The following is a 72,089-nucleotide window of genomic DNA, read 5'->3' as shown; positions in this document are numbered from 1 at the left end:
ATTTCAGTATCAGCGTAAAAAACTTGGCCTTGACCTTTCATTGTAACTACTTATGTTTAATAATTAAAGTTATATCTAATATTACATAACATAACATAGTGATGTCGGCGCTGAAGTGTAGGCCTGATGTGGCCTGTCGCCGATTCTTTTCCTTTTCGTGCCTTGATTCATAGATCTAAACTCGTGTCATTTGACCGGATCTTTTCATGACTGGCGATAGTTTGAAGTAGCTACTAGACTTCCACCGGGTTCGATAAGGAGCTAGGCATTTCAAATCTGAACATATATTTTTCCATAGCTTTATCTAGTCTGTTCTTGAACGCGTTCATACTTGGAGCGCCAACGATGTCATCGAGGAGGCTATTCCACATGTCGGTGATTCGAAGCGAGAAAAAATTTTGTCGCGTGGAGACATAATCTGACATAATCTGACTGACTTGTAATCCGCTGATTACAAGTCAGTTTTTGTAAAGAAAGATTCCACCCCCCTAGAGAGGGCGGTTTTTCGCAAGAAGTGGCAGGAGAGAATCAGGCGGAAAGGCAAGGAAAATCAGGTCAATCACTTCCAAGCTGCCAAGACAACACCGGCTGCTCAAGGACAGTCAGAGGAGATGTTGGAAGTCTAGTAGCTACTTCAAACTATCGCCAGTCATGAAAAGATCCGGTCAAATGACACGAGTTTAGATCTATGAACAAGGCACGAAAAGGAAAAGAATCGGCGACAGGCCACATCAGGCCTACACTTCAGCGCCGACATCACTATGTTATGTTATGTTAGGTTTGGTTAGAAACTGAAAGGCTGGAGAGGTAGCAGTGTACTGATAGCACTGTGGCGCAGGGCGTTCTTTATCGAAAGTGGTGAAGGGGTTAGGCTGCATGGAATAGAAATATTTTGGGGTTTACCGTGAGGGTTACGACCATTGTTTTGGCGGCCTGCAGCTCATTGGCTCGCTGGTTTACATCCATGAAAGGATTTAGTCCCTGTGGCTTTCAGCAAGTAATCATGTAATTTCATGTTGGCTAATTTGCTCTGCAGCATGCTTGCGCACGGGGAGAAGTATGAAAATTATGCTGGTATTGGGCAATGCTGGGCTATTTCAGTCGTCCCAATTGTTCTTGACTCCTGTAAGCTATACCCATCCGCAATCCGCCTCCGGCAGACATGTAAACCTGTCGTTGTGCACGGGAGTGCCGCGGGGGAGGAAGTTAACCCGAAGTTGTGCCTGGAAGTTGGGCCTGGCGGGGGAGGAAGTTAACCCGCTAGTTTTGCTACGTTTCCATATCGTTTATATTTCTTGTCTTTCTGTGTATAGACATAAAAAATTTATGTGCATTGATATCGTGACATTCGCATTTTTTCTTTCGATTTATGTAGGATATAGTACATTGATTAGGATATAGTATTGATGGATTGATTAGCTTATGGCAACTTGTGAACCACCAGGTTACTTGACCAATTTCAACTATCTAAACTTTTTTAAATCAATCAACGTAGAATTAACGTAAAAATAAACAATATGTGCCGCGCTAACGTAACGTAATTCATATTCTCTGATCCACCCACATATGGGGTTTATATCCTTAAATATTAGTTTGTCATATATCTACTACTAGTATATCTTTCATATATTATCTTAGATAGTATCCTGATGCATTTCCTTTCTGATGCGAGAACACTGTTCTCAATCGGATGACGTCGGAGCACACATCAGACGTCGAAGCAATCAGACGTCGGAGCCAGCAGAGCGCTATACGCACCGTGACGCCAGACAGTCTGTCAGGCTGCTATAATAATCCTGCATATATTCTTCATATATCACATAGATTACAATCTGTCATTCAGACTGCAACGTTTCTATTTCTATAGCTTTCGGGAGAATTCCTTCACCAGAAATTCCATGTAGTTCATTTGCTCCATGTGTCCTTACTAAAATTATCCAATATCTTGTAATTCAAATTTATCAGTCATTTTGGGTTAAACTATAAAGAGGACTCTTCTTATTGTAGGATTTTTTTAGGATCGAGGACGATCACCAATTCTTTCGCAGGGGAGGGACGTGTAAGCTGCCCCGTTGATAGCTGCCATACGAAATTAGAAAGGTTCATTCTTTTGTCTATTCTCATTTACGACGTCACTCACTGAACGGGATATAGCTCTCTGACCAAACGAGAAGCGTCAGTCAAGACCGAGAACTGCCGAGTATAGGTTCTTCGACTTATTCCCCTTCGAGTCGTGAGCGTAGACAAATGTGTTAAACTCACACTTTTATCTGTAATCCCATAAACTGTAAGCTGTGTTACTCTATAAATAAGTACTCTGTTGTTCTTTACTCTGTGCCTCATTTATCCTCTGATCACATAATAAACCCGAACTAACCTCAGGCCTTTCATATAATTATTATACGTATAAAAGGTGCACCAGAAAAGCAACCTCTTACACTCCAGTATCTGCAGAGTTGGTATTATATTGCTTATGGATTGTTCCAGTTTACTTGCCGGCAATTTGCTTTTAGTCGTCGGCGAGTTCCGCTGGAGTGCAGGATGCTAGTCATAGGGTTGCTGTAGCTGATGGACTCACCAATGCTTCAGCAACAGTTATATGAAATATTCTTAGACCTTATTGAGGTGATCTTAGGTTTATTGACGCACTTAGCACCGCATCTAAGATGGCGACTCATGGCGTCATCATATAAATGGATGTTGCTGCCAGCTGCCACTGTTTTGAAGTGCGCCAGTTTTAAAGGTCTTTAAATTAGGAACTTTTAGGCAAATTTTTATCTTTTATTGTGTATGGTGAATGCATTTTTAAGAGAAAATTTTTCCCAAATTGCTGTCAGACTTATTATTAGGTTACTCATGGAGTTCGATGCTTTGCTTAGAATTAGATAACACTTTTAGTTCAAGTATATACGGCACAGGTGTGGGGGGGCAACTAATTTACGAGCTGTTCAATAATGGCGAGCTCTGCTTCGAATAAGGAAAATACATTAATTTTGACTCGGTCTTAGTTCACGTTGTTATTTGTCCACTAAACTATCCTATTTTGCATACACATCCAAATCCATAGGCTAAGTCGAATAAATTGTAACATTGGTTTAGAAACGAAATTATTTTTAAATATCCTATGGTAATCTTGAGGAGTGTGCTTGGATGTTCACACAACACCTCGCGACACCTGTAAGCGCCCGCACAGTTGTCGTGTCGCGAAGGCCTGAGTTTGAGTCCAAGGGCTGCGGTCGCAAACTTTATTTTCCGTCCCATATATAGTAATGGAAACAGGAAGCCTATAAGCGTCGTACTAGCGAATTCAAGTCAGAAACAATCGCCAGGTTAGGTAAAACGTTCGTGTTTTGTATATCACCAAGCAACACGGCAAATCAGTTTTCTGTACGATCTTGACGAAAAAAAGGCAGTGAAGGTCATGGACATTGATGCAGTGCTCACAAGTGTTAAGTGTATCGAAAATGCGTGGTAACATTTTCAGCTAAAATAGGTAGTAGATGTGACTTGGAAGGTTAAGATATTAATTGCTAAATAATAACTGCGAATTGAGTTGTCATTTTAAACCGTTGAAAAATGTCTCGTAACTGTTATCAGTTGCATCTTATAGGACAAGGAATAACTTATTTGATTTAATTGCTAAGCACAACGCTATTTCTTTTTTTTTCATCCTCTAATAATTAGTGTTTGCCTCAACTTCGTCTGGCTTACTGATGAAGCACTGATAAAAGTTGATGCAACTGATAGGTATGAGAGATGAGCAAATTTCAACCATCTTAACGCTGCTTGCCTGCCGTTGTCCCAACACTCGCAGCTTCTTCACACATAAGACACAAGTCCAGTGGCTCAACTGATGGTGCACTGATGACAATTGATGCAATTGAAAGGTATGAGAGTTGAGAGATGAACAAATATCAACCATCTTAACGCTGCTTGCCTGCCGTTACCCCGACACTCGCGGCTTCTCCACACAATAAGACACAAGTCCAGTGGCTCGTCAAGAGGCCGAGGTTGTTCGGTCCGAGTGGCGTTTTAAGGCTTGTAGTCAAAATGCAGCGAAGTCTGAGAGGGAGGTTTTCGCGACCATCGTGTAAAATCCTTGATCTGCCCAAAGCTCGGCCAGTCGCTACCCTCGAGCTTGTACTCTTTGTAATATGATATCCTAGCCAGACCCTTCTTCGCGGCAACTGGTCGCTTTCAGGTGGCCAAGGAATGGCCAACGGTCGGCTATAACTAATTGGATAGGCCGACCACTGGCCACGTATTATTCTTCGCCCCTCATTGACTTCGCCTTTACCATGCCAACCGTTGTGAACTGACAGTTAAGTAATTTACGACGTCTCTTTCCCCTCAAACATTGCACAACGTCTCCATTTGAGCAGCTAGTATGCGGGATTTTCCCTCCGCGTATCAGCAGACTCGATCATAAATATTTTTTTTGTAGAAAATATCTATAACAAGGAAGCTGATCAAGGAATGCCGAATATACCATTCAATTGACAATAAAAATTAAAACCCGTTTATATCTCGAAAAAAGTGTAAAAGTTGCAGACATGATGAACAATAATATTCAAAGTTTCTTGCAAGTATCAAAGATAAGTAAAACGCATCACTTGCGAGGTTGTTGTTGTTATTGACCTTCCCCGCCTCGCTTCACAGCGCGAGGCGGGGCCTAGATCGCCCAGTTAAAAAAATATGGGCTTCGGGTCCCCCTTTCGGAGGACGGGGATAAGTTGGCTGACGATTTAGACCCATGTCCGGGTCGCGCTCCAACCTCAGGCAAGCCAACAGCATTTGAAGACTGAGAGACAAGAAGGGAAATGTAAGGAATCCTGCCTACATAATAACTTGATGTAAGGAATCCTACCTACATAATAACATAACCCCACAACTGAGACCTGCAGTCAGACACCGCGAGCTAAGCGGTGGGGCGCTCAGGAACAATCCCACTGGGAACGTGAAATCCCATAGGACTTCTGACGAGCACAGACACCCGTCAGAAGTCCCCCCTGAGGGGATCACTTGCGAAGTCATTCATGGGATACAGCAGGAGCTGCGCAATGCTCTTGCTAAGCTGTGCTTAGATATTAAACATGCACAGCTTCAGCCTTCAATGAGACTCTCGGACCTGTGTAGGTTATGAACCTCTTGCATCATTTCGCATGTATGAAGACTTGTCTCTATACTTCTATCGTGGCTGCTTCCAAATTCACATGGCGTATGGCTAAGATTTTAGTTCTAGTTGCAGACTGCGATGCTAGTAACGAGTTATGAATATGTACGTATTCCGATTCGTATTACTTGAGAATTCTCTTGTGTGTTGTGTGAAAATGCCAGTTAGTATTCCATTGTTTCTTTGCTTCACAGAGCCGACAATCCCATATGCATTTTGGTGTCACTTGGCTTCAGCTTAGAGGATCGCCTCGGCTTATGGCGCACTGCTCAAGTGCCTCACTGACTGATTAAAAAGATTTCAGTCTCTATATTTAAAAATATTCAATTACTCGCAACTACTCATGAAATGTGGCGTATTACGAATGAACCACTGAAAAGGGACCTGACTAATGGTTATTTTTTCGCATTCGTGCATTGTGATGCAAATATTATTCCTTGTAATAGATGGTAGGAATTTACTACTATTGTTTGCATTATTATTAGCTTACTCTTGGAGTTAACTAGTTAGCTTGGACAAAAAACTCTTCGATGTCACAGTCATAGGTTAAGTAGGCATGAATTTATAAACGCCAGCTTATTAGGCCCCTTTCACACAGGGCAGTAAATACTGCCAGCGTCCGACAGTATTTACTGCCGAACCTTAGCGGACATACGAAATGTGCATTGCTGTTCACACACGACTGCTTTTACCGCGGCGTAGAATTTGACGCCTGACGCCCGCGTGTGTCGCGCTGAAGCTGCGGCGGTAGATTTGCCGCGACAGTTTAGCTTGCAATGGTATTCAATGTAATCTTTCACAATGGGTGGTTTTTGACGCCACATCCTAGCAGACAGTGGTGCCGTATTTTAGGTTCATAATAAACAGCACTGCTTGACATAGATTATAGCATAATATTATTACATAAATATCGGTACATAAATAATGTTACATAAACATAAAGATATACATTGATAAATATATATATATACCCTTGAAGTGATAGAGATATATTTCATATAAGATATATTTTCCATAAAATATATAGGTATTTCCATAGAGATGTATTTACATTATTCTCACGTAGAGATATATTTTCATAAAGAAATAGTGTTACATAAACATAGAGATGACTGATGGTGCATAAAGCACTGCAAGACTGATAGATCCCAGCAGTAAAAAGCGCCTCGTGTGAAAGATTGCGATGTAAATACTGCCGCGGCATTTTTGACGCGCGCAGTATCTACTGCCCTGTGTGAAAGGGGCTTAATGCGTTCGATTGCGCTCGCCACTGTTGAAAATAACAGTCTGATGGCAGTTTTACTTGCCGGAGATGAGGGACATTTTAGTTACATATCATTGCTGGATGGTTGGGGTAGCGCTACCATTGCTCGGATGAAGTTTTCATGCGTCACCAAATGTCAATGAAATAATAATGGACTGTGTGTCTGGCTCACTATTTATTCAAGACAATTCACTCTGATGGCTATGCTCTACATTTTAGTTCGTCCTAGACACTCCTAGCTCCCAAATGCTTAGTTCATCCTGGCTCCCAAATGCTCGCTCACCAATAACCCCCCTCCCCACAGAAAGTCCACTAATAACCCCCCTCCTCCACAGAAAGTCCCCCAATAACCCCCTCCCCCACAGAAAGTCCCCCAATAATAACCCCCCTTCCCCACAGAAAGTCCATCAATAACCCCCCTTCCCCACGGAAAGTCCGCCAATAACCCCCTCCTCCGTTTTGATGATTTTGCTGTTTGTTCCTTTTCTTCGTTTTGATGATGTTGTAACAAACGGTATGAGAATATTCAGGGCTTTCTTAGCAAAAAGGGGGTACGCTGCGATTTGGAGACACCAAAACGTTGAGAGCGTTGTTGTTCTGAAGAGTTGCTGTTGAACCTGGCTCTCCTGTAGTCCAATGATTTCGTCCAGATATTCATCATTCACCTGCTGTCGCAACGCTAAACGTGAACGGCTGTCTAAGCCATGCTGGTTATGAGATTGTGGTGAGCAAGGATTCGTCGAGATGCTTTGCGAGCTCATCTAAGTGCATTGAAATTGCTTGCTGCAATCAATAATGGCCAAGCAGTGCGTGACGTCCCGTGAAACAAACCGTCGAACCCCAGCAAACGACTCACGAACCCATGCACTAAATAATGGGGAAAATGGACCAGAGTCAGGTAACGATACAAGTTTATTGAACGAAACTCAGAAGCTAGTAAGGCTTCTGACCCAGACTCCTTCCAGGCATCTTCCACCTTTAGCGCCACTTCACACGCCTGCAAATAGTTTACAAATGTTTCAATTACAGAATTTCAAAGTTATTTTAAATTAGATTGTAAATTAGAATTCCAATTCAAACTGACTGATTAAATGGTTTATGACGTAGAAGCTTTTTATATTAAAGGAACTTGCTCAGCGATCGGAAAAAGTTCCATACTGAATGAGAACACGAAAACTCCTGGAATCGTACCGTGATCTCGCCGTGAGGCCATCAGCGCTAAGATCGTGGGCCTCCCTGCAGATCCCAGCACCTCCCGAAGCCAACCGCCAAGAAAAGGTTGATAATCCACGTCACCACCGGCACGTGCTGCTCGTCGTGGTAGTAGCGAGCGTCTCCGTGAGAGTAGGGACAACTCAGGAGATACGGCGAAGGTGTACGCATCAGGTGAAAAGCGCCCAGAGAACAAGGTGGTCGAATTACGGTGAAGACTAACTGAAGATACAAAGATGATGAGACCAAAGTGGACAAGTCTGCACCGGATGGGATCTGAAGTTCTACTCACTGTTGATTCATTGCCGCTTGCTAGCCGTGCGGTTGGGCTGACTATAGTTCGTGACTATAAGCAAATATTGGAGTCACGGTACAGTAACAGTAATGATTTGGAATTCCAATTTTTAACATAAGGTGCAACTACAATTTTGTACAACCCAGGTTAAGAACCAATGCTATATAGGCGGACGCGCGTTCATAGAACCTAACTCTCCTCCGTCACTTGACGCTATTGGTGAACACAAGCAAGCCTAACTTGCTTGTGTTCACCACCTAAGGCTGCAGCCAGACTAGAGAAAGCTGAAGCGTGCGGAAGCTTGAAGCGCGCTGGCGCGTGTTGGTGGCCAGACACAACGCGAGGTGGCGCGATCAGTCAAAGAAAATTTTCAACTATCGCCTATCTAGAGCCCGGCGATGCGCTGAGTTAGCGTTTGGCATTATGACCGCAAAGTTTAGATTACTAACGAAGTCTATCGAAATAAGTGTTGAACATGCAACAGTAATTGTAAAAGCCATTTATGTTTTACACAATATGATCCTAGCTCGAGAAGGCATCGACACTGAAGCAGCAACAGGTGTCTAGGATCACTGTGAAGTAGTAAATACCATAACACCAACTGCTGAAAGAAATAGCCCGAGATATGCTATCAATGTTCGTAACACTCTGACTTCTTACTTTACTTCTTCCGTTGAGAGTGATCCATGGCAGGCATACATCTAGATTATAAATATAAGGTTACTAATAGTACATATATAAATGAAACTAAATGATATTTTATTGATCTTGCTCGGAATACTCAATGCATCACATATCTGCGACAAGCTGTCATTGATGTACTGACGATCACTGTGCCTGGGGTGCGAGGCGTCCCAGTCTCCCTGATTGCCGGCACGGCTTGGATGGAGCAGATCAAAGCTTCAACATCCATACTCGACGACGTCTCAAGGGCAACTACACGCGCGTGCTCGCGCTCGTATATTTAACTCAACAAATCTACAAGCTTCGCGCCCCAGCAAGCGCCGCTGGTGCTAGCGTGAGCACGCGTCCTATCTGGCCACCCTTATGGGATTGCTTGAATATATGGTCGCTGCAGCGCGCTTACGCTCGCGTGCGCTTTCTCGCTTTCTGTCTGGCCGCACCCTAATAACTCTTGCTGCGCGTCGCGCGAGCGAACCTCGAGCCTCGCACTGAACAAAGAGTACGAGTCTTTTAGCTGCATTGTCCCTGCCTGCCACTATTTATTGGTATAATCTCGTGTGCACTTTGAGACGTCTTCAGGAGTCCCAATTAAAGATCTTCTTCTGTTGCTTCCGTGAGCTTCAGTTATAGTAAGATAAATAGTTTTTTTTTAGAATGAAATCCCAACCGGAGATTGGGTTGATATCCTGACTATTCGCCTGGGTGATTGCTTTCATTGGTACGCAGATACCCAGCACTGCGTTATCAGTTGCGGAAGCTTCGTTTTTAACCAGTGTATTACTGTATACGTGCAGGACGTTATTCCAAGTGTCAGAGATACGGTATTTCAAGGTATATGCTTATACTAGCTAAGGCATCACATTCCCGGGAAATGAACATATCACAGTAATTTTTTTTCCGAAGGCAAAGCGTAAAAATCGATGCGTATTGGGAATTGCAAGTGTAATCATTTAATTTAGTTTGCGGGCTGACATTAAAATTCTGTTGCGAGAAAAAATTATGAATGAGGTTGTGTGTTTGGCGCTGATTTTAAATACAAATGTAACGGACGAAAATCATTCAATCAAATCTTTCTGCGTATGCAAGCTATGTATATGAAAAGCCAATCAGAACATCAGCTTGATTTTTAAAATAATTTTGTCAACTAAAATTAACTTATTTATCAGAATACCTATCAGCTGTATGGAAATTCTACTGTTAATTTTTTTGTCAACATGTCTCATAATCCGATAGTGATAATGATAAAAAAACAATCTTATGAAAAATGTCAATAAAAAACTCATTTAAAACTGTAAAGACTCCAAAATTTTCCAAGGTGTTGCTCCCTTCTTGAAACCTCGAGTGGAATCAGCGAAAACCAGCGAGCTATGCCTATATTCATCGGCCTCCAAGACCACTGCGCATAACGTTGCCCACGTATGACATGGACGAAGTGACTAGTTTTGCACTGGTCGAATTTTGGACGAGGGTCGCTGTTGAATAAATCTTATGAGAATGCGGCGTTGCGTGACCCTTAAAGGGACTACTGAGTCTTGGCGCTGTTAAAGCCCACGCTGAGTAGCGAGACGCACCTGCATAGCGAACTGTAGTGTGTCCTGCTCTGACCTATTTTGCAGAGTGCCCTTCTCTGACCTGCTCTGCATAGCTGCAACGATCTACTGCTGAACTGTGTACTTTGTTGAACTCAATGTTCTGTTGTTGTTCTGCAATGCTCTTCTGTTGTTGGCAACACGTCTGACCATGTGTTGACGTTGCGTATTGTTGACCCCCTGGCGTTCTTCACTGCATAGTCTCATGAGACGGTAGACGCAATCTTGTGTGAGAAACTATCGAGCTTCGTGCGCCGCATAATACACTTATGACCAACCAAATGGCTTTCGAAACTTTCAATAGTATGTTTCTACAGTATATACAGTATGTTCTATAGTATAAAAAATCACATTAAATTTTGCGGGGCTGGAGCTGATATTCTGCGGAGCTTCTTGTAAAAGTTTACATCATATGGTCATTAGTAGACTGGCGGAGATCCATGTTAACCGAACTGAATAAAGCAAATCGGATTACACACACTTTGCTGCTTCAGAGCAGCGGCTTACCTTACAGATAGAAAGCTCTTCCGGAACCAACATTTACCTTTTGCATTGTTGCTGCCAAGATTTTTCGGAGAATTTGCTGGAATGTTTTGGTATTGACCGAGTTCGGCCGGGCCTGTCGGCCGCTGTAATGATGACAATGAAAGCGCAAAGTACACCAACTTGACACCTAGCCATGACGGGACATTCTCGGGCACTAGCAGAGTGTGGACCACCATAATTTGCACTCAAGCGTTTTGAGCCCCCACTACTAGGGCACTCAGACTTATCATGAGGTCCAGCACACAATAAGCACCTCTTTGGGCCAGTGCATCCACTTACAATGTGGTTCATCTGCTGGCATTTGTAACACCTGAGTGGTGCCATAACAAACGGTCTCACTGGGTAACGCAGATAACCTATAAAGACTGCCTCAGGAAGCTGCCTGCTTTCAAACACCACCTTCACTGCACTTGACTCTGCCCGTATACCCTGAAAATGGCACGGAAGTCGCACAATTTCCTTGACCTTCACAGAGCCTGACTCAGCCAACTCCAGGAGTTCTGAGACTTCCACCGAAGGGTGGATTGGACCAATCACTCCACTAATACAAGTGTCAGTACCAGGTTGAGCAAGTGACTTGCCAGATTCCAACCTTTGTGACTTTAATTAAGGAAAGTGCTCAGGTCTGAATTAAAAATTGATGCAAACTCTACTGCCACCAAGTTTCTCCTCAAGTTTGTTCTCACCTTCATATCAGGATATCTGCCATAGGCAGAGTCTCTAAGGCCTCGAGCCAGCTTGGCCGGATTTTGGAGGAATGTGCAAGTATTTAGACCAACTGGTTTGATTGGGACTGTAAGACACTTGCCTTGACTAAGGAGTGTTGCCTTTTTGGGAATGCGAACATGATTTTTGTTTACAGGCACTTCACTACTTTTCCCCACACGACATGGGTCACCTACCCCAATGATGTCCAAACCAGGAGAACTCTCCAGCTATATCATATGAGAGTTAGGGACACGCTTTGCAACTGTCTTAGTATAGTATAGTATAGTATAGTATAGTATAGTATAGTATAGTATAGTATAGTATAGTATAGTATAGTATAGTATAGTATCTTCGGCATTTAAAGAATAGGCCTGGATATAGTATAGTATAGTATAGTATAGTATAGTATAGTATAGTATAGTATAGTATAGTATAGTATAGTATAGTATAGTATAGTATAGTATAGTATAGTATAGTATAGTATAGTATAGTATAGTATAGTATAGTATAGTATAGTATAGTATAGTATAGTATAGTATAGTATAGTATAGTATAGTATAGTATAGTATAGTATAGTATAGTATAGTATAGTATAGTATAGTATAGTATAGTATAGTATAGTATAGTATAGTATAGTATAGTATAGTATAGTATAGTATAGTATAGTATAGTATAGTATAGTATAGTATAGTATAGTATAGTATAGTATAGTATAGTATAGTATAGTATAGTATAGTATAGTATAGTATAGTATAGTATAGTATAGTATAGTATAGTATAGTATAGTATAGTATAGTATAGTATANCTGTCGACACAAACTCCAAGATCTTTTTCCACGCAAGACTTTTCAATCATAACCCTCTCGTTGCAACCGTGTCTTCTCATGCTGTAAGCTTGCTGTTCATTGTTCTTGCCGAGGTGAAGTACTTTACACTTGTCAGCATTGAAACGCAGCTGCCACGCATCAGCCCTGTCAACTAAACTATCAAGATTATTTTGCAGTTGCATTTTATTTGACGCATCCTTAACTGTATTATAAACTTTTGTGTCATCGGCATACATGGAGCACACGCTTGACACTACTTCTGGTAGATCGTTTATAAAAGCGACGAACAATACAGGTCCAAGAACGCTTCCTTGCGGTACGCCACTGCGCACAGTTACCCAGTCTGATACGGTTCCGTTAATGCTGACACGTTGTCTTCTGCCTACTAGGAAATTCCTGATCCATTGGAGTACATTTCCCTCTATTCCCAAAGAATTCACATTACGTAACAGTCGCTCATGCGGAAGACTATCAAATGCCTTGGCAAAATCCAGGTACAGTGCATCCACTGGCACCCTTTCGTCCAACAGGCGAGTCCAATTATTCAAGGTAGACAGGAGATTAGTGGTGCATGATCTGCCAGCAATAAAGCCATGCTGACAGTCTGATAGAAGATGATTAGTGGTGCATGATCTGCCAGCAATAAAGCCATGCTGACAGTCTGATAGAAGATGGTTAACAGTCAAGTGATCTATAATCCTATCCCTCATAACCGATTCCATCACCTTACACACAACACTTGTGAGACTTACAGGACGGTAGTTACCTGGGTTACTCCTGTCACCTTAGGATGTCGAAAGGCTTCAATGTCATCATCACTGCTGGCTACTGTGCCGGGATTGCGTTCCCGCTTCTTGCCTGCAGAGATAACCGAACCCATATTGATACTTGCATCTTTCATCAGTGCTATGTCTTCCTCTAAAAGAACAAAAGTAGGAACTCTCACCTGGTTGATCCCGCCGTGATCTACATAAAAATTAGCCGCCACTATGACAGGAGAAGCCAACCCTATCGCGTTTACCATGGCAGCACACGCTCAGAGGCGGCAAACGAAGAAAGAAAAAGAATATTAAAAAAACTAGTAGCAAAAAAAAAAAAAAATAGAAAAACTAAATAGAACGTATGAATATGTGATTTGCTACAAATAAGGCCCACAAAAAGACAATTATCGGATGTCAAGTCTATTCAAATTATCAGGGAAAACGAACGATTGGCGTCGAGTACCCTAACAACCGAACAGCTATAGACACCCGTCCGTCCGACAGCAGAACCCGTAACGGAATCCACACCGCAAAGTGACCAATTGGACGGAGCGCGCTGGACCCTTGCAGTGCAAATGACGCCCGCCACCGACCCGTCCGCATCTGTCCCGTATGTCGAATCAGCCTACGGTCGAACGGCCACTCGTCGTAGGACGTTAAATTTTGGAACAAAACTTTGCGATCTGAAACCTAACCCCAGATGATGTGAGCTAAAAGTTACGTAATTTAACGAAACTGAGGAAGTCACTCGTCGAAAAACGATAATTTTCGAAACATAACTATGCTATCTGAAATCCAACCCCAGATGCTGTGAGCTAAAAGTAATCGTCAGGTGGTGCACGCCGCAGCATGATTTAAACTAATTTAAATAACTAATTTAAACTAATTAAAAAACTATTTTAAATACTCCGGGAGCAGAACAATGATTGAACTATATAAGGTTGACCCACGAGGACATCCGTCTTTCAGTTCAGTTTTCATGTTACGTCACTCAGATCGAAAAACGTAAACAATCCCATCATTCCCGTGAAGGATTGGTTGACTGGTTTGCTCTCATATCGGTGCTCTCATATCGGTGATTAGTCAATGCCCGTGACGTTACCGAGATCAGTGCCGTCACAGACGAACAACAAACTTCATCCGCAAAAATGGGCATGTCATGGGTCAACCTTATACTAGTTTAATCATGACGCTGCAGTCTAACCGGCAGTATTCATCATGCAGTTCCACTGGCAAGCTAGGCTGTTTGGTCACAGTCCGTTGTACGCTTACAGTTCGAGCTAAAGTTAGGGTAGAAAGTGATGGTTCGATGCAACGTTCAGTAGTAAACCATCATTATACTCTGGGCTATTCATTTCTGAATGTGGTGGCGTAAAGCTCCTAATATTTAAAACAAGATGATGTAGTGGGCTGCTTGCTGACGGATGGCGTAATCCGCGGCTGTCTGGTGGTCATCTGGAAATATGCTAGGCGTTCCTTCCAGGGCTGATTGGTGCACAAATTTGGTGATGCACGGTTGCGTTCCCCAATTGATAGATTTTCTATTAGGTAGACGACAACGCGTCAGTATTAACGAAACCGTGTCAGACTGGGCATCAGTGTGCAGTAGCGTGCCACAAAATAGCATTCTTTGGGCCTGTTTTGTTCTTTGCTTTTATAAAATATCTGCCAGAAGTAGTGTCAAGCGTTTGCTCCATGTATGCCGACGACACAAAAGTTTATAATACAACAAAGGATGCGTCAAATAAAGCGTAATTGCAAGATGCTCCTGACAGTTTGTTAACCAGTTGTATACTAGATCGCACCGATTACAGTTCCCCAAATCCCTAGTCTCGTCTCTGCCCATCTTCCTCCTTAGCTGGGACTCTGAAGTTATACGACCAGCAAACGTAACAGAAATGATCCGGTCGATGGACCTGTTTATAGACCACCTGTGGACAAGTCACGAAAAGTACATGAATCGGCGATAGGTCACATCAGGAGCGATTCGCGCCACATCACTATGTTATATTATGTATTGTGAATAAATAGCTTCCTTTACATTTGGTTTGACACGTCTCGGCACGCTTCGTCATATAACTCACGAATGAAGGCGAAATTAAAACAATTGTCACGAGCTTGACATCAGCGTCAGGCCATAATGAACACGTGTACAAAGTTTCATTGAGCTACGTTCAGTACTTTAGGAGATATTTGATGTACACTGAATCTGGAGCCCGATCGCGAGACCGGCCGTAAATTTGTCCAAGACGTGGCCTTGAAGAATTTTAACATTTTACGATCAACAACCCACTAGACTGCCTTACAGATTAATTTCTTCTTCGATAAAGACAAAAATACGTAGTAAGAAAACGATAAAATAAAGTCAATAAACCTTTGCACCTGCAGCACAATAAATAGCAAAAGGAGCTTTGGGGTAATTTTCATATCCTGCTCTACCCTGTAATAACAAGCGGCCATATTTGTTTCAAACGATTTATAGTCAAGTTTTTGTATTATTATTGATATAATAATATTACTAGCTTCTACAGGGCTAACGTAAGATTTGATAGGCTTGCTCGAACTAAACCGGTAACGATATCATTAGTGCCTATCTGACGGTGTTCTGGTGATCAAAAAGAGGAGTGTGTTAAATTTACGCTTTCCCTTTACCACGTATTACTGATATTCTTTTAAAATCTTGAAGTTCTAAATTGGAAGGTTTCATGTGGAAAAACAAAAGGAACCCAAATCTGGGAACAAAACCCCCAGATAGCCAACCGGCAGCGACAGGAATGTCCAAGATAAAAGGAAATGAACTTGAACCCTGCCCTTCATCAGCACCAGAGAGAATTACCGCAACAAAGACAAAAATACCTGAAGACAGAAAAGGAGATTCATTACCAAAACGCAAGCGTCATCAGGCAAAGACATCTGACTATCCTGGAACAAGATCACAAATAGCCCAATCAACAATGGGAAAAACAAGATTATCAAAAAACCAAATGGAATTAGACCAAATAGCCTGCAGCACGGAAAGTCTTACATCTATAGACTCAAATCCAGAAGGAGTCTTATCCTCTAGCAATAGATCATCAAAAACAGACCTGACCTGCAACATGGAACCAAATGACAGACCACCATGCAAAAAGCGTTGTGCACCAACAGCACCTGAAACCAGTATGGAATTCTGTATAGGTAATATATTATCATGTTAACAAAAGAAAATGTATTGAAAAATTTACCACCTTACACCTTCCACCTAAGTGACAATTGATACTCAATTACTCATACTCTTACACTGAGCTCGTCAGAAACTGCAGGTGCTGACACCCGGACTGGGCCGGACAGCTGCACTTCCTCTAACTTGCTTGCGTGTGGTTCGAAAACCGATAAAAAGTAGGCGACTCTTCCCTCCAATACATCACTAGTCGTGTATCCGTGTCGACAAATTTGTAATGAATATGTTCCAAAATAAAAAATAAAAATTACGTAAACTTTTGCAGAAAATTCTCACGATTTCACCAATACCAACAAAGTTCTCGAATCCACACGGAATGATGGGATAAACTGATAATCTTTCATGGCGTATGGCAACATTGTGTTGACTGTTGACATTAGACAAGACGGTGTCACTGTGTCAGACACCTTGTTTTGGTCTTGTAAAGTTCAATTTCATAATAAATAGATTTGATCCACATTTCACAGTGACATTTAAATGATGGAAAATTGTTTCAAAATTTAAACACCAATTGATACGCTTCTAAATATGAATTTATTCATGTTTTCGCCCTATAATGTTGAATTTGTCTTAATAACTTCACTTCACTTCAAATCCTGAATGATTTTGTCTCCCATGGCGAGTTTTCAAACGACTTGTGTTTTTTAGAAAATTTGGTTGTTTATAAGCAGTAATTATTTTATTTTAATGAACCAAAGAAAGTTTAGTCATCGAAATGACAAAATCATTAAATTTAATATATTAAGTTATATGAGTGAGATCATCAATTATCAAAGAAGCTGTAAGAAAAAAATCGTTGTTTTTGATGTAAAAGAATGTTTTTAATTTAAAAGAAATGCAATACTGTATTTTCAGAAATATGATGCAAAAATTAATGATCCCTATTAGAATTCAGCAGACGCTACTCATTCAGAATTAAATTGAAAAAGTTGGTACCTATTTGAAATTGCAGTGGATACATCTTCCAGGAGTTTCAATGCAAAGATTCTTATTTAAAGGATAATAAATCGATTCGTAGTTGTTTACTCGAATTACTCCCACCTATAGATATAAATGAACATTATTCAATTCATTTTGAACGTTTTTCATGAATTCGCATTAAAATATTTATTTTGAAATCAACCATGTCAAACTAACGGAATAATTTGTTATAGTTTTAGGCTTCCGAAAATATTTCAAATCTCTATCAGAAATATCATAATTAATCATTCTCTTGCATTGACTATATTAACGTTATGATCCGTGCCGCCGCTGCCGCGCCGCGATTGTCATTTGTTTTCGCAGTTGCATGCCGGGCGACTGCTTTTGTTGTTCTGTGTATTCTCGCTCCCATGAATTGCGCGTTTAGTGTATGCATCATCGAAAAGTATGCTTGACAGCGTAGTCACGGTAGCTGTAATTACTTTATTAAGTTTACTTCTTTGCAGTGATATTAAGAAAGAAATCTTTAATGAACTAATAATTTGTATAATTTTAATTGTTGAGTGAAAGCTGCGCCTGCAGCCTTGCTGGCACGCAACATTTCCAAGTGAGTTAGTCTACTTTATAGAAACTTAGCATACCCATACGTGTTTTAAGCCTATAAGAAGTTCATTTTTTTGCCTGAAATAATGTTGTATCGAAAAACTGGTGTAGGTGTATCGGGAATAATATATGAACAGTCAATATTAGAATTCCATCCTGCCTGAAACCAACATTGTATCTACAATAACAACCCCAGAATCCCAGACAGCAAGAAGAAACTCATCAAACCAACAAGATGCTATGGCAGCTCTGCCACAGCCAAGTCAGGAATTAACGGAAGCCCAGTCTCGAAACACAGCACAATCAAATATGGCACCTGACTCCAGGCATCTTTCACACTGACAACCCTACTAAGAGATGATTTTCCAGCTGAGAAACTAGTTACCTTTCTGTCAAAGACGGACATCATCGACAAGCTCTAAAGAACAATACCACAAGCTCTGACCAAAGCACCAGATGCCCAAGAAGGCTGGTGCTAAAAATTCAACGAGATTCAACGAGATAATATTACTACATTGGAAATGACTAGACATCAGATCGTATAAGGCTTGTGAAAATGTTGATAAAATGATTACCTACTATATTTATTAAGTATGATTTGTATTATTATTACTATTAGAATTCTTGTACCTAGCTTAGTGCCTTAGTTACGTCAGCGGTCAGCCTATGCACAACCACAAGTTCACAACTTATGTCTCACAAGTCACAAGGACAAGCGTCTAAGCCTGCTGCTATCAGTGCTATTACCTAACTAATATTCCTGTAAAGTGCGGATTAGAACCGGTCTGTCTACCGGTTGCTTTTGAAGATTGCTAGAATGCTAGTAGCTAATTTAGTAAATATTTATAGCAGGTATTCATAAATCATAGTGGCAAACCAGAGATTTTTTTGAATCAGTTCATTTTTAATTTAATCATTTATTCAAAATTTAAACCAATTTCTCATGTATGATAATACTGGTATCCATGATACTTTACTGGTCTACTTATAGGACTCAAAAATGAACTTGAGGGAGAGTCTAAAAAACTCTGCTTTGCTACTATGATTCATATTCTTCTGTTCTGTATGTAATAATTTGTGAGTCAAGTCTTTCATGGTTCAATCACTTAGATGTCGATGAGCTGTGATTCTTAATCTTAAGTAAGAAGCCATTTCATTTGTACCTAATTCCGTGATTTTGTTTGAAAATTCATTCAATATTCGTGTATGACAATGCTAGTATTCTAGTTAGGGATAATTTAGGTAGGTATCAATGAATCAGGAACTTGGAAGACTGGAAATCTGGAATCATACCGGCACAGTGGCACCCACCCAGGAAGCAGGAACTGAACTAATGAACTTATGACTGACCCAACTAGCTAGACGCTAGTACCAGCCTAGTAGCTAGCTAATAAGCTACCCAAGTTATTAATTTAATTTTAGATCAAGCCTCAGGGACCTAGGTACTGAAATAGTCACCTAAACTGTCTTCAATAGGTAGTTGTTGCTGTGACGCTGTCCCCAGTAGTTTTCAGGATGTGTCGTCATAGTGGCAAAGCAGAGAGTTTTTTAGACTCTCCCTCAAGTTCATTTTTGAGTCCTATAAGTAGACCAGTAAAGTATCATGCATAGTGGCAAAGCAGAGAGTTTTTTAGACTCTCCCTCAAGTTCATTTTTGAGTCCTATAAGTAGACCAGTAAAGTATCCTGGATACCAACATTATAATACTTAAGAAATTTGATTAAATCTTGAGTAAATGAGGAAATTAAAAATGAACTGATTCTAAAACTGCTCTGGTTTGCCACTGTGTGTGTCGTCACTCGTCAAGTAATTTTTAATAATGAAGTTGCTGAAAGTTTGGAAAGTATATTGCCCACTCGGCCACTCCCCAGGAACTAGCTCTAGCTACAGCAGTCAGCAGGCAATATGGCCTTCTGCAATAAATTCAGGATGGAATTCTAATTTTGAAGGTTCATATATTATTTTGATCCACCAAGACCACTTTTTTGATTCAACATTGTTATTTGAAGCAAAAAGTGAACTTCTTAAAGGCTTAAAACACGTATGCTAACTTGCTCAGTTTCTATAAAGTACCGTAAAATGAGGTAACTTAGACCACAATTTTTTTTAAATGATGCCATTTTCTTACTACTAGCTAAATTAAACTTAAATTGAAACATGCAAAATACAGGTCTATACTTTAGGTTTCCTTACCATAAATTGCTGGCTCCTGCCTCTCATAGGGTAAACGTGGTATATTCCAACACATTAAGGACGCATCAAGAAATGAAAAACTATAAAAAAAACGTATGCGTTATGTAAGTTCTGTTGCCTTCACATGACTCTCAAAACACTTCACTACGCGTCAGCAATGATGAAACTTCCTATAAAAACAGTTATTCACTATTTGGTAGAGCCATGTCAACTGTCAAATTTGACACATTTTTCGATGATCTCACCACGTGGCATGCATTGTCTCTCTTTGGATCTCAATATTTTCCCACTAGATGGCCAAGACCTAGTGTTTATGCAGTATTTCAACACGCAAATGTATGACGTCACCATTTCAACCATCAATGAACGCATGGAACTAAAACAAAGCAGAAAGCTTAATATAAAGGAAAAGCTGGAGAGGTGACGGAATTACCTACGATGTCGGAATATACCGCGTTTACCCTAGTTTTTATGTAATTTCAAAAAAAGTGATGGTCTTTGTTACCCCAGCTCTTGGGGTATCTTAGACTGGGTGGTAAAATCAATTAAATTTTTTGGTAAAATAACTCCAAATAACTCCAGGTTTTGAGGCATTGCAGTAGCACTCTACTAGTTACATATGCAAATGACAAATTTGAGGAAAGTGTCATAGTTTGCAAATGGGGGGCGCTGCCCCCGAATGGGGGAACTTAGACCACCTAATGTCAGCCGTGAAGGGGTAATATTGACCGGCTTGGAAATTCAGCAAAAATTACCATAGATAAGACTGTAGAGTCTGAAACATAAAGAAAAACAATGGGGGCAGCACCCCCCATTTGCAAATTATGACACTTTCCTAAAATTTGTCATTTGCATATGTATATATAACTAGAAGAGTTCTACTACAATGCATCAAAACCTGGAGTTAGTTTACCAAAAAAGAAAAAAAATTGGAGGGGGTACTCCAACAGGCTTTAAATAATAACTTTTTTTTCGTGGGTCACATTTTTAATTTTTTAACCTATTGGATATGCAAACTTTTTAAATCTTTTTATTGTGTTACGTAGCCTTAGTATTAGGCCTTTAATGCCCATTGACAAAATTTTTCTATGTCAAATAGTTTTTGAGTTTTGGGGGTTTTTGTTAAAAAGAACAAAAAGTGGTCAAAGTTACCCCAGGAGTCGAAAGTAACCCCATTTTACAGTATGACCTATCAAATTCTTATTAAATGAATGCTTGCAAAAGCTGATCTCATAGTCTGGGAGTTTATTTTCACATGAAAATCTTATAAATTTACAGTTATATTTATAAATTAGATTAGAAGATGATGTTTTTTTAAATTATCTGTGCAGATAAGCAGTGTAGAATTCATTCCGTTAAAGCAACTAAAAAGTTTTTTATGATATCTGCATAGATTGTTTTGTAGATCATTTCTCTTCCTCTTGCTGACTGTAAGTTATGTCACAATATGGCAATGGAAGCAATAAAGTGCCTCCTTGGCAGCAGCGACCACAGCCTACCATTCCCTCTTTGCTTGGCCAGCATCCTAATGTTGCTGCTGCAGCAGCTGCGGCTACACTTGCCAACCACCTTGTGATGGCTGGGCAACAGCAGCAGCAACAACAACAACAACCACCTCCCCAGGCACCCCCTCTACAGCAACCACAGCAGTATACTTCTGTCCAGCAAAGCATGATACAAGCTCCTGGGTTAGCAAACATGGCCACCATGGCTCAGTCAACCATAGTGCAGGCTCAGCCTCCTGCAATGCCTGGTCAGCCACAGGCAGCTGCTCAGACATTAGTTCAAAATCCTTTGTCTCAACCAAGTCTTATGGGTCAACCACCTTTGGCTTCTCAACCTTTGCAACAGTTCCAGCAGCAACAAGTCATGCAACAGCAGCACCAGCAGACTCTCCAACAACAACAGCAACAGCAAGTGCTGCATCAGCAGCAACAACAAGCTCAGGTAGACTGAAATTTACCAAAGGAAGCAACAAACATTGAATTTATTTACTAATTATGTTATCATGATCTTTCAATGATAGTATAGTGTAGTTTTTCATGAGTAGTATAATTGACCTATAAAAATGAAACCTGCAGTTGAACATAGGTTGAACTTTTGAAAAAACTGCTAGGTGCTAATTTCATTGAAGCATTGAAACTGTTCAGCATTACATTGCAGCTGTGGGCTTCCCAATTTATTCTTTTTTCATTTGCAATAAAGCATATATGATGCCTTTAATCTCATTATGGTCACTGCCTACATTAGGTGGCGCCTGTACAGTATCCAGCTCCACGAGCCCTTGTCCCTCCTACAACGTTCCCCAACCTGCCCAGCACTCTGACTGCCCCTCCTGTAGTGGGGATGCCCCCAACATCCACACCTAACATGGGTCAGTTGTGCTAATAGCATGGAGTCAATTAATTCACTTATTATGGTCAAGGAAAGTGAGATGTGTATAAATTAGTTTGTAAATAAATTTCATTGACATTGCAAGAGAATGAGGCCTACACACATAATCTCACTCACATCAAGTATTTTTTATAGTCTTCTTACTGCACCCTATGAACAAATTTCTTCCTATTAACAGTTGGATTTGTACCTGACTTACATCAAGATCTTATTAAATTGTTTTAAAATAGATGAATTACAATTTTTATTTCAGCAAAAGAAATTACGCAATTCATTTTATATATTGAAGCAAAAGAGTACATTTCCCTTGCAGCAAAATCATGTTTGCTTAACAGAAGTTTAGTTGTAAATAATGATAGTCCTTAATAAGTGATTGAATGCTACATTTTGCATTGAATTTTGTAGGTCTTGGTGGGCTTAGTGTTGCAGTTGCTCAGTCTCAGCAGCAGCCACCTCAGCAAGGACAGCAGCAACAAGCACAGCAACCGCAAAAGCAGCGAGTCTTTACTGGCACCATCACCAAACTTTGCCCAGACTTTGGCTTTGTTGATGATGATGTCTTCTTCCAGACCTCGTGAGTCATGAAGCTTAAATTGTCTGAATAATAAATACTTTAAATTTATATTACTGTGAATGGTAAGTTCAAGGGTTGATCATGTACCTATGTATGAAACCATGAAGAAACTAACATTTTTTTGCTGTAGGGTTGGACTATTTCTTTGCCTTTTCTACACATGGTAAGCAAAAATGGAATGCATGCAGTGTTTGTGGACCAACATTGTCAAAGGGGTGCTCTTGTGTCTGTTTTTTTTTTTATAGAATCTTATACTATTACTGCCAGAACCTTGGTTTCTTCTTTTCTTCTTCTACAAATGGAACTGGAGGTTTATTGTTTATTCATTTTCAAAGCAATGACTGGTCTGTTTATTGACACTGTCATTTATTCTACTCTAAAATAAGTTATTGTGATGCAGTTTGTGTTGGCTAAATTTTTGTGGCTTATATGTATGTTTGGCATATGATGTGAGAATATCCAATTGATGAAGAATATTTTAATATATATTGGTGTAAGCTGGATCCACGTTGTTTTTATGATGGATCCAATGGAGTATTTAGTTTAACTAAAAATGGATTCAATTTCTTCCTGCAACAAGATTTTTTTTGCTTAATTAACATTTGGTTATCATTAGTTGCGAGGTAGCCTTTTTCTAGACTATTCTCTGTCTGAAAAAATTTTTGATTGTTCCCTCTACCGGTACTTATTGAAGAACTTCCTTTCAAAAAAACCTATGTAGACTGATAAGGCCCTACCCTATTGCATAAAATTGTATTCAGACTGTGCATATTTTTGTCTTCACTATGAATTAAATGTATGCAAGCAGCCTATAATGTTGTCAGTATGTTATGAAACTATCAACTTCTTTCCAGTATGACTAGCTCCTAACCCCTGTTGTTTCTTGTGCAGTTGTGTGATAGGCCAGCCACCTGTGGTGAATGACAGGGTTTTAGTTGAGGCCACGTTCAACCCAACGATGCCCTTCAAGTGGAATGCTAATAGAGTCCAAGTTATTCCAGGTATGTTTAATTTATATATGTACCTGTTTCTTTGGTTTCTTGCATAATTATTAGTTCTTAATCCTATTTGCCTCTTTCAAATGGTTGATTTTAGTCAGTATTTTTTGTTATTATTTGGTTATTTCTTAAGTACCTACAGACGATTTACTGTTTTTGTGATTTGATTGCACCAAAGGGAGAATAGATCCACATCTGGCATTACATTGCTAGTATTGAGCATGCGTTGCTGTTCATAGGTCCGAACCGTGACGCGTGCAGCGTGCGGGACAGCCTGCGTAGCAGCACCACCAGCACCAGGCTGACCGGGGCCAGTGGGCGTGCAACGGAGGGCGCCTACAATGCTGTACCGCCACCGGCATTTGCTTCCAATGGTGACTTTATTTAATTTATACTTATATATATGCTTAATTTGATTTTTTTTCTTATCACTACATAATTTCATTTCATGTTGCGTGATTAATATTTCAATAAGGTATTAAAAGCTGTATATGAGATTTTCAATGACGAAAGAAATATGACTGGTAGAAATTGAACATATTTCATGGCTACTGAATTGAGGTTGTGGGGTTCCAGGGTGGATTTATTACAATGCTTGGTTGATAATGAAAATTAATTTATCTCCAGATCGACGCTCATTCCGTGACAGTGGTGGCTCTTACAGTAACAAAGGTGACGTAATGTGAATCACTGTAATTTTTACATTTTTTTCCCTGTAGATCTGAAAAGCCTTCCATTTAACTCTAAATATTGTTCATTGCAGTATTTCTTACTCATAACCATATGTTATCAATAAATAATGGAAGTGCTTGAGGGGGAAGAGGCTCGTTCGCATAATGTTGCATGCAATATGGTTTTAACCTTTATTTTTATATCTTTGTAGTGTTTGTTTTTTCATCTTCTGTCATTAAGAATATGCGATTATAAAGAAAAAGCTCCCAGTATTTTCTGACTTGATCGCATTCTATGGGTTTGAGCATGATTGCAAAGCAGCCATTAGGCAAAGAACATAGCAAAGCAGTCAATTATAGGCATGAGCACTCTATTATCAAACAGTTTAATAGTCTTCCACACTATTATCTTCGATGTATAATACGTAGTGCATCCCACAGTATAATAGTCCTCCACATCACTATTCTCATTAAATTATTTGTTCACAGATAGTTTCTCATCAAGAAGCAGCCGACGCAGTCGCTCCCCTCGCCGGGACAGTCGCCGGGACCGTGATCGCGACGACGGCAAAGAGAAGGAAGGCAGCAGCGCGTCGGGCGGCCGCGCCTCCAGTAAAGACGCGGACACCAAGCGCAAGCGCAGCCGGAGTCGCGACCGCTCACCCCGCTCGCCCTCGCGCCGGCGTCCGCGTGTCGCCCCGCGGTACAACGTCCAGGTGAATGTGCTTCAATGGTCTGCAATCATTTATAATAATTTTGTTATATTATTATACTAATAATATTATTATCTATATTAGTATTATAATATATTCCTACCTTGGGTTGAAGCAGATTAATCATTTTGGAAGAATTATTGAGCACAGGTAGAAATTATAGATGATTTAAATCAAGAGGGAGCAAAAGTTGATCTTGTGCTTAGAAATTCAATGACGATAATTTTTAATGAAAAATACATCTTCATCTGATCTGCATTTAATTAGCAAACAAATTGTATTGAATTTGTTTGATGAGCATTGAATACGCGTTCTCTGAATTTCACTTTCCTTGTTGCAGTGCATATTCATTCCATCTGAGACAATATAGGCTGCAATATCAACCATCAATGTTTGAAAAAGGCCTAATAACGTTCCAAGTTTAATCACAGGTGATTGTGTTCACTTCAGGTTCCAAAACTGTTGCTGCAAATTGAGGAAGCAAACATACTGGAACTACGTAAGCGTTACTCCAACCTCTACATTCCGAGTGACGTGTTCGTAACTCGTCCCCTATGGAGTAACACCTTCCCCCCTCATCGCCCCTTCCCGCTGCCCAAGCCCGTAGGCTTCCATGTCATGCATAAGGACGTTGATAGCGTGCTGCCCAATGACGCCATCTACGACCCGCCTGATGCCAGCCACTCGTTCTCAGCTAAGGTGCCTTAATAATAGGATTTATTTTTAATATACAATGTATAAATAAATATATACAATGAATTTAAATGTATTGACAAAAAGTCTATACAGGCTCTCAACTTTAGGAGGATAGTAATGTTTAAAATCCCGCAGTATCCGCGTCTAGTAACTATGCTAGAAAGTGTTGCTCTGCATTAACTTGAATGGTCATTAAGTCCTACTGCTGTTTCAAGTACATTTCAGTAGGTTACTTGGATGTTTCTTCTGCAATGACCATAATATTCATAAATTGTGGATGTATCATACTTTTTTCAAAAATCATCTGTAATGTAGGTTTTATGGAGTGTGGTCACATCTGCATCACTGAACTAGTTACTTTGTTTTCTCGCCGACTTATAGAACTCGTTCATTAATTATGCTGAATGGTACACACTGTGAGGACTCGGAATTTCAAAAATCTCTTATTTTTTTTTAATGTGCATCCACATTACATTATCTACGCATCCTACTTTTTTCATTCACTTTTGTCTGGTATGAATCTTTCTCATTGCAAATATTCGCGCCAGTCTACACTACAGTCCATGTTCATATTTACTTTTAAAGTTGATATTAGTGTCTTCTGAGCCTTCAACTTCAGATCAGTGTGTTATGAGATTTTTGCTGCAATATCGTTCAGTTTTTAACTTATTTAAACCTTTTCTATTCCAGGTTATTCAGTACTGTATTTTATAATAACCTGTACATTGAATATCAGCTAAAATACTGCTTATTCTTGATATTGTTGTTATTGTTGTTATCAGAAATCATTATTGTTACTTTTTAGTGCATTTTCTCATTTATGGAATAAAGGCGTTATTGTGCTCCCCATGTCCGTCTGTCCGTCTGTCTGTCCATCCGACGAAAAAATGTGCTCTCTGTCCCTCACTGCAGTGAGTACCGAGTTATATTATTTTCTTGGTGTCGTAGGTGATGCTGTTGTCGGTGCCGTCCATGGAAGAGATCTACCGCCGATCATGCGCCCTCAGCGAGGATACCTCAGACTCCCGGGACGCTTACGTGCATCCTACGCGCCTCATAAACTTCTGCGTGGGCCTCAGGGGCAAGAGTGAGACCATGGCCATAGGGGGCTATTGGAGCCCCAGCTTGGACGGCCCTAACCCTGACAAGGACCCGTCAGTGCTGATCAAGACAGCCATCCGCACGTGCCTCGCTCTCACAGGCATTGACTTGAGTCCCTGCACTACCTGGTAAGTGATGTAGTTCATAGCTGTCAGTCAATAGTATCTTTAATTTCTGTTAGTGCTTTATCGTGGTGAATTTATTCATGAAATATGTTAGTAAATTTCGTATAAAATCTTGCTTGCAATGAATTTTTTATTTTTTTTTTTGCAGTCTTATCTTATTTATATATGCTATTAATGCTAATAATCCAGAACTGCAAATACGTATACGTACTATACAAATTAGATGATTATGAATGGCTCCATAAATGCGGGCTGAACATCCCCATTTGTTTTGAGATTTAACACTCAGGCTATTCAACAGGAATTTTGTTATTTTCTTATTCCTTAAAGCATTTGACAGTAGCGTATTTCATTTCTAGCCGTAGCCTTGACGGGACTGATTTTCTGGAAGGCTTATGTCAATACAGAGGTTATGCGTGATCCGTTATTACATTTGAATGCCCATAATTGAGTTCCAGTTGTTTAGTTTTTAGATGTATATAATACCTTTTTACAGTTCGGCTTGTCAAAGACAAGTAAGTGCCAGACTTAATCAACTTTGTTAGCTAATTGTCTTACTTTGTTAAGCTAATAATTAATGAAAGTATGCATAGTTGTGCCGAAGGTCGCTCCGCAGTTATCCTTATTTATTAATATGCATCGGTTGAGAGCGTTGACGGGATGTGCTCCATGTATTGCCATGTTGTTGGCTGGTAATGTATTGTCAGTGTTAACCATTCATGCAAAGTAACCACATGTTTTCAGACGCATTTGATGATTCCTCTGATGTTCAACTGGTGCTGAAGAAGCTGATTTTATTCGCGGGTAATAGCTAGAATACCAAATTTATACTTCATCTTATCGTCTATAAATCGACAAATACATTTCTTTTTGTGTATCTGATGTTCCTATTCTTTTTGAATTATCAATTTGTAGTTTTCAGTTTCTGTTCTTCATTCCACGAGTAATAGCATTACTTCCACGAAGAAAAGCGTGGCTATTAGTATCCTTGGTGTGTCGACGAGACCTAGATGATATGACGCCACGATGTCATGCTGCTAAATTCCTCATGTGTGCTGAACTTTAATTAATTCTTCCTCTGGGTATAGAGTGTATAGGAAAGAAAGCCGTGCTGTGATGGGCTATTGTCCTACTGTAACCGAGACTTGAAGTGTGAGGCGCTCACTTTCTTTTTACGCGAAGCTCTCTTGACGACTCACATCTGATCTCAGGTACCGGTTTGCTGAGATTTACTATCGCCGTGCCGACTCAGCTCACAAAGGGCGAGCGCCATCGGCTGCTACTGGCGGTGGTGGCATCACAAACACCACTATAACCACTACCAATACTACCACTTCCACCACCACTACCACTCGTAGCACTGGTACAACGTGTAGCAGCAGCAGCAGTGGTGGTGGTGTAACCGACAGTAATGTTTGTAGCAGCGGTGCAGCGTCTCGCGCTCCAGGCAATGAGCCTGGACGCGTAGAAACTACAGTCATATTTCTACCCGATGTTTGGAACATTTCCCCTACTAAGCTGGAGTGGGATGGCCTTCATCTCAACTATAAGCGGCTTCTTGATAGGAAGTTGGCATCCATGGCAGGCGGTGCTCCCGTGGACGAATGTGAGGGCGACATGCCCGACGAGGAGGAGCTGGAGGATGACCAGGCACTGCATATATAAAAGCTTTCTTCTTCTCTCTATCCTCCAACCTGTTTAGTCTATAAGTTGAACTCTCATGCTCCTTCCTCTCGATTTCTTCTATATTGCTTTCGCATCAGCAGTGTCTCATCAAAGCTTGGCCAGTTATCATCTTTTTAATATGTTTTTGACATTTTTCGGCAATTGCGATTTGTATTTTTTACGTTCGTATTTATTATTGGGTTCATTATTTCTCCACACTTTGCTCCATTGTTTCAACTAGTTTCACTGACACTTCTCCGTTGAGATATCTTTATTTTTAAACTCAGTTTTCATTTTTAATAGTGCTAATAAAGCTCGTGTATTCTTGTAAGTTGAAACAAACTGGTCATGCCTTTCTTGGGAAGTTCAGATGCTCTGTCTGCACTCCATAGCGCTCCGTATACGGCACGAACACAATACAGCAAAATCGTGATGATTCATGTTAATGATTCTGGTCATGGCTCATAGCATGTTTGTTGATTCTCATATCTTGATTCGCGCTAATTTAAGAACAATTTCACTTAATTTGTTTCTGAAAGAAATTTTATTTGATTATATTGCTCGAAAATGTTCGTGTACCGAGAGCTGTAGTCTCATCTCTTCTTCTTTCCTCACTGCCGACTTCTATGTTTTGCCTTTATTTGGTCACTGCTTATCATCCCTTGATTCTACGTCGTTTGATTTAATGGATGCCGCTCGGCTCATGTTTGCCCTGATGAAATTGTTCTGTTTGTTTTAGAGAGGTTCCGTGCTACGCTAGACATTCGACGAGACGATGCTGATGCTATCGCCCATCAGTTATTATTACGTCAAATTTAAAGTTAATTGTTTCTATACCTATATACATCTCTGTGCAAAATCTGTGGGTTCAACGTGCTCTAAAAATACAAAGTGTTTATGACCTTCAATTTTGTTTGCGGATAATAATTATTTTTACTGCTGTAGATGACCCACCTTCACTAGATACGGAGCTGTCCATGTGAGGAACCCCACTCCTGTGTGCTGTACGATTGCTAGGTTCTGTTGTTAACATCTAGTTAGTTTGTTAGTGTTTGTCTGTGAGCGACTGAGTGGGTGCCCGCTGACCCTCTACTGCTCTGCAACTAACTCCTTTTGTCCTCTCCTATAGGAGACGCCAAAGCGTAAGGATCCTTCCCACTGGTCGGCTCTTGATATCAAAACCATGAAGGTGAGAAATCAATCTCGGATTTCATTTCTTACTGCTTTTAAGAAGTTGGGAACGAGATTCATGTCTTTTTTATATAAATATCCTTCTGCAGCTTTTTTTTACGCGAGTGGGGATATACAACAGCTCTTGACAGCCCATGCTGATCAATATCAGTTTGAATTATATATATGATTTGCATGAATTGTTGGAAAGAAAGCACCAGAAGATGAAAAGGTGCAACGTTTGCTAATGGGTAATGAAGTTTCTTTCGAGTGATGGTTATTAGTTGATTTGAGAGTGATCAAATTTGGAAAGCATCATTAAGCTTCATGTGGCAGGTGATTTATAATACGTAATCTACTTGAAAGTCATTGTACCTATGTTGAAAGATTAAATAGGCTCTATTGGCAGGTGGTGGAACTACGAGAAGAACTGGATGCTCGTCTCTTGAACAGCCGCGGCCTCCGATCCCAGCTCATTGCTCGCCTCACTAAGGTGCGCTGAGCAACCAACTTTATTGTGTGCAACCTCGATTAATTTTGCCTTCATTTAGATATACCTATTGTTTTATTATTTGTTCTCGCTGAAGGCCCCAATTTTATTGATTAAATATAAATACTGGTATCTCTATTAATATTGTTTAGAATTTTTTCTGCCAAGGGTCGACTTGTTTGTCTGGAGAAGGTACCAATTGATGCGGAATAATGCAATTGCCGGTGTTTGTATCTTGAAAACACTCAATAGAAAAAAATTTGTATAGCCTTATCGAGCCATTCTGTTTTTATCAATTCTAATTAATGCACGTATTAGGAGGATTTGAATTTCAATGCCAATTATATTCACATTTCTGTAGGTGCTGAAGTCTGAGCAAGACAAAGAAGAAGCCGAGAAGGCTGCTATTGAAGAGAAGATGAAAACTGACGAGATCCTCAAAAAGGAAGAGGAGGATAAAAGGAAGGAAGAGGAAAAACGCAAGAAAGAGGAAGAGGATAAGAAGAAGGAAGAAGAGGAAGTGAGTTTGTGTGAAAATTTAAAGTTGAAAAAATTTATATTTTTTCAAACGGTAAACGACGTTGCTATAAAGTTAACTGCTACATAAGAACAGGGTGTTATATGTGTTAAGTTTTAGTAAATTCAACTTTAAATTCCTGAAGCTCTTATCGGAAATCATTGTTAGGTGTGATTCTATCTTAAATATTAATATAGGTTTTAAAAAGTAAGAATTATCATGCACGGTGTTGTATGTTGTCATGCTAGGGTTGAGTTAACCTGAAATTTATACCATTTTAGAAATGTGTATATCATGAAGACGTGCTGCCAAGCCTAATTCCGAAACAGTAGTTCCATAATCTTGAAATTTGTATCATTGCTTTGTAGTGTAGGTAATAATTATTGTTTGGGGTAATAGTGAAATGCAACTATATTAATGATGCGACCAGGGCAAGGGCAATCACATCAAAAATGGTGTTATAGATAAGTCCTAAAGAAGAGGTCATGAAAAGAAACTTGAAATCCAATAAACACTAAAATAAATTCCTATCCGGTGGAGAAAATTTAGTTAATATTGAAGAATAATCAAATGCATATTATGTATGAATGCAATTTTTGAAACAGATGCGCCGCAGCCTTGAGAAGGAGCGCGCGCTGCTGGAGAAGAGGCACACGCTGCCTGAGACGCCCATGCTGCTCGTGCACCCATCGCGCTCTGCTAAGAGCGGCAAGTTCGACGCCACCACCATGAGCCTCTCCGTACTTCTCGACTACAGACAGGTTATCCAGCTCTCATGTTCTGTCTATAGTGCACTCTATTTTGTTATATATTTGTTGGCTATATGGAGTTAGTTGCTATTTTGCTTGAAAATTAAGCATAGATTATTCTCTAATGTGTCACGTTATTAATAATTATTTGCCCTATAGACCCTATAGTTGGTTTATGAGCTTTGACTTGCATGAATTAAAAAATATCCCTAGTCATTATTTATCAATATGCATAATATGAGCTTGCATTTCAAATATGTCTAATATGAGCTTTGATTATATTATTTTAATGTAGTCCAGGTTCATGTCTTCATTGGTGCACAAGCGTAACACTAGTTTCCCGTTTCGCCTCAGGAAGACAACAAAGAGCACTCGTTCGAGGTGTCACTTTTTGCCGAGCTCTTCAATGAGATGCTCATGAGGGACTTTGCCTTCAGGATCTACCGAGCTCTGGTCGAGGCGCCTGAATCGCCTAAAGAAGAGGTACCAAATTTTCAGTAATATATATGCATGAAAAACTATAATTGATTCTCGGTTTGAGTCAACGAAAAGCATCTTTTGTCTAGTTTTCTGAAGTACCACCATGAAGTGCTCCTAGCCTGTAACGCTGTGAATGTACATATCCTATACTGTTCAGTCAATTGATAAATTTAAGTACAATTTTCTCATTTGTGTCGTGAAATATACACAAGTTGATGTGTTTATCAATCCTATAAACCCTATTGTAATACGATCGCGGGCTGATCGTCGTGAGCATTAGCGTTGAGTTGATAGGACATACAACATGCATTCATTTTGTACTGCACATTTAAAAGACAACTTTTTCAGCCATCACGATTTAATTTTGTGTTCCAGGAGAAGAAAAAAGATGCAGAAAAGAAAAAGGACAAAAAGAAAGATGACAACGATGAAAAAGTTGATGCCGATGTGATAAAGAGTACTGATGAGAAAGAAAGTGAAAAGAAAACCGAGAAAAAAGAGGACGAAAAAGAGGAAAGAGAGCCCAAGAGGAGACGAAGAGACAAATTTAAGCGAGAAAATGACCAAAAGGATGACGATGAAGACGCTGTGCTGGACCTTGACTTCGAGTATGAGGTAAGTCCAAACATTTGCTAGCAGATGTTGCGTGCTTATTTTGATTTCCAACAGATTGGCTTATAGCTCTCCGTAAAGTAAATATGGTACTGAAGCTCGCAATGCAGTGCTAGTAACTCGCCCTGAGATACTCATTGCTTCGAGTAAGGGAATGGGCTGCTCCTATTATCGTGCTAAAACTCTCAATGGTATTGAAAGCTCGCATAATGGTGCTTACAGCTGTTATTAAATGAACCTGTGACATACCGGTAGCGTTATTTATTGCCGTTATTAAATGAGACCTTCAAATCGACATGATTCAGTAGAAAAAAATTGTGATAATTAAAAATAAAAAATGTTTGTGTCGTAATTTTTTATATGACGAATTTTTTAAACAAAGTGTGTGTGTGTTTAGAAGATCGAAGATTGCAAAATTGAACGTAATGTTTTGTTGTGCAGCAGGAGGAATTCTTCAAGAAAGATGCCAAGGCTGATAAAGAAGCGCTCGCAGAGGACGAGGATAGCAAGGAAGCCAGCAGGAGCGTCAGTGCGGACGTGTCCAAGGATCATGGAGACCGTCAGTCTGAGTCAAGTTCTCGTGAGACTAAGAAGCGACGAGCCAGTAGCTGCGACCGCAAAGACGACAAGAACTCTAAGGAAAAGAAGAAAATGTTCACTTTTGACCCTTATTTGTTGCTGGCATTTGTCTACTTTGACACCACGCGCACTGGCTATATCATTGATAAAGATCTCGAGGATATCATAAACCTGCTCGGCATGAATCTCTCTAGAGCTCAGGTTTGATGTTAAAATTAATACTGGCATGTTTTCTCGTGCATTATTTGACTCGAGCAGCAACAATTTCAAGTCAATATTTTGTAATGTGAAATAATTCACTCATTAAAATTGATGTTATTCTCATTTATTACACATGTTGTTAGAAGTTAGAAAGTGACAGGATAATTACTTATAGGAATTATACCTTTCACTGACTTATCTATAAAAATACGTACCTTAATTAGTAACATCTCTCTACAAAATGGATGTTTAAATCAAGAAATTTGAAACAGATGAAGAAGCTGACGAGCAAGCTGGTGTCCCGTGACGTGCTGTACTATCGTAAGCTCACCGACGTGCCTTATGAAGACAAGGATAAGGAGAGGCCACCGGTCGCCCAGCCATCCTTCATGGAGCTTCTCGCCAGAGGTGGATTGAATTTCCGTGCTCCCAAAGCTTGATTTATAGACTTAATTTTAGTGCTCCGACTGCTCTCAATGCTTGATTGTTAACCGAGTATCAGTGCTCATGAAGCTTGATTTGAATTTTCAATTTCCGCCCTCCTCAAGATCAATTAAAGAGATTAATTATTATATATGTGTTATTATGTATTATTATTATATTATATGTGTTTTTTAAATGCTACTTGATTTCGTTGTCAACTATTAATTATGCGAAGTAGGATTTTCACCTAGCACTCGCATTGTTCTTTTACAACTCTGACTGGTTTGGTGTTATACAATTGTGTTCTTTTGTTGATATGTTAATCTATGTATTGAAAACTAAAAAAAAATTATTGTCAGAGAAAAACAGTAAATTCGAACACTTTTACTGAACCTTCTGCACATGGTTATATTTTTACTAAAATCTTTAGAATGAATATTTTTTCACAATTTGTACCTAAATTACTCATTTGTGCTGTTTGTAGTGATCGAAGAAACGTGACCACTCAGAATATTGTTATTATCGTAACAAAATTTTCCAGGCAACAAAAATCATCTTCCCATTTTCTGCGAGGACGGCGGTGACTTTGCCCGTCGTGGCGGCCGTGCCTCCAAGAGTGAAGATTTCCCACAGCTGAGGGAGGGTAAGTGAATCTTGCCTGACGGATGCCCGCAGTATATGAACGACCTTGGCGCACGTTTGATTGAAGAACATAGAATGCCATTTATTAATAATTTTCTTGTTTATTCTTTTCACGATTTTTTTGATTGGGAAATTTTATAGCTAATTTTGATTTTTTAATCGGGATATTTTTGTGCCTAGTTTTGATTATGTAATTTACAACTGAGGCGAGGAGTAGTCTGCATACTACGAAATGTTTTGGCATGGAAGGAAGTTGTCAGATCATTGTATATTATTTGTGTAAAGCTATATATTTGTTGTGAATCTAATGTTTTTAAGTTTAAATCATTTAAGTTTTTTATAAAATGTAATAACTAGAATAGCATTGTAAGTGATAGCTATGACTACGATTGACGCGTTATGTTTGCCTAATTTGATATTTGCTTGCCAGGCGTAGTGCGCTACGAGGGATCCTTGGTAGACGTGGCCAAGCTCATGCAGCAGCTGCAACGATCAGAGAAAGCCTTGATTGATACTGAAGAAAAACTCAGGACTACGCAGAAAGATTATGGTGAGTTGAGTAACATAATCGTGAGCATAAGGTGTCCTTGTTTCTTTCGACCTTGTCCTTGCCGCTAATTCTTGAAGAAATTTTCCAAGTAGCATGGGCCATCTTCTATTTGCATGTGCTATGCATGTGTATAATTTCTATGATTACTAACACGATACTTGATGAAATATTTTTCATACTGGGCAAAACATTAGTTCGGAATCAGACTCTGGCCATGCAGGATTTTCTTTATCACTGAAACGTGCCTAATACCTAATCCAAAGAAGAGTTATCAGAAGAGCCACTCCTACACTATAGCTGAAGCTTGAAACTTTGCTTGAATTGCGCAAAATTGACCTGCATTAAATTTTTTTACATTAAGATCCGCGAGGCTAAGAAATTGAAATTTAATGTGTGGCCGGATAATATCGCTTTTTACAGCTTGTTTCAGCGTTGTCAGAAGGGTTTCAAACAGTTACTGTAATTTTTAGCACACGAGTCAATGTTCCAAGCATATAACATTTTCACTAGTGTCCAATAACGCAGGCAACATTTATTGATATCAACTCTTGTATGGGGCAACACTATGAGAAACTTTCCACGAATGGTCTCTCCTATGTTCCAGGCTTGTGCAAGGAAGAGGTTCGCCGAGTAACTGAACGCAATCAACGTCTCACAAAAGATCTGCGCCAACAGCAGCACACCTCACGCTTCACTGAAGACGAACTCAGACGCTCCATGGTGAGTTGTTGCTTACTCAATTTGTTTTGTTGAATCCAAGTTTGTACGTAACGTATCAATTGCCCAACACATCGTGTTCTCTATTTTTTTCTGCAGACATAGGAATTCTTTAATGCTTCAAATGGAATCACGTACCATTCCCATTTGATATTAGAAATGTAACTGCTTGTTTTTCATATTCTTTAGAAACAACGTTTCACTGTCAAGATTTTCAATCTTGCCTGTATTTTTATAACCTGTTACGCCTATTTTATCTCTGTTGGATTACATAGCCACAACTTGCACAAAATACGATTGTAAAGTCGTAAATTTATGCAGCCTGAAGTCGGTTAATTGAATAATTACTGGAATTACAAGAGATTTTTCGATCATCTAAGTCACTAATCTGCATAATATCCCTCTTATTCTCATATCTAATAAGATTCCTGTGTATTTGATAATGAATTTTGGTTTAACCGTCCTTTGGATTACCTATGATCTTTGAAAGCTTTGATGTAGCTTTGAGTACCATCTCTTGCTCCTTCAACAGGACGATAACTTACGCTACATGACGGCTCTCAACACCATTAAAGACGTAGTCAAGCCTTTCGTGCGAGGCCTTGAGATTGATCTTGATGAAAGTATCGACATCAAGACTGAAAACGGCAGCTCCCGTGATGCAAAATCTCCTTCGTTCATCAACACTCCCGATGATGGTCGAACCAACGGCGTAAACACTTGAACTTCAGATTCATCTGCTGAGTCACTTCATGTTGTATCCATGTTCTCAAAACGCGCTTCATGACGTAACGGGCTCCAGTAGCTCCAACTTTCCCAACACGCTCTTTGTTGACAGATCTGTAGTCTTATTGAGTGACTTCATGATGTACTACCAACGTGCTAGTGATCGCGTAACTCGTTTTTGGAACTTTCGTTTTCATGCATCCTTGTACGGAAACATCAAATCGAACGTACGTGTAGTCTCGACTATTGTACAAAATTTACGAGTCATGAAAATATGCGAAGACTTGTATAAATATAAGTCTTAACTATAAATCTTTTCATATCCAATGGTCTCGCACAGAATTTCATAGCGATTCTACTGTTGATGTTTGTTGATGTAAATGTCGTCAGCACAGTCTACTGCCGTCTCGTTGAAATGAGTATCGACACACTCATAAGTGCTGTTAGAAGATTCGTATCGATTTTTTAGTAATGTTTATTTTGGTTCTGTCTTACTTAGAGAGTAGAAACTTATTCAGTTCTGGCTAAGTTGTACTGATCTAAGAATACGTGAACTTTACTTCCACATGTTCATCCAAAAACAATGAACCCTCAGCCTTGGATTTAGTTTGTAACGAGTTTCATGACCATTTAATGCTCGTTAATGGAAGTGTTCTTTCGTTGCAGGGTTAAATTTACTTATCAATTCTTGACAATTTTATTCTGTTGTATTGTTAGCCATTGAGGCCTGGCATGTAATCTTGGCTGATTCAAAAGTTCAACAAAACTTCAAATTTTCTGTTCCGATCTGATTCCATTCACTAAGATTTTCTCGTTCGATATATTAGTTTTGAATTCTTAGTGAATATTTTATTCACTAAGATAAATCGTTCAATATTTTAGTTTTGTTTATATTAGTTGTATTAATTTGGGATTTTGAATGGAGATTCAGTTGTTTTGCGTGAACAAACGGGAGCTGCTAAAGTGATTCCCATGAAGATACCCGTTAATAAATAATTGCGACGTATGGACGGTCACACATTCTCGTGCTGTTGAGTGGCAGATTAATTCTGCCAGCAATACAGCGTTGCTCGTGTTCAGTGAAGGCTGTCGTGTTACCGACGCAATATTGATCAGTAGAAGAAATTTCCCATTACTTGCATGCTTAGAGTACTTCTTTTAATTGCTAGTGTTGCAATGACAACAATCTTGACTTGACTTTTCATTTGTAAATCTCACATTTATTTTCTTTTCCTTGTTCTGTCGTGAAACAGTGCTAGTCGTAATGGTCGTTAGTCGCATTTTCATGAATAAAGGGACTTGTAAATCCTGTGTTTCTGTCATCCGCTTTTTCCCAGTTTTAGAATACAGTATTACCGATAGATTGCCATATACATTTTTTTAGTTAACAAATATACGAACTTTATTCGATTCGTGAGTTAAAATTTTTAATTTGATATCATCATGATACGTTGTTGATCGTCATTCATGATGCAGTTTCACCTCGAATTGAAGCCGTTCTAGACCACTATACACAAAGGTTTAATGCCCTCAGGGGGATGCTCTGCTGCGTGAGCGGAGCGTTCAAGAGATTGGCGTGCGTTCTCTGGGTGCCCGAGCACTTTCTTTGAACTTGATGAGCTGAGGTCTTCAGACGCGTGTCTATGCTCGTCACTGTCAGCAGTCATTTGGGATTTAGCGTACCTAGAGGTCATAGTCCCTGAGCATCTCACCACTGAACTCGCGGTACCTGACTGCGGGTCTAAGTTGTGAAATGAAGTTCTTTAGGCAGGATTCGTAACATATCCTTTATTCTTTACTCTGGTGCGGGCAGCCGACGTCTCGTATAAGAGACCCGTTTACCCGTCTATTCTTATTAGTCCCTTTGAGATGCTAACACTGCTCCATTCTTGTCAACTTCTGTGGCCTGGTCGCTGACTCGAGGGTCCTTTCATGGGTGATGAACGATTTGAGACGTTTTACATACTTGAGAGCTTCCGCCTTTATACTGAGGATTACAGTCGACTTTCGGTAAGAAATAGCTTAATTGCTGAGTACTATTCTGATAATTTCAACTTATAGATAGTCTTATTTACACTATCATCTCGATGATAACTGTTGAAGAAGTCGAATCATCACGTCTAATGCCATTTATCGTTTTCGAGTTTCAAAACTTTTTCATGCAATTTTCGTCTTACTTTCAATTCACTTGAAGTAATGAACCGTTTCTCTTGTTTTTATTTACAGAGGCAGATTTTGATTATTTTTATTATAGTACCTACATTAATCACCATAAACCATTAACTTGACGTACCAGTAAATGAGGAACAATTTCTTCTTGTAATATGAGGATGACCAAATAAGTTATACTCGTAATTGTAGTATAAAACGGCCATCTTGTTCTATTTTCACGAAAGCAGAGATGGGCCTAATCTGACGTCTGATTTTAGTGAGTAAAGTGTGATAGAATTTATTCTCTCTTACTCAGGATTTACTGTAATCTTTGTTCCACCCTGAGTTAATCGCTCAAAGATGGCGCAGAGCGATTTTAGTCTTGTCCAGCGTATATACGAACTCGAATCAAGTTTGTCAGAGCGCCTAATGCGTTTAAGTTATGGAGATAAGGTGCAATATACGTACGATCCCATCCAGTACGCCAGTGTTCCTCACTGCAATTACCTACACATGTTCTGCTCTCCCAAGCCTGCTTCTCTAATGCTGTTGGGCATGAACCCTGGGCCGTGGGGTATGGCTCAAACCGGGGTTAGTGAAACTGTGGCATGAATTCGCGTATAAATTACATGGCATTGACAGGATTTATTCAGGCAATGTAACGAGCTTCTTAAAATACCTAGCGGGCCCTGTTAACGGTTTTATTCTATATATGATTTGATGGGAATAATCACTTTTTTATTATGCTTGTTACTGCTGAGAATGATTTCTCAAGTCAGAATTTAATAACCGGTCAGAACATTGCCAGACTTCTCCGCCGACTTGAAGGACATGATGTATGTGCGTAAATTCCGTTATGTTTTATGAACGGATGCTAATTACGCAAATCTAGAGACTACGCCCAGGAGGAGACCACATCAAGTAAGAGACCAAGTCAAGAAGAAGGTCCGGGCCAGGCAGAAGACCAAGCCAAGGAGAAGAAAACCAGGCTTCTTCGATATTCAAGGCTGTTTGTTGGTGCAGTAGTTCACAAACATTCAAAACGTGACCCAGACACACCTTTCGTGACCTCTACATTTACAAGCTTCCTAAAGATGCACTTATTTTCACTGACTTTACTTATATGTCTCATATGCTAATCGTAGCAGAAAACACGGTAAAAAATGGTTGTGGAAAAGGCAACAATTAATTATTATAAACAGTTACTAATTGTCAGTAATCATGACGACAGGGGAGTCTAGAAACCAGCTACTCAGAAGCAAGTGGGTGAAAAGAATTGAAGACTTTCAGGACGGTCTTGGGAAAACCGAAAACATATCGGTCCATAAATTGGAGCTACTGAGTTCAAGTCAATGAGCTCCAATGAAAGTTTTGCACTGCACCAGGAAGATCACCTACAGTATATCGAAAAGGATCACTGGCAACGGTCAGCTGTACGATCGCATTTTTTTAATATCTCAAAAATGCTCCTGAGCTCTTTTGCGATTGTTGATCAGAGTTTCTTGATCTCTTGTTACAGCTTCTGTGCAGAGATTTCTTCGACGACGACTTTTTTTCGAACGTTGGAATGAAGCAACATTTATGCATTTGAATTTTCCGAAAGAAAACTAGCTTGTTTGTGAAATCCTTGATGACATCGGCGACGACGAGCATCAACATGTGTAATCTGTGAGCTGCGAACGTGCCTGGTTGAGTCAGTTTGATGCATGAAGCTAGTCTGACGCGCTGGCGACATTTCAACTGCTCCCGATTGTCCTCAAACAACTATTCAATTTTATTTCCTAGAGCTGCTAGAAATAACTTCATTTCACTAAAAACTTTAATTGCACTAGTGAGGACATTGCGACTTGACAGATAATTTGCTACGTACAAATGAGAAGAACAAGTGGTTTTGTAGGCAGTAGGCTACCCATGTTTCGGCACGGAAAAATAACCTGGTATTGGGCTCTCCTTCGAATTAGGAAACGATTTGGATCTCATTTACCAAGGATGCTTTGAGAGCAGCAGAAAGCGTCTTGCAGACGAGAGCCTCACAGTGTACAAGGCAGTGTGTTTCTTGTGACGAAAAAGTTCTTATGCTGGTCCAGATTAATAAATCTTGACATGGAGGCTGGAGCCAAGCGAAATTGGAGCTCCCTCCCTGCAGAAACCAACTAACTTTGCCAACGAAAGTTGTTTGGGACCGTTATGAGAATTTGGACCGTTATGAGATATCTTTCATGCATTCAGCCCTTTTTATTGTCTATATATGTGTGTGTTACGTTCAAGGCCGCTCTCTTGGCTGACTCAGCAGCCAAGACGCTGGAACAAAACACTAGGGCCGCTTGTGAGTTTGAGCATCTCCGAGACTGACTGGAAAGTTTTACTGTCACCTGGATAGCTGAAAGTTCATACAGTGTGCCACTCAATGCCTCCAGAAATAGATTCACGACCCATTTGTCGTTAAAGACCAACACTTGCGGAATAACTGCTCTGTCGTAATAGTAAGCAATTGTTGCTGTTTGAAGTTATGAGTGCGATTTTATTATAAATTTATTGTTCGTTTGCCTCATTCACTCGCCGGTCGCCAGGTTCCGTTCGGCCACGTTGGCGTGGTGCGTGACTGGCTGGGAGTAACAGGAGAGGTTAGGAAGCCTTGCAACGAACATCCTAATCGCACAGTGCTTGGATTCTCCTGCCACCGAAGTGAGGTCGGAACTAATTTTTGGCTCAAGATAAGTTTATTTAATTGCTAATGAAACGTTTATGCGTCTTTTGTCATGGTATTTATGCTGAAGTATGTGTTAATCTTATGAGACGTTCTATGGAAGTATAATTTAAAGTTAATTAGTTTTAAAGTTGTACTTCTAAATTTTTACCTATTGCCTAGTAGATAATATTGTATGTACTACTTTGCAACCTTCGTTTAATGTGCTTCATTTTATCAGGTTAGCGGTGGTCGACTCTGGTCTTTGTTAAAGTTGCTTTGCTGTAACAATCCAAGCGTTCTTGCGAAATCAATTTTCCTCCATAACTACTGCCCTCTCCTCTACCTTACCTCCACCGGGACCAACGTTACTCCCGCAGACCTCAAGGTACGACGATCAGTTCTAACTTTAATTGATCGTGTGTGTTGACATAAGATCAGATTTGAGGGCACGTTTTCTTCACATTTACATGGACAAACGAAAAAACATTTATTTCAAAGGCTGCTTATCGCCGCCCCCTGGAGTCTCTGTGTGACGCGTCGCTGCACGATGTCGTGTCTCTGCTCGGCGTGACGGACATCTTGGCTGTGGGCAACTACGCTTGCAACGGCGCCCGTCGAGCGGTGGCTCAGCTTCCTGTGAAGGTGTTGTGCTTCAAAACCTGTCAGTGTCAATTAATCTGTCATAATTAATGATTAATTGAAATAGTATGACAATAATAATAACTGCAATAATAATTATTTGTGATAATTAATAATATGCCAGTTACAAGTATTATTACAATTATCACAAGTATTGGCGTAATTTGCCAGTATTACAATAGTGGGCATACGATAGTGGACAATATGTAAAGTATCCCTGATATAAAAGGCCGAATCACTTTCCATTTGAATAAAAAAGGCTTGTTTTTTTCACAATGTGCGACAAATATAACATATAAATATTACGAATAATTCAGAATCCTATTTTTATCTAGATAAAATAATCCACTGAATTAAATTTTAGCTCTCTCTTCCATTCTCATCCGTGTGTGTATTTTTCAGGTGCACAAACTGATGCATCCCAGTCCCCGCAACCCGCTGGCCAACATCGACTGGGAGAGCGCGGCGCTGCAGCAGCTTCGTCAGGCCGGTCTACTTGACCGCTTCCCGTACAACGGAGGTTCCTCCAACATCTCGTGATCTTGGAGGTTCTTAAGAATTTGGTGGTTCCTCCAACTTCTCGTGATCTTGGAGGTTCTTAAGAATTTGGTGGTTCCTCCAACTTCTCGTGATCTTGGAGGTTGTTTAGAATTTGGAGATTCCTCTAACTTTTTGTGATTTCGGATTTTCTAAAGAATTTGGAGGTTCTTTAAAATTCTTAGTGGCAAACAATTGATGATTTAGAAAGCAGTTCATTTTTTGATTCCTTTGAAAATTTAATACCTTATTATTACAGTTAGAAGCGTTAATCCATTATTATTAGAAAATTTAACACACTTCTACCTCTCCTATCGATATGAAAATTTGCACACTTGCGTGGATTCGGAGACAATGCATGAATCAATTGACAGATTAGATAATTTTGAAAATTTTAATTTTTATTAAATATGCTGCTAAAATTAGAAATTCATTGTACATTTTTAACAACGGAGACATTGCATTCTTTTGAAGTGTTGTCTTTAAAAAGTAATTTTTAAACGCATATTATTTTATCTTTATGTTTGATGATGCTGGTAGTATCCAAGATACTTTACTGCTCTACTAATAGGACTAAAGAAGGAAAGGGTCTGAAAAAGTCTCTGGTTTGCCACTATACTTTTGATCGAGAACCCCTTATGAGTACCACCATCTAATATTAAATATTAGCTGTTCATGTGGTATGGTTTTAAAGGGACGTAATTTAAATTAGTAGTATAAATTACTTAATTATGTCTATGTACAGTTAGAATTTAATATTGCGCCGTTAGTATCAACTGGGTGACGTGTGGCAACTTTTGCAAATCATCAGCAGATTATTCTGTATTTTATATTATTATCGTTATTAATTATCGTTATTAATTTCTTCTATTAGTCAATCCGTTTTTATTCGATTTAGTGCAGCCGATTTACCATCATATGAGAATAACATCTTTAGTTCATGTGAAACGAGACCGCTTACATAATTTGTGGTCGTTTTAGCTGCAGAAAAGAAAAATTTTGCGACTATTGAAGCATTGAAGTACATATAATTGCAGATTACTAGTTAATGGGATTGAATGAAGTATTCACGCTTTCAATATACTTTGGTTGATGATATATTAACTCATCTTATTTCTTCACATCAGGAAAAGCAGTTGAACGTCTACTCGTTCCCTACCTGCTAGCAAATTAGTTGCAACGATGGCTTGCATATTATCAGAGAAAGACGAAGCATTTATGCTCGCGGCTTTTGAAGAGGCACGGGAGGCACTACAGGCTGGAGAAGTACCGGTCGGTTGCGTGTTTGTACAACATGGCGTCATTATTGCCAGAGGCCGCAATACCGTCAATGCTACTCGCAATGCTACGCGGCACGCCGAGATAAATTGCATCGATGAAGTTTTAGCGTTGTCATCCCATTCTCTTCATGATAATTCGCATCAATTTTGTGCTTCTGGCGCGCAAGATGAAAAAGTTGATGGTCTACGCCATTCATCAACGGATATTTTCGAGTCGATTGACGTGTATGTGACCGTTGAACCTTGCGCCATGTGCACGGATGCTCTCGGGCAGCTGCGCGTTAGGAGCGTTACGTTCGGCTGTAGTAACGATAGGTTTGGAGGTTGTGGCTCAGTCGTCGATGTTCCCAGCATTTACAAATACGATTTCATGTTACGGAAAAATGTGTGTCAGGAAAAAGCAGTCCAGCTGCTAAAGGATTTTTACAAAGGAGAAAATCCAAATGCTCCGTCTGGGAAAGCGAAACGCAAGCTGCCAAGCTCTAAGACCTAAAATGAAGCTGTGGAAGGCAAGTCGCATTTAATTGCCATTGAACCTTCATATTTTAGCTTTTTCCGCTTATAGAGAAACTTTCCATGCTAAGCCATGATATGGTCTTATATTAAATCTTACTTTTACTGTTCCTTTGGTTCTCAAATTCACAATGAATATTTCAATCGGTGATGTTGCTGACTCATATATAGGACTAATTTTTCCCCTTAGCTTCAAGTCGAAGCCGAGTTCTATGCGATGAATACATAACTGGACTCAAATCTCTAAATTTCATTTTAACTTTTCAAATAGATATTGTCATTCGACATCGACAGAGCTCAAGACAATCATTGCTCTTCCTTATCTAGGTACGCAGATTGTCAACTCGTTTTCATTGCTGAGCGGAACTACTGATGAGTTAGGTTGTCGTGACAGCACCTCTTCGTTCACCTCTATTTTGTAAACGAAATTTTATGCTTGGGAAAACTCGAATTGATTTCTGAGTCATCTGTAGGCAGTTGATGAGAACTATTGTATTTTGGCATTTACGGCTGTTTGTTTATGCTTAAAAATTTCGTGTTCTGAAAAGATTGTCAAGTATGTAACGGTATATCGTTGCACACTCATGATTCAGTTGAATATTTGATGCGAAGTGTCGACGTTCAACGCTTACCGGCACTTTATAAAACTGCCGGATGTGTTGAGAGAGTCACATTTGTAACCATCTCGCGGAGCAATGTAATTTTCTTTTTTTCTCAAACCTCACAAGATACGAGTACATTGATAAGCAATTTTATAATGCGATTCGAATGTATGTACATTTTTATGACTATATTGAATCTTTTGCGCTTTTACATTAAATTAATTCGATTGATCTTCAAATATGATTATATAATCTTTGTTTTGCTATCAAGGTGTCTGAAATATAATTAAAATTTTCCAAGGTTTGCATGAGCATCCGTTGAACTTAAATGGTTTTATCTCGTTAGGCCTACCCAATTTTCCTGTACACTCTACATCATCTAATTAGGATTGAAATTGAGCGGTAATTTCACATTATCCATCAATATTATTTGCGAGTAGTGACGGATTCGTGTTTACAATTTCCACATACTTTTTAGGCTATTGTGTTCAGTGCGTTAAGTGAAGTACTCGTAGATATGGTAGAGGTTTTGATTGCACGGGAATTTACAATTCGTATGTATAAAAAGGAATTTGTTCAAGATACATCAGATAATGATCTGATAGGCTTTTGCATGAAGTTAATCGAGTGAATGGCTTCTGGAAATGCCTATCAGAATTTTCGATCGGATTTTCGATCTTCGATCTTTCAGATCGAAAAAAAACACAAAATTCCCTATTTTCGGGAATCAGAAGGTATTTCGAATTTCAAATTGTAATTTGAATAAAATGCTAGCTAATAAACTTGTCGGAATAACTGTTATGAGTGCATCGAGGCGGAAAAGTAAACCTTCAACCTTGTGAAGAACTTGCAACGGAATTTTCACCGTCCAAGGAATAGGCAAACTGAGGTTTTTGAAAAATCGAAGCGTCAGAGATATGATTACAATTTGGTTCTGGAGAAAATAAAATTGAAGTATAAAATAATGGTGAAAATTTATTTAACCTCTTGGTTTTTCGATACCAGACCAAATAAAATTTAATTGGCCTAACAAAAAGCTCTAACATCGATCTGCATGCAAGATGTCGGGGATGGACTGACTTTCCGTATTTAAGAGCTGGGGAACTCCATCCAAAGTCTTTCGAAGATAAACATTACCACCATTTAGCTGTTGTAGAAGAGTTGCTGTGTGAGGAATTTTGTGAAAAACATGAGATTATTATCAGAAAAAAACAAGCTACATAACATGTTTTTCAAGCTACAACAAGCTATGGAAAGATCGGGGTCCAAAGGCCGGATCCCTTGTGAATCAAGTCACGAAAAATTCAAGAATCGGCAACATGCCATGGGCCTATTTCTTCAACGCCGACACTTCTATTCTATTCTATACAGTGAAAAGATTAAGGTCGTCGCTTTTCATTGTATTGGCATTCGCCATGATGGGGTACCGTAATATGACGTAATGCGTTAACCGACGAATTATTGGCTTTATAATTAGTTCCTGTGATAATTTCAATTTCTTTAAGATAACTTCGTTTTGAAGGTTAAAGGGAGGTCAAGGTTAAAAGTTTCTCAATGTTAAAAATGGAACCAATATGGTGCATGTTGGCTGGTACGTTAGTCAAGGCCCAGGAGATGATGAGCCAGAGGAAAAAGCAGATTTATCGTACATGGACGATGAATATGACACCACTGCAAGTTTGAATGGATAATGAGTGTAGTATAGTAGTTTACTATAGTATAGTGATGTCGGCGCTGAAGAATAAAGAAGAGGCCTTGTGTGGCCTGTCGCCGATTCATATAATTTTCGTACTTGTTCACATGAGATCTAAAAACAGGTCCTTCGACCGGAACTTTTCAAAACTGCAGTTTTAAAGTATGAAAGCACAGCAAGTTTGAATGGAAAATGAGTAAAAGAACACCGCAGGTTCGGATGTGGATGAGTGAGAGGGAACCGCAGGATTGAATGGACATTGAGTAAGAGAGCACACTGGTATGAACTGGAAATGAGTTAGGTTAGACCACGTTGACATCGGAGATAAGTAAGATGGCAAATTTGGTTTGAATGAGCGACGAGGGAGAGAGCAACATATACATTATAGTAAGTATTTACTATTTATTTTAGTTGTTGGTTAGCCATAAAATATTTTCAAAAGTTCGAACACAGAAATGTATTGGGATACATTCTTAGACTATAGAAATGAACCCTAAAGTTTCACTGATGTGATGTAATTTAATTGCATTGCATAGATTGGTCAGACTTAATTATAGAAAGTTTAATATAACACATCAAACTAGGAATGACCTTTTTATGTGATCGTTCATACAAGAACCTGCAACAGAAACATTCTCGAGTTTGACATTGGGAACCATAAGAACATTTATTAACAGACAACATTCAGGATTTCTATTCCCAGGCTTGTGGGAGTGAAAATGGTTACTGTGAGCTCATGAGAGAATGTCTTGAATCATGAAGGACTTACTTCGTTTACTCTTATTTTTAATTCCTCCTGGACCACGATACTTTTGAGTTTCAAGTCCTTGTGGATTTGTTGCAAATTTCGTTTCAGAATCCTCTACCGCGTGTAAGTGTAAATTCTTGGAGTCACTGTTGTCGTAAAGATCTGTGGTCGGTTGATGATTGTAGGATATTTTATTGCAGTTCAGCAGTGACGAATGCCCCATTGTGCACGGTTTGTTAACGACACATGATGACCCCTGCAGTTGTGTCATATTGTGTTCTTCATTGCTGCCGAGAGTTGAATGTTGAACGAGCTGGAGTTGGTTTTCAGTTTCGCCACTTAATAATAGTTGTTGCACTTCGCAGTTATTGTTCAAAAGGCCTGATTGGACTGACTGCAGGATTGAGGCATTTTTAGCAGTCATGCTAGGAGATTTCCGATGCAATGCTTGATTCAATGCCTCGCTTTTATCATTCATTTGTTCCCCCTCAAATGTAGGAATGATCGTTGAATGCTTAAAAATTCGATTTTCTTGTGCACTGGCGGGATCATTAGCCTCGGGCAGCTTTTCTCTTTCCAAGGTTGATACGTTGGGTAGATTGAGATTAATGATATCATAAATTTTCATCGAATGCTGAGAGTTGGAAGAAGATGGGAGCGTCTTATTTTGAAAGAAACTCAATTCTGTACATTTTTCTTCAGATACATTTAAATTTTGGTGTGGATTTCCTGGTGTAGGCTGATATGAGCAAATATCGCCAGAAAGTTTGCAAGGAATGGTATTAATGGGTTTTAGGAATGTATTTTGCAAAAATGGATCTACGTACTCGCAGTTTGAGCTTGCAGTTTCGTTGTCCCAACGTGTTTGAAAGCCACGTAGAACGTTATCAAATTTGATCGAATTTCTGATGAAATCTCGGTCCTCGGTGTCAACATGATTGTCAAATTCCCCTTTGTACGCAGATAGTTCTTTTGGACCATGAATCCAACTTGTCGTCTGAGGACTCTTTGCAAAATAAGAGCTTCTAGAATTTGATATTAGCCCACTTAACGACGCATCAGCTTTTATCTGTCCGAGAACAGAACACGAAGAGCTTGAAATACCGTTACAGTTTGCTGGCTTCGCTTCCACGGATCTTCCACTGTTCGCCTCCACGGCATTTTGACTTGGAAAACTATCACCTATTTTCGACATATTTCCCGTTTCCTGAGTTTGTCGGGAAATTTTTGGTAAATGAATTGAGCCGAACGAGGTGGGTTCTGACAGTAGGCGCACATGCGCCAAGGATCGTAGGATTCTGTTGACGGAGGATATCGAGGGAAGGTGGCGGTCGCTGCAGACGCCATCACACAAGAGGCGGCGGCGGATCTCCCACGCAAAGATGCTCGGGTTGTCCTGCTTGTAGCGCTGGATGCTTAGCACTACTTCGGGTGTTGACACGCGTGGTTTGCTGCCACCTTCATAGAAGATTTAGACGAAATGCTTAATTTTTTATGGTAAACACGGGGTGGTGGTCAGGGTAAAAGCAATTGTACCCAAAACTCCCTATGGTCGATATAAAGATCAAAACACCTATCTTTTATGTTTTCGGGCAATGTTATTTGTTTACATTTAAATATTTCAACATCGGAAGTCATCTGACTCAAATTAAATGTCGAATAAGACAAATTGTCGCTGTTTGAGGGTTTGTAACGCTAAACAATAGTTAATGTTTTCATAGTATTTCTTCAGCGTGCATCTTACGACAGTTTACCTATTCAACAAATGTTTTTTCTTCTTTTTGGAAGCATATTTTTTACCTTCGAACGTCAAGTTATTAGAACTACACTAAGAATATTTCATCACTCACCTATAGTGCCTGGCAAGATGGACCCAGTCTCTGAGAAGCGTGCCAGTATCTTAGATACGCAGCCGTGAGATACAAGCAAGTGCCGTGATATGTCGCAGGGTCGGTAACCGAGCACCGCGAGCTGCAGGATGCGCATACGTGTCACTGCAGGCAGAGGGCGGCCATTGGCATAGCGTCCTCCTAATTGGTTGACGCCACCAGGATGTATTTCTGGCTGGGTGGTGGCTGGCCTCATCTACGCGTCGGGTATATTTTTAAGAAGAGAAACATGGACAAATATTACACAAGGAACAGTCATAAAATAAACAAATTCATGTGACTGGTAACATTGAAAATAGAGGTTTTATTGTGCTTATTATCATCGCTGGAATGACGGATAAGATGGAAAAGTAGGCTTCTGGAAATGAGTAATCTTCAATACGTTTTTATTGAATGATGCTGTTACGTGTTTCCCAATTAAAAAAAATTAGCATAAACTGACACAAATTTTGTCTACAGAGAATAGGAAATCTAGACAATAGCGAATATAAATCTTTCCATTGTGCGAGGAAAAAAATTACTTAGACTTAAAGGGTGAATTCAATCTCTTCAAAAGAAATGAATTAAAATGACAATCTAAATGACACGAAAGCGCAGGCAATTTTTATTACACCTTTAAATGAATGGCCCATAACGTGTGCATAATGTGATTGACGCAACTACTCATTCCAGGCATTAGAAAGGCAATTTTAGGCTAATATTTCGTGGAAAAATTAGTCTTTCGATTAAAAATTCCTTGTTTGCGATCTATTTATCATTGTGAATATGAAATCGTGGCGATTGACAAAGAAATTACTTGAAAACTCCTATTTGCAATGGGCGAATAACTCGAGATTAATGTATTTTAAAATTATGAAAGTTGAATTTCTGGTTCACTGCAAAGTTTTTATACGATTTTTATAATATCATCCTACGGCCGCTTCGAAGACGAACGTTTCCGCAAGAATTACTAAAGTGAAAAATGCGAGACACGAATTTTTTTGGGCATTTATAGATTCGCTTATGGATAATGGAGTAATGAAATGTTCGCACTTGTAAATTAATTTTACGTGAATAGCCAAGGAATTTTCAATCTTTACACCCTTTCAACTACATAGTTTCGACACAGAAATACTAGCACGTTTTGGAGTAAATGAATTGTTAGTTTGAAAACCCGCAGATTTGTTTTTCCCATTTGCGATAATAAAAGTTATATCTGAAATATATCGCTTGTGAACGATTGAAAAATTGTTAAGGACTTGTTCAGTGAAGGATAAACCACATTCAGTAATTTAGTGATTATATCTTAATATAATTACTAATTACTATAATTACTAATATATAATTACTTGTATATCTCGGGGTGTAATTTTTAAGATTACAGATCATTGTCATCCCCGGTGTCGCCGGCCTCACAGAATTTCCCCTATAACATTGAAGTATGAAGCTGTTACAACTGAGATTTTGACGTGACTAAATTTACGAGAACACCGTTATTTTTCACTAAAAAAATATTTTGCGACATTTATATTGTAACTGCCTAAATTATAGCTCGTGTTGTTTTTTAATTCTGTTGTGTTAGCATGAAAGCATCTATTCTAATACGAAGTATGCCTTACTTGTTCTTCCACTGAAGTCGTTCCCGCTTGCAAAGCATGACACTTCGCTTGAACGTTCACTACGACAAAAGAACATAAGTTGATTTACGTCCCTTTTATATCCGCTGATAGAAGGTCTCAAAGTCATGGCTTGATTTCTTCACGAACTGGAGTTTTGTAGGCCCTCGGATTTGTCGCTTGTTGAGGGAGGAGGGTACGAGACTCCGCCTACAGGCCTCGGGAGATCTCGAGATAGAGGGCTGTGGTCTTGATGTGGTCCGTTAATTTTTTTGTGAATATTTCGATAAAATAATGAAAACACTTCAATTTGCAATTATTCAAATACGTTTCGTTAGCCAATCTGCATTTGGTTTCCTTTTGAGGCATTTCCCTGACGTACGAATGCAACGGGATTTAATTTGTGCTTATTGCTGCATTCGGTTTCGTGGCTGTGATTAGTGAAACCGAAATACGTCTGATGAAACTGAGTGACCCATTTAAAGAATATACAAACTGTCTATGATTTCGAGATGCAAGTCGGGAAATATCGAGAATTTTGCCTAATTCTACAGGAGTTTTGAATCTACTGTCCAACTTGCCGGACGTTTGAGACAGTCAAACGACCGTAAAATTTAAGATTGATGCCATCGGTCAGCGAAGTTGAGCGCAGAGCTGCGAAGCGGCAAAGCTCGAGGTTTCGCCTTTGAATTTTGATGTAGTTCTGATGAACAGCGATGGAAAATAGGAACAGTCGTGATGTGGCTTTCAATTTGTCGGAGGACATGGCGCAAAATTTTTAAAACTACATTAGTCACATTTTGCAATAGCTTTCCGTAATTTAATCATTTCTGAGCAGGAATAAAGAAGATATTAATTTCATGTTCGATTCTAATTGAAATCATCTATACATTATCAATATCGTGCAAAATCTTTGTGCTATTGAAAAAAAAACTTGACGAAAAGTTAGTTACTTCAACACCTTTCTAACATATTTCGAGTAAACGTACTAAATTGATTGCGTGATCACCGATAGATCAGACAGAAAACATGATTACCAACACCACGAAGGTTGTTATTGTGAGGGCAAGCGAGCGAGACTTAATACGGATGATCGGAGCCAAATTCTCAGAGGCAATCAACTCTTCAGCTGCCACTCCTCCCACAGCTTCTTTCTATGCGCTTCTTTTCTTAAGGAAATGGTTAGGTAGTAATGATAATTCTTGTGGATTTGTAACTTGAACAAACTTTTTTGTAACGTTACGGAACAAGTATCTTGGATCTATTATCTCCCACCAAGAATCTCTAACCATCTTCATACTGCGCTTTTTCGTTAAATCAGTGAAATTTTTCGTTAGGGGCTATGTTACGAATATGAGATCGTGAGAAAAGGATCAGGGAGAAGATAACAATTATAATAATAATAATATGTTAATAATAACATTAACGATATTTTCAAATATAGGAAATATTAATTAACTTAATTATACAAATAAGAAATTCAATTCGAAGTAATAAATTATCCTCGAAGTTCGTAATTCCGTGAGCCGCGTCAGTTTTATGGCTTCACTTTTTGGCGAAGGACTTCTTTTCTTTAGTGATCACAGAGCCCAGGCGACACCCGCATAAAAGTCTTGTTTGGCAAGTTTAGCTTCTCAGTCCGCCTTGCTCTCCTCGGCAAACCGTTTCTCCACACAGAAGAAGAACTTTAAATGCTCAGAAAGGCGATACGTTTGCTGAACTATTTACCTTTCGAGGGATGCTTCGAGTATCTTACGCTGAATTCGTTACGCAAGTTAAAATATCTGTCTTGTGAATAAAAGTTCATAATATAAGCATACATGACTCGATAAAGTTTTTATTTATATTCATTCTAGCTCATTATGAATTGTTAGGAAGAATTTCTATTAATTTTTTAGAAGTTTTTCATAAATTTATAATGCCGAAAAAATTGTTGTGTAGGATTGAAAAAACTGTAAGCGTCACTGGCGTAGTGGGATTTTGAAAAAATAAGAAAAAGTCAACTGTTATTCATCAATTTAATTGTCACGATGGCACAAAAATAAATAATAAAAAATAAACTGTTTTTTCAATGCAGAAAATATTCCTAGAAAAATTGTATAAATTTTTTATACATTTTTTGAAAAAAAAAATAAAATTTTATGCAAAATTTGCCAATGCAGAAAATTTGACTTTTAAACCAAATTAAATATTTTAAGTCTTTTCTCTTTATGCACATCAAAAGTTATCAATTTGCTATAGAGTTTAGTGGGTACGTTTGAAATTAAATTTGAAGTTGACTGCGAAGAATTTTTGTTCAGTCTACTTGTGTATATCTCATGCTGACGCAGCGTGTTCATGCTGACGCAGCGTGTTCATGCTGACGCTGCGTGTTCATGCTGGCGCAGCGTGTTCATGCTGGTGCAGCGTGTTCATGCTGGCGCTGTGTGTTCATGCTGGTGCAGCGTGTTCATGCTGGCGCTGTGTGTTCATGCTGGTGCAGCGTGTTCATGCTGGCGCTGTGTGTTCATGCTGACGCAGCGTGTTCATGCTGACGTAGCGTGCTCATGCTGACGCTGCGTGTTCATGCTGATGCAGCGTGTTCATTCTGAGCCAGCATTTGTGAAACGCCAACTTACCTGAGCCGTTGAATGGGCCTGAATCAGTAGCTATTAAGATCTAACTCATTGACAATACGTTAATTTAGCAACACAGGTGAACATTTTGCCAACACAGGTGAACGTCAACATTTCTGTTGATGTTTGCATGCTATTTGCCGATAACATTCTTCTCAAGATAGTCGTGTAATCTGATTCAGTTGTCATAATTCTGGTGCGATTTCACCAAGTTATTTTAATGCTTCTCTTCGACTCTAGTTTTAATTAGTGCAATTCAATTTGGAAGTAATTGGATTTACAATAATCTATGTTCTAACTTTCGTTAGTTTTGAATTATGATTTAGTTTCACCTTTAACAATGAACTGAAGAAATGCCTTCCGTCAGAGTATTATAGTATATAATGTAGTATGACCCTGCATTCATACTCAGTATATTCTAGGCATTCATGTGCATGTTGCGATGCTAATCAGAATTTAATTGTTTCGTTGTGATTTACTATATCCTATTATGATACAAAGATTGTTATTAATTTAGGATACATTTTATTTTAGATGGAATTGTTAGTAACATGAAGAAGCAGCTAACATTGTTCCCCATTGTGTTCACTCGTCATGTTGCCATGCAGGCTTTTTCATTACTTTGCATAACATTGAATATAAAATGAACTCAGGGAATAATAACATTTCAAATTCCCAAATTAACTAGGGTATATTGGCGGATTGTGTCATGAGTATTTGTGTACCTCCAAAAATCCGTTTTCTACTAAGCTCTGAACAGTTGAAGAAAATACACAAGTTTATGGCGTACTGAAAAATAAACTGTGCTCATATGCATAACGAAAATTACGGTGGAAAATGTAAAAAATTCAATACGAAATAAGCTTAATCAATCAACCGTTCGTGCGAAGTAATACAAATAGATTGTTCCGTGAATTCCACGATTTTTTTTCTCATTTGCGCATTTATGGAAAAAATGCACTATTGTGCTCGCCATGTCTGTCTGTCTGTCTGTCCGTCCGTCTGTCCGTCCGTCCGTGACCTCAAGTTTTCGTCGACGAGAAAATACGCTCTCTGTCACTCACTGCAGTGAGTACTGAGTTATATTTTTTGCTCAATGAGGGGCCAACGAAAGCTTGAGGTGGTCCGGTGGAGTGTGGACGACGTCCATCATGATGAAGATTGCGTTAATTAAACAAGGAAAGATCAGTTTCTTAACAGTCGCAGTTGCACTTTGAGCAAGTTTATTATCTGTTAGAAATTAGTTAGGGGCAATAAATCATTTAATCTATTGGAAATCCGTTGTCGATCAATTTCACGATTATCAATCAGATGCATTAATTTGAAAATTTGAAAATTAATTCATAGCATTTGTTCAATTCCTCAAAAAACCAGACAATTCGGCCCCTCATCTTTATTATAAATTCGGTCATAAGCGGCTTTAGATCTTCAACCCAACACCATCCTTGACAAAGAATCACGCTCTGTTTTTGCCGGACTTACAGCGTTCCGAATGAAGACCTGTGGACAACATGGTGAATTCGGTCCAATTGAGTGCTCGAAGAAAGGTTCACGGGGCGGCTGGTGCAGGTTTGGATTATAGATTAATGAGGTGTCTGTCCAGAGGTCCTGGAATATCACTTGAAGGAGGTACCAAACGGGGGTATCAAGAAGTTGAGGACGTATACTATAAAGCTCTGCGTTGCTTCACTGATGTCGCAGATGTCGCAGCAAATTTGGATCAAGATCAGTCCTGCTGAATCAAAATTCTCTCCCGTCAACCGCAGCTAAAGCGCTGTTGTCGCTGTCGCCCCCTGACTTTTATTTTCTTAGAATTTATTAGAATCGCGGAAAATTGAGGGCGAAAAAATTCCAAGTCAAATAGGTGTTGGGTCAGATCAATGGAATTATGGATTTGGGTCTGGTTTTACGATAATGATTACGTATTTGAGGATGTGGCAATTTATTTGATCCATTTATTTATTGTACCCTTATAATATGGCAATCTTCACTGATGTCGCAGATGTCGCAGCAAATTTGGATCAAGATCAGTCCTGCTGAATCAAAATTCTCTCCCGTCAACCGCAGCTAAAGCGCTGTTGTCGCTGTCGCCCCCTGACTTTTATTTTCTTAGAATTTATTAGAATCGCGGAAAATTGAGGGCGAAAAAATTCCAAGTCAAATAGGTGTTGGGTCAGATCAATGGAATTATGGATTTGGGTCTGGTTTTACGATAATGATTACGTATTTGAGGATGTGGCAATTTATTTGATCCATTTATTTATTGTACCCTTATAATATGGCAATGTTTGATAATTCACGTCTAAAAAACTATTCTACGATGATTATGAACGAGTGCTGAATCACAAGACATTATAAACGACTTGGTTAATTCGCATACCCACTTGTATCAGTATTCGCAGTCATCACTTGTATATTGGAGTTCACAATTACTGTTTATTCATATTTTGAGGTCAACCAACTATTACACAGTTTCCATAATATTTTCACTACTTTTTCGAACTTCACAGGCCATGCTCCATATAGTGAATCTCAACAAATGAGAAAATTATTGAATATTAACTTTTTCAAAATTCTACATTTCTGTTGCTCCAGAAAAAATAAAGCATGTCTCATTAGTAATTTTCCCTAATTTGAGATCAATCGCTCTAGGAAGAGAAGAAGTACTGAAGAGGGATCGTCGCCAAGTCTCTTCGCTCTGACAGTCTCACATTTGCACATGTTTACGCAAGTAAATAATTAATGCTAGATTTAGCTTGCAAAGGTCTATATCTCTTCACTATAACAAACAGTTTGGGCCCAGTTATATTTTCTGAATTAGAAAAATTACATATTTTCATCGCTTACATTTATTACTGACGAATTCACCGTACTTTGTTATCGTTGAAGCTTAGGTTTCTGTAATTCTATGCACTGGGTGTCACAATTTGTAGTGTTACTGTCGCACATGACAGAACGGCCAAAAATTGCCAAAAAATACAACGGAATCTTTCTGAAATAAAGAAAAACGCGTTCAAAAACAAAACGTAATGTAGACTTGGGCAGTTCGTCTGGTACAGTGGGCAAAATGGGCAGCCAAAACAGAAATTTCTTTTTTTTTAGTAAGAAAACATTGATGATAAATCATCTTAGTGGGGGCTAAACTTAGTTTTTTCAACAGGAATAAATTTAATATATCAGTAAATTTCTTTGACTGAGTTTTTGTTGTCGATGCCAATGTGCAGGAATTATTTTCCGAGTTCTACTTCGAAGAGGCTTTCTGGATAGCGCAGCGTGTATGAGCAAGTACGTCTACTCAGTTGTTATTTCGGGAAAAATCAACTACTGGACTGAGTTCAATTTATCAAGAGGGATTAATCAGATTCATTATCCAAAAATAGTATGGAAATGTAAAATACAAGGATGTTTTACAAGAGATCAAAATTTATTTTCTAAGAAAACTGAAATCGGTTAAATGTGAGGAATCCTAATTGAATTCGAATGTAGCGTGAGAAAGACGCTACAGGAAAAACAACCGGAAAAATCCAAGCGAAATGTCATCTGTTGTCATATGTTCAAACGTCAACGAACCCCGAGGAAGGAGGAAGAACATAGTGCATTTTATTTCTAATATTCTAAATTGCCTTCACTGAGGATCGTGCTACCGCCTAAACACGTTAGTTTTGGTTATAAGGCCCATGCAAATCTTCGATAGAGATCGTTAGTGTCACGACGCAACATTGTTAGGCTTAATACAAAAAACGGTAAACAGATTGAACTTTTATTGTGGAACTTGATCCCATAGACGACTGGTCCCGCAAGCTTGAGGAATCAAGACGCATTCACAGAAATTAGGAAGGAACCAAGTCTCAAAAAAAAACGCTTGCTTGCTGGTTCATACAGGCTCGCCGACGTTACACAGACGAACAAGCCCGGCCCAACATAACTGTGGAATCGAGAAATAACCTTCAAATATATAATTAAGTAAAACCGTATTATTAGTTCAATGTTTAAACAAGTTTTAATAAATTCGCACATGGAAGCAATAAATTTTACCAACCCAGAACATCCAGAAGGATCTTTAAATTCTAAGCCAGGTGCAGATGACGGTTCCAAAAAAAGATCGCAAATACGTATCCCACCAGACTCGCAGTTATTCTATTGAACAAAAAAAATTCTGCCCTTTCCTAACCAAAGAAAGCGCGAACATGCATTAGTAACGTAAATAAATAAAACGAAAAACAAAGAGTGATCACTCAAAATAATAATTAGCATTTAAGAAGGAATGGCTTTATACACTCCTAACGGAGCAACATTAATGTGATGTTTACACTACGAAGTCTTACAGCCAACCAAACTATTTACAAATGGATACCCAACAATAGGTATGAAGAAAAAGAACAAATTTATATCCTAAGGAATGTGGAAATTTCTAACAACATTTCGATTAGGAAACTTTCTCCTAAACGACAATAACGACCTACCATGAACTCAGGAGTCCACATAACGACCACCTCTTAAACAGCCTCTTTAAAACTTAGGGATTTAAATATCTTAAACATTCTGAGTCTTTGTGAGAATTTTTTTTTTAATTCATGATCCACGAAGGCTAAAGAAGATAGAGATACATCGCTGAGTGCTTTGAAGCAATAAATAGTCAAAATTAAAGTAGATTCATCGTAAGGTGCTCCTGAATTTGAAGAGGGCAAAGAGTCAATAGTTAAATTTGTGTAAAAAACATCGCGGTTAGACCGTCTTTAGTTTCATCGTTAGTTTAGCATTCCAATACCAACAACAACAACAATACCATTTTAAATCTAAAGATTTAAAAGACCGAATGACCAAAGATTTAAAGAACAATTGACCAAAGATTTAAAGACCAAATTCTATCCAAATCAATAATCAACTTCATTGAAGACATGAGGAATAGAGCGCACGCATCTGAAAGCGTTGCGAGGTTTCACCGACTCTTCTTTATGGACCAGATGAACCGCCATCCATTACGCAATAATTTAAATATTTTGAATTTCAAATATATTCATAATAAATTAAATCTTTACAAATACATATGTTGAGCTTAATCCTTTTTTACTTAAGACAAATTCCTAGTTCCTATCTTTAAATCATCCATTTTGGAAATCGACTTTAGACATTTGTTGCAGAATTATTTCAATTTATAATAATGCGTATTATATTATAATGCGTATTGCTTCTTTTATCAATGAAAGACAAAAACATGCATTCTTGTAATATGATGCAATGATACATTTGATATCCTGAAAGTTGTGTTTATCCAAGAATTTCTCCGAGCGTAAGTGTTATTGCAGGCTCAGAATTTCCATTCGTAGTACCTTTACTGGAAACGGCTCACTGGTCAGCTATACGTTAATTTTAAAAAGAGAGCGTAATAGAGGAAAAAATCAGGAACAATGTATGACACTCGGCCAGGAGTATTTTGCATCGCTGACGAGAATTATGGCGTTTTGCATAAATGCTCGGTGCTCGACCATCTGACTTTTGAGAGCTCTTTTGAATCCTCCCGATTATTTGCCAGAGCAACACTCGCAGCCCTCACACAAACACCGTTGCATTGGGCCTCGAATGGGCCTTTTTAAGACTTGTTCAATGGTAAGGGACGCAGGACCAGCAGCCAGTAAGACTGTAAACGCTTGTGTTACACCGGCGGCAACCCGTGGCCACAAGCGGATTTTAATTTGGCGCAGTTAGAAGGAGCAAAGTTTAATTTTTGAGGAGATAAAGAGAACGATGGCTTATGGAATCCAACCAAGAATTTCTTAATTAAAAAGGTTGTTGTTTATGGCACACCCTTAATTTGGCCGGGCTATTTGCAAAAGGAGAGGTATGACAGGCATCCTGGAGGTGCTTTCCAAGCCTCCCAAGGAATTCAATTCAAATCTATTGCAATATTAAAAAGAGAATCGCGGGTACAGTACAATAGATTTGAAAAATACCATGGATCTTTGAGGTAGCTCGTTCAATAATTCTTGTTCATTAGTTACTTGATGCTCTCGATTAGTTGTCAGATTCCCGGCTTTGATAAGGTATAGAATTTAAATGAAGAGTGGGACGTGATGCAGACGTTTTACTGACGAAATCATCGCTCAATAAAACGTAATATATTGATTACTAAAATGTTTTCACGATTCTTATACTCTCTTAAAATATGAAAGAATGGAGATCAAAGTGGGCGTCCTATATATAGGATGCGCGGCACTCAGACTCTTTTATTAATTTGATTTTATCTTTTCTACAGTTAGGAAATCATGCTGGATTTTTTGAATAGATTAAAGTCTTTTGAATATTAAAAGAAAACAAATTTGCTTATGATAGTTGAGTCTCGCTCAATCATAGTCTTCACTTTATTTCTGATTTATTCTGAGTATGTAGTCAAGATAACAAATATGTATGATTACCGTCATAATTCTTGCAATATAAACCAAGCGTAAAGTAAAATTGCAAGCAATACAAGACAGGAATCCGGCATCATAAAATCGAGCAAACGAATGAGCGCAAACTTCATTAATTTTTAATAGTTCATTCATAGTTAAGGAATCATTCGTGCACGAGACGTGAACGCACGAAGTTGAGGAAAACGTCATTCCGTGCATCGTCAATGTCAGAGCATAATAAGAAAAGCAAAGACAGAAATGATATTCCAAAAGAAAAAAATAAGATGAAAGTGGACTTTGGCAGTGGTCCAGTTACGGACCAGCTTGTCAAACGTTATGCATACAATAGCGTGAGCACGTCAACAGAAATTCATTCAAACAGCGCAAGGAATTTCGGGTCATGACTAGAATATTATCATGGTTATTCTCACTCACTATGGAAATTGATACTGGACCGTGCATGTTATTTCATAGTTTAGATTAACAGGGCAGCAGTGGGGCGGCCTCAAAGGCCGAGGACGATGCATTTACCCAACAGTGCATGGACATGAAAGCAGGCGCAGCATGACTGTCCCGCTCGTAACGGGTCTGTAGAGCGACATCACCCGGCGATTCTCCGTCATTCCAAGTCTTACTCGCCGTAACTGTCTTTGGGTCCCCGAATTACCAGCCCAAACAGAACCATTCAAGAGAGTTACGCTCATTGACCCTTTATTGACGGACGTGTTACGTCTGGTGGCTTCAATTTTCTACCTTCCAACTGGCCAAGTCGGAGTAAGATAAATCGGATTTCTATGTAAATTTTAACATAGCAAATCACTCGGGACAGATTCGCTATTTGGCTTCGTTCCACATTCCTGGTCCTGGGGCTGGGGCTGTGATTTAACCATAAGCAGAGATTAATATTGAAGCATATTTCAAACTTTCTTGCAAAAATATTATGCGAACATCTTAGGCACACCAATCGTTAAGATTTTCAAATTAAGTTTTACACATGGACACTACATCACGCTTGGAAGTGTTGAGTTCAGTCAGGGAAAGTTGATGACGCGAGCGATTTGAAAATTAGCTTTTCAGGTATCTCTCTGTTTCTTGATTAGGTGTCGAGTAAATACAGTTTAATTGAGAAGTTTGCGAAATCAATTGGCATATTTTGCAAACCTCGCGTAACTTATTTGTTTGCAACTTTTCAATTATATTAGGGACGGTAGAAAACAATATCTAATCGATATATATTTCAATTGGAATGGTCACATGAGTGAAGAGTACATAAAGGGTTGTTGATGATTTAACATACCGGTAAATTTCTTATAATGAAAAAAAAATCAATCAATGCAGACTTCACCAATGTAGAGGTTTAAAAAAAGTAAAAAATTCATGTGTCGCTTCACATTTATATATGAAAAATCATCTATTCTATCTTAATACATAAATAATAAAGCGTCAGAATAAATGCGAGCTCAGCGGAAAATTTAAAACAGCTTCTCTGATCAGAAAGAGAGGGAAGGCAAATTCACGATGGGAAAGTGACAAAAATTGGAATAGCTTGTTGTACATCTAAAACAATTTCTTCGGACTCAAAAGCGGTGGTCTAGTGGATTGCCATCTCGCCGCGTTCTGAACACTCGCTTCAAGAAACACTTGACGGTTATGCATGAAGATCTGCTTTAGAAGTGGCGAGGTGATGCGATGATGTGCTGATGAGCTGACGAACCGAAGAGTTAATGAGCTGACGAGCTGACAAGTTGCCAAGCTGATGGGCTGAAGCTGATCAGTAGACGAGTGGCCAATTTGACTAGCTGAAGAGCTTGAAGCGCTGATTTAGACGATCATTATACATGAAATTGCCCAGAAATTGAACCAGCGCATTATCAAAGTTCAATGAAAAACTATTCAAGCTTAGTTCTAAATTTCCATGCGCATAATAATTTCTGGTCAGTAATATAGAACAATTCCTTCCAGTTTTTTATTTCCCATTAGCCTAAGAATCGCGAGAGCAAACAGACCTGAAGCGCAGCAATAACCAAAGTTCGCTTTGTTATGCAGCCGGTATTTGCATTTGCAGGGACAGTTTTGCTTCCAGTTTTTCTTTGTCACTTTTCAAAGCGAAGGGGCGTCAGTTTTCATCAGGAATATTTTACGAAGTACATTGCGGCTTCGAGTTATAAAAGTCTCTTTCAACTTGAGCTCAACAAAGTTTAAAGCGAGCGTTGAGTGGAATCACTCTTGACAAAAGGATTAACGCATAAGATGAGATTGTATTTACTTTGTTAAAGGGTGATATCATAACAAAAATTTCTTTTCTATATAACTTCAGTCTGAATTACATTTTAGGAATCTTTTGTGACTTGTTTGACATTGTTGGGTATCAGACATGCAAAAAATATAAAAAATAGCTTCATATAGTGTTTTGAACATCGTCTCCGTGGTTTGTATTACATTCTGGTCACTTACTGGCTTCGATATCGATGATGATGCGACTTCGTCTCTACGAGGTGCACTAAAAATGGCGATCATTCAGCCACGTCAAAGCAACTTTTTTTTGTCAGTTATTATAATTTTGTCCCTAAACTCGTTCAAATGTTGAAGATAAATAAATCACACATTGAAAAGTGCCATTATCATATTGTCATGCCACCTAGACAATGAATGACTCATATATATTCCCCTCACCAGTCGGAAACTAGTTCACGACACCCACGATGGACGAAAGTATTGTTAAGATCCCTTAAGAAATGGCGTTATATCCTCTTCCCATTTCCGGAACGCCGACTCGTTTTCTGCAGCGATCCTTGCAGGGCCATGGAGGCTTGAGAAATATTTAGCACCTCCGTGACCCAGCACTGTTTTTTCTCTGCAGAATTATGGGTTTGTTTTGGCCTGCCTACGCACAAGCAGTAAGAACTCTCAGCCAATATTGTTTATTGCTGCTTAAAAATCGGGAGGTGTACAGCAAGCTTGTGTAATGGTAAAGTGCAGCGACTCTTGGTGGAGTAAAAGTGTTATATCGAACGTATCGTTGATAACTGTTGAAATACTTGTTCCACTGACCGTTGGAAATGAGAAGGTTGAATGAAGAAGAGGGAAAGGTTTTGAAATCAATGAGGTTGTAATGAAAAGATGAACGGCTGTTTTTAACGAGTTTAAATTTGTACCAAGTACTTTTTTTTGTTTCTAAGCCACTCAAAGTTAATTTTACTTTGCTCAAAGTAATAGTTAAAAACGATTTAATTTTTGCAAGACTATCAAAAAAGTTCTTTTATGTGACTTGAAATACAGCACTTGTTTCAAAATAGTGTGTCTTTAATAGTACGATCCTTACGTAAAAATTCTTGGTTTTGAATTCAAAGTCTGAATATTCTAAACGTTTAGTAACAAATAAATTTTGTTAACAGTTCGAATCATAGAATCTTACCAGAGAAATTCATGCATATATATCGATATTAAAGACAAGATTAGTTCCTTCTCTCATTATTGTTGCTAGTGTGTCAGTTAAGAGCTTGATCAAACAAAACCACTTTTTGTTTGCTCTTCCCGAAGGCAGGTAAAAAAACTCAGTACGGCCTCTGACCTGCCTGGTCGATCATCTATTTTACGGCGGAAAAGTCACTAGGAATGCCCATTGACTTTTTTTCATCGAACGTTTTTCCTTATCGTGAGTGAGTGATAGCAAGTGCCTTGGGCGTCACAACTTCAAGAGGAACTTTTATTGAGATGAAGATAGGTGCTCGGTGATCACGGATATCAGGTTGTCAAAGAAGTTTTAGTTAGCAGGAAACTGTGGAGGGAAGTTAGCATTGGTCCTTTGAAGCAAGTGCCACGTTTTATGGTCGAAGTTCATCACTACACCGGGGCATTCATTCACAAAAGTGTTACGCAAAAAGTAGTTAAATGTGATATACAGAATTATATACTTGAACAATTTAATGTATTATATGATTGCACTCGACTATTATGTATTTAAGTGCATGAGGTGGCGAAGTGTCTGTAAATATTCTCTTTAGAAGTTGAGTACTCGAATATGCAAATAAAGATTGAAGAAGAATTCGCAGTTCTGCAGGAGAAATAAATTGTATCTTTGATACTGAAGAGTTTGATTTTCTGACCACTAAGCCCATCTACTAAGTAAGCCCAAGAAGCGATTGATTAATAAAAAATTTAAGAATGATCACGAATGTTTTCCAGTTTGTTCATTCAGATGCCCGGCTTTTTTTTTATACAAAACTAATGATAATGAAGTGGATATTTATTAAACATTATTAGGTGCTATATTTCAGGAAATATTATGAAATTCAGGTTGTAATATATTTTATGAAACATGTCAGTACATTTTGATGGTCATTAGCATTGCAATCGAATACATAATCAGAGGAATAGATTGATGTGTTCGTTCCGTTCTCATGCAGCTGCAGTACACACGTGCTGCTGAGAGTAGTGTGAGCAATCGTTTTATAGTTGAACAATTTGTCCTGCGGAAAGCTTTGACTGCTGTGTTGCTTCACTAGCTTGAAATTTTCTTTTTTATTGTGATAAATTTATACAAACGAGTTAAGCATTTGCGTTTAGAATACTTCAGTAAGAACACATCATAGCAGGATATTGCTTTATTTGGTGCGACAGCATATTTTACTTTGTCATGATATTTTTATTACAGAGAATATAACAGGCGTGATTGAAAAAATCTGTTGTCATATGCCTAAATATTCCAAGAAAAAGGATGTCATGCCCTTGTAAGAATTTTTGCATATGACAATGTATTCAGAAAATTTTCAAGATGCCGCCGAGTAGTAGCACTCATTGCAACCACTGGGATTTCTGAGCTATAAAATATTTTCGGATGGCACTGCAGTAGTACAGGCAGTATATGGCCGTGAACAGAACAAGTTGTGGTGTAAAGTGATGAGCAGCTGTCACTTGGAACGCGGTGTAGGTGGAAGATCGTATAGGGTCGAACTTTGGACTGTTTCACGAATCTCGTTTAAATCAAAATCTTCCCGTACCTCAGTCACTTTTAGTTGCGAATTATGCTAATTTAGTAATAGAAATGATGCGGGGAGAAAATAAAAAGAACGAATAACGCATTTGTGATATTTAAGCATTTATGTGCACTAAATAAAATTATTATCGTTTACCTCAAGAACTATTTTGTTGACGTGCCTTATATTAACGTGTTCTTGCACAGTCTGGCATGTCAGGATCTGGTACTACAGATCCTGATGTAATTTTGAGGTCATTCCGTATAAATATTTTTAGACTATGATAATCCTTCCGTCATTGAAGAAGCGCCTCACAGATTATTGAAGCCTTTATAATTTACTTAGCACTGTACAACTTTTTGCACTTACTCTAACTGCTCTAACTGCTACAAAATTTCAGTTGGTAAATTTTTATCTCAAAGTAATTCAAATATTTCATCTCAAAAGGCTATGGATTAATAAGGGAAAAAATTACGATACTGTATTCTGTTGTTTTTTTTTGTTTGCTTTATTGGAAGTGCTTCAACCCGAAGCTTGATTTCCTGTAGTAATTATCACTACCACTCAACGATTTTCCTCGTACGACTTCTCATCACATTTCATGATCAATATGAGGTTTTTCATTCCTACATTTAAAATTTACATTTTTTAGCTCGAGAGAATCGGTCACGAATACGCCCAAAACTAACATGAAACCGCTGGCAGTAATCGTATCCTTCATCTTTATATTTTAGAAATAATTTCAACCTCCAGATGAACGGTTCATCCATAAATAGTTTTAGCTCATTTCCACCATTAGCTTAAACAAATTAATTCGGTGATAACATTTAAGGAAAATCGAAGAAAATAAAAAATTTCGACTGTCGAGTTGCCCGGACTATGAAGTGATTCTTCTCTTCAATTTTTTGGGCCACTTATAGGTAAAGGAAATATTTTGGAAATTGAATTTAATCACAAACGTGAACGAAACTCTCTAGTTTGCTAGTTCGTATTAAAAATTTTCCATTTTTATTTACCTCTTAGAAAGTTTCATCTCGAAGACCTACGCTCAAAGAGACTGGGCTCTTAGAACCGAATGAGGTTTATTCACTATGCAGAGACTTGCGGCTCACGCTTACCACGTGAGTATGTTTTTTGTATAAAAATGCTCTGAAGCTTGAAAGAAATCGTTGTAAAAGAGGAAAGACTTTGAATGAAATTCATAAACATGAGCAAATAACCATGCCCCGAGAAATTAGCTTAAGTTTGAAAGGAAAGCTCACAGGAAGGGATTAGTCCAAGAAAGATATACTGAGATCGTAAAAATTCATCGTTAGAAAGAGTGAGTCGAAAAATATTAGGCAGGCGAGTCCTTGTGGAAACTGTTGTTCTTAAATCAGAATCGCTCAAGAATCAAGAATGTTTAAATCAGAAATGTTGAATCATAATGACATGAAAAGTTATAGAATAACTCCGAACATAAGAACTTTATTTAAAAAAATGAAATTATCTCTCTCATACAGAGGTACATATTTAAATAGGACAATCCCATTCATCCGCCACTGTCACATTGAAATGCCCTTATTTAAAAAGTTTTAGTGAATGAAGTTCTCAACTTACCGAAAATTCAATGCTGAACTTCACCGAAATCGTAATCAGGCAAAATTTGGAAGCGAGATGTGATCGAAGTCCGCGCTGCGACAGCGAGCTTGCATCATTGCTACGCCCCGGGGGAAATCTCGAGGCCTCAGGTAAGCTCTTCATCAGAGTCTCGCTCCTGAATTCCCAACTGCACGAGACGGTAGCTTTCAAATGTCTCGTGGTCCCCCATTGGGATTCAGAAAGATTGGGAACGATATCAGTCTCCTTAAGAAATGTTTCGTTTCATACATTTTTTTAGCATTTTTCGAGATTTCACCAAAGAAAGAAATTTTTTGAAGCTGCCTTGTTTGAGATTTCATTGCTGTATCAACGTAGACCGATTTTGGTTTTTTGCCCAACATAGGAAAGTTGTGTACTGATATTTATTGCATGACAGTTAGGCAGTAGACAGCCTAATTTAACCAACGATGCATTTTAAATAAAACTATTTCTCGATTAAAATTTTCTTATATTAAAGCAATTAGACTCAAAGTTAAATAATGATTGGTTTTGATATAAATGCATATAAAAAACAATTGTGACCTTAATTTGCTTATTTTGATTCCATTAGGATATTTTAAGAATCAAATAGGGGGAGTGTTTATAAAGGAAAAACATTTTTTGATACAGAACACAAACAAGTAAATTTTTTGGGAATAATCCCTTGTTCACTTGAAATACCATGCTTGAGTCATGTATTGTATCATGTGACCAGATAAAATAGCTTATTGGTACCTTATCAAACAACCTGAGAAGATAATTTCGTAAAGAACACTTTTTGAGGCACCAAGAAACTTTTCAGCTAAGGACGAAATCGTGCATCGTCTGTCCTCTTTCACTTTACAGTCCACTTTTTGATCAGATCATCGGTGATGATTGATCAAAAAATTTTGTTTACTTCATTCCTGATCGCGAAATTTTGTGGCCACCTCTAAAGACCCTTACCAACTTCTGCACCATTCCCTTACTCATAATGTTTTTACCATATATACTTACATATTTTGGCGATAAATATCAACTGATTTGAACCCTTGAGCACAGAGAAATACACTCACTTTGCAGTCGATGGGACTCCCAATAAGTGTAGGTATTTTAAAATCTTTTAAACAGATGTAGACTCGAGCGGATGCTTCCGCAGTGAGGTCTGTGGCTTCCCAACAGCTGTAGCTACACGGTCGACATGCGCTAAACTGCGGCAACCTGCAGCGCTGCGGCGACGTAATAGCAAGCGGTATGCACTCTGAAAACGCGCCTCGTAATTGCGAGTTTAGGTCCAATTAGATATACAATGAATTTTTACTATATTTTCAGAGATGACATATACAGTCAAAAATTCATCAGACGAAACCCTGCTCAGTTAATTTATCATTAAGGTACTTAAAAATGCGTTCTTTAATTACATGCAACATTTTCTCCCGAGTTCATTGTCTATACAAATATACTCGGTTTAATATTTTCATGGCGATGGAAGCTATCTCGAGTTCACGTGTTGGGCGCCGACATAACTGCATCGTCAGGAGTTCATCGTCCTCAGCTCTGTTGCTGATGGCGACTCTATGTCTGGAATGTGGTGTGGAATTTTTGTGAGCTTTGACGTGCGTTTACGCCGTCGCGAGACCTCAAGCTAGCCTAAATTTCAACTAGGATCAAGGCAATCAAGGAGTTATTTCGACATCTCCGGTATGAAAAGATTTTCCAGTATAGGTAAAGCTTCGATTAAGATTATAAACAAAACTATGCAAATGTCGTTTGATGGTCGATAGGAAACTGTCTGCAGTTATACAGTATGCTAGTAAATTAATCTGGTTTTTCTCTTGATTCTCTGCAATTTTAAAGTCGCTTAACCTGTAAACCAGTAACCTGAATTATGGCAATAAAAATCCCTGCATCCAGTTGCGGAAGAGCGTGCAACGCCTATTTAATTTACTGAGCGGCCAATACATTGAGAGACATAAAATGGCAAAGCATGTATTGTATGTGAATAAGATCTCAATATGAAAACAATCTCCTATAATCATAAGTTTTGCAAGATGGAAGCCTAAATAAGGCCCGTACTTCTTCCACAACCAATATATGCTGATTAGCGAAGTTCGGTAAAATCTAATACTCTAGTTGAACCCAACAAATTAAGGTGATTACTAAGGAGCTAAATAATTACCTTGGGCTTGTAGACAGACACAGCCATTTACGGTTGGTGTCACTGGTGGATGCTGGAATCAAACAGAATCCGAACGGTCACATCCAAAAGGCTGGCACTCTAATACGTAATTCCCATCCACCTGATCGACCAAAATTCGTCTCAGCATCTCCAAGTCACCCTTAAATGATTTTTGACATATGACCCCTGTCCTAGTATCGATATTACGTGATCTCTGCAAACGTTGGACGAAGTTATTTTCAGTAACCAATACGCCATGGAATCATGGTTGCCTGAGAGACTAGACAGTAAAATGAAGTAAGCACTGCTCATCCGATAGTAATATGTGCACGCTATGATTTATGTGTAACTGCAGGTTCTTTTACAGCAGTCGCAAGAAAAATTAAGGCCCTATTGGTTTTCGATCGTTCGTTAAGCTGGTAGTTACAAATTAGCGATTATCATTCAAATAACTGCCCGTAGCACGATAATTGCAACTGAGGTGTAGGCCAAGTAACATGCTAATCCAATTGTAGATGAAATTGAAATGTTGGTTTATAATTTTTCTACGAATAGCGCAGACTTTCACAATATTTGGTTACCCGATTACCATTCAGAATTAACATTTGTTAGATAATTAAACTAACATTGAGATTTTCGGAATAGACAAGGATTAAGAAACCTATAAACTATGAGTAGCGGTGAGGCTTGAACCTGATATATTGGATAGAATGATATATTGGATAAAAATTAGATTTTTTTCTGTGAAAGATAACACGGCCCAACGAAGATTGTTTTTTCGTCCATGTAGCTCAAAACATGTGGGAGTTAATTTCAAGAGTTGAAATAATTATCCTTCATTAATATAGCGCTATCTTAAACGTTTAATGCAAATGAATATAATCTTTTTATATGAACATAGAAAATTTTCATCGCGTCAACATTCTTGGAGGCTGCATAGTGCATACCTCATACCTCATCAGTATTTATCAGCAAAATTAAAAAATTACAAAAATTCAACTTTAAGAAAGTATTTGAGCAAGAAATATTTGGTATAATTAGTGTTAATTTATTAATTTAGATATCCTTTAGAAATCTTCACGACTTCATTCGTATCATCCATCACCTACCTCTCAGCCACACCCTCTCCAAATATCTTTCAACAGCCGCAATCACTGCGTTGTTTCCTCCATCGGGCAGAACCACAATCGGGGTAATCCACCCCTCACCAGTTCTTGCACACGCTTCGTCATTATCTCACTCCTTTCGTATACAATTATTTCTATCATATCCTGGCTTCCTTTTTAACACACCTCACATCTTCCCGTCATAGATCGCTTTTATTTCATGAAACACTCAAGCCTTTCCCCTCTCCCCTCCTGTATATGTATGGCGCCATCTTCATCTAGCGCTTCAGTTCTCTGATAAAACAGTAAAACTCTACTTGCTACAACCATACACAATACACTGTATACTTATTAGTAGAGATTGAGGCAGAATGTATGTTGATGGGGAATAACGCCGTATTTATGTGGAAAAACTTTATTTTCGATATTGCATTTAAATAGAAGGAATTGCAGCTGAAATGAAGGAATGTAATGTTGAATTATTTCATTCCCCTTAAAGTGCATATTATTATGTGACATTGAATATGATAAAGGATCCATTATAACAAATTTCATCTCTACTTTAAGTACTCACATATATTGCACTGATAATTATTTCCACAACGAAGAATTTAAAGTTATTATAAATGTAGCCTTTTTGAATATGCACGAATTTTAAAACTTCATCGTAGATGTGACCATAAATAAATTTTTTCTAACTCAGAACATGCATCATTTTTAAAACTCCTTCTGAAATTAGGCCTATTCAAACATTCTTGCATTTAAAATACTGAGGGTAAAGTGCATTTAAATGCCCACATCGTTCTCAATACGCTTCAATAATTCATAAGAAGTTCCTATTAGAGTAGCACACGGACGCAGATTCTTAATTCAGTATATCAAACTTGTTTTCAGAAAATTTCCAGTGTATCTCAACTCCAACGGAGAAGATTAGCGACTTTTTTGCTTATCCTGCTCGGCCTAAAGGAATCACGACTCACCAACGTAAATTTCAGCAGTTGATTATCACTTGCTAAATTATTCGCTGTTATGGAGCAAAATAATGACGGTGTGCGAACGTAAAAGAATTTTTGGCTTGATAGGCAAACACAATTCCCTGCAATACATTTCACATTTATCGCTGGAAATGCACTTTTTTATGCTTAACTGTAAATTCTATAACTATTTTCTATGAATTAAATTCGTGATATTTGTGATCATTGTAACTGTACTGAATCCAATGGATTACATTTTCCAGCCTCCAATCGTGATAACGTTTCACCTTCAGATGCGCTCTTGTTAACTTTCAGGAATCGGGACGTAAAAGTATGGCTGAATGATAAGCAGCATAGGATTTAAAACAAATATCCGAAGCACAGATTCAAATATTCAAGTGGGGAGGGAAATCCCTGAAATCCCACCAAATGTCCCTCTCTGACACCATTTCATTTCTGTTTTGATTATTTCAACTCCGGAACACAGTAATGGCCTGTGCGTCGGGAAATTTGCCTATTAGAGAACATATAAGCCGCTCACATACCTGAAAGTTAATCCTAGTGAGAAGTAACATGGATTGCAAGCCAAGTTTGAACCATACCAGCCACGTTTTTAGAGTTTGTAATGGGAAGGACCACCGTGGAAAAGGAAGATAATCTTATCAAGTGGCAGTAGGAGCTCAATGTGGCGATTTACTGATCTGCCACCGCCTTGCGTGACCTGAATACATTTGAGGCTGAAGCACGACAGCTGTTGCACGTTGTGCCAACTCCGCTTGCCTGCTGTACAAAATATTCTGGTCACAGAATAAGTTTACGAGTCGCCTTTCCATTTTAAAATTACACTCACATTAAGTACATGCGCATTTACTGCCGGGAGTAGGATAAAACTTTAAAAAAGTTCAACCTTAAATTCGAGAACACGGCTAAGAATCAAGCATATTCCTGCTATGAATGCCTTCACAAAGATCGCCACGAATACTTAAAACCCGTGTGCGCACCGGGCAAATAACGTTGAATCAACATTGAGTTAACATTTATTCGACCAAGCGATTCAATTCAACGTCAGATGACTGGTGAGTGAAATCTCACGTCGCAATCCTTGTACACATTGCTACTAAATGCT

The 72,089-nt window shown here is 38.8% G+C and overlaps 4 protein-coding genes and 1 long non-coding RNA gene across 7 annotated transcripts; 3 read left to right on the top strand and 2 right to left on the bottom strand.

The window, feature by feature from the left end:
- Positions 1–21,332: 21,332 nt before the first annotated feature.
- LOC108680086 (cell division cycle and apoptosis regulator protein 1) lies at positions 21,333–38,095 on the top strand. The gene is made up of 22 exons (XM_018168845.1): positions 21,333–21,943; positions 22,247–22,370; positions 22,796–22,964; positions 23,856–23,965; positions 24,202–24,336; positions 24,590–24,634; positions 25,123–25,349; positions 25,797–26,045; positions 26,991–27,271; positions 28,480–28,918; positions 30,063–30,122; positions 30,513–30,596; positions 30,955–31,113; positions 31,716–31,871; positions 32,214–32,342; positions 32,715–32,954; positions 33,393–33,731; positions 34,004–34,139; positions 34,696–34,797; positions 35,227–35,346; positions 35,951–36,066; positions 36,596–38,095. The coding sequence occupies exons 1-22, from the start codon at positions 21,434–21,436 to the stop codon at positions 36,785–36,787; spliced, it is 4,122 nt and encodes a 1,373-aa protein (XP_018024334.1). The 5' UTR covers positions 21,333–21,433; the 3' UTR covers positions 36,788–38,095.
- Positions 38,096–38,653: 558 nt separating this feature from the next.
- LOC108680084 (single-strand selective monofunctional uracil-DNA glycosylase-like) lies at positions 38,654–43,994 on the top strand. 3 transcript variants are annotated; one of them, XM_047882234.1, is made up of 6 exons: positions 38,654–38,799; positions 41,511–41,630; positions 41,868–42,014; positions 42,128–42,271; positions 42,671–42,816; positions 43,933–43,994. In XM_047882234.1, the coding sequence occupies exons 1-5, from the start codon at positions 38,722–38,724 to the stop codon at positions 42,806–42,808; spliced, it is 627 nt and encodes a 208-aa protein (XP_047738190.1). In that variant the 5' UTR covers positions 38,654–38,721; the 3' UTR covers positions 42,809–42,816; positions 43,933–43,994. The 3 variants fall into 3 exon arrangements, with proteins under 3 accessions (XP_047738190.1, XP_018024332.1, XP_047738189.1); XM_018168843.2 differs by lacking the exon at positions 38,654–38,799 and adding an exon at positions 39,228–39,531; XM_047882233.1 differs by lacking the exons at positions 38,654–38,799; positions 43,933–43,994 and adding an exon at positions 39,228–39,531 and having other exon boundaries at positions 42,128–42,273; positions 42,671–42,737.
- Positions 43,343–46,142, top strand: LOC108680085 (tRNA-specific adenosine deaminase 2-like). Its single transcript, XM_018168844.2, has one exon. It carries the CDS (start codon positions 43,988–43,990, stop codon positions 44,576–44,578), a length of 591 nt encoding a protein of 196 aa, XP_018024333.1. The 5' UTR covers positions 43,343–43,987; the 3' UTR covers positions 44,579–46,142.
- A 1,358-nt stretch (positions 46,143–47,500) lies between these two features.
- On the bottom strand, positions 47,501–49,726 carry LOC108680083 (paired box protein Pax-1-like). The gene is made up of 3 exons (XM_018168842.1): positions 49,492–49,726; positions 48,918–49,099; positions 47,501–47,512 (listed from the first exon to the last, which is right to left on the bottom strand). The coding sequence occupies exons 1-3, from the start codon at positions 49,724–49,726 to the stop codon at positions 47,501–47,503; spliced, it is 429 nt and encodes a 142-aa protein (XP_018024331.1).
- A 7,760-nt stretch (positions 49,727–57,486) lies between these two features.
- Positions 57,487–57,873, bottom strand: LOC125178469. The gene is made up of 2 exons (XR_007156913.1): positions 57,780–57,873; positions 57,487–57,665 (listed from the first exon to the last, which is right to left on the bottom strand). It is a non-coding gene; the product is annotated as an uncharacterized LOC125178469 (long non-coding RNA).
- Positions 57,874–72,089: the final 14,216 nt, after the last annotated feature.

This window comes from Hyalella azteca, unplaced genomic scaffold, assembly GCF_000764305.2.
Source record: "Hyalella azteca isolate HAZT.00-mixed unplaced genomic scaffold, Hazt_2.0.2 contig9978, whole genome shotgun sequence".
Lineage (NCBI taxonomy): Eukaryota > Metazoa > Arthropoda > Malacostraca > Amphipoda > Hyalellidae > Hyalella > Hyalella azteca.
The sequence above is the reverse complement of the archived record's forward strand: the minus strand, read 5'-3'. Positions and strand labels throughout refer to the sequence as shown.

Excerpts from the sequence above, each read along its gene's own strand:
- LOC108680086 (XM_018168845.1), top strand. The coding sequence starts at position 21,434 with ATGTCACAATATGGCAATGGAAGCAATAAAGTGCCTCCTTGGCAGCAG. Across the intron at positions 22,371-22,795 it reads AACATCCACACCTAACATGG|GTCTTGGTGGGCTTAGTGTT; the intron begins GTCAGTTGTGCT and ends TGAATTTTGTAG. Across the intron at positions 24,337-24,589 it reads ACCGGCATTTGCTTCCAATG|ATCGACGCTCATTCCGTGAC; the intron begins GTGACTTTATTT and ends ATTTATCTCCAG.
- LOC108680084 (XM_018168843.2), top strand. The coding sequence starts at position 39,301 with ATGGCGCAGAGCGATTTTAGTCTTGTCCAGCGTATATACGAACTCGAA. Across the intron at positions 39,532-41,510 it reads GGGGTATGGCTCAAACCGGG|GTTCCGTTCGGCCACGTTGG; the intron begins GTTAGTGAAACT and ends GCCGGTCGCCAG. Across the intron at positions 42,015-42,127 it reads TTACTCCCGCAGACCTCAAG|GCTGCTTATCGCCGCCCCCT; the intron begins GTACGACGATCA and ends TTTATTTCAAAG.
- LOC108680085 (XM_018168844.2), top strand. The coding sequence starts at position 43,988 with ATGGCTTGCATATTATCAGAGAAAGACGAAGCATTTATGCTCGCGGCT.
- LOC108680083 (XM_018168842.1), bottom strand. The coding sequence starts at position 49,726 with ATGAGGCCAGCCACCACCCAGCCAGAAATACATCCTGGTGGCGTCAAC. Across the intron at positions 49,100-49,491 it reads CATCTTGCCAGGCACTATAG|GTGGCAGCAAACCACGCGTG; the intron begins GTGAGTGATGAA and ends TCTTCTATGAAG.